Here is a 65,024-nt window from a genome sequence, read left to right as displayed (position 1 = left end):
AAAAAAAAAAGTAGTTAGATCAAGAAGTTATTGATAGGTAATACAAAACCAATAACTTTGATGCTACATTTTTAAGGAACTAACATGAGAAATTATTGTGTGGAGGCTGATTTATTTATTTATTTTTTGCATAAAAGGACATTATTCTACCCTATACACACACACATGCCCTTATACATACACATTAACTTGACGGAAGTCATAAATCATAAATGGTGGTGGAAATTTAGACTAAATGATTCTATTAGGTCTTAGTTTCTCCTTGCAAAATATTGCATTACCAAACACCCGAGTTTAGTTAGGAAGAAGATTATTGATTCGCTAGTTTGAAGTAGACTTTGTAGTATTAAAGATTAAGCTGAGAATGCATCTATTGGGGTTTAGGAAAAGGGAACATTTGATTTTGGTAAGATAGTTGGGGTTGATCCTTTCAAGTTCGTGGATATGCATAGAGTTTGTGACCTCTTCGTCAAAACCAGATCTGGCCAGCCGAACCGGCCAGTTCTATTAAAAGGAAGTCAAGACCCCAGAAGGGGGTTGGAGCCGTTCACGAACAGAACAGCATGTGGAAACAGAGACGTGCCGAACGCGTGCGGGGGAGGATTTGAAAGGTTCATTCTGGACCTGCCAGTACATATGCAAGGAATTTATAATGTGTTTCATATATTAGGTACTTCGGAAGTATCTGTCAGATGAGTCAAAGAGAATCCAGCCCAAATCAATCGACTTACAGCCTGATTTGAAATATGTTGAAGAACCTGAACGAATACTGGAATATGATGTGAAACAACTGAGAAATAGGGCAATACCTTTTGTGAAAATTTTATGGAAACATGAAACATAAAAATATGCCACTTGGGAAAAAGAACCTGAGATGAAAAGTCAATTTCCTCATCTATTCAATTAAGGTATGGTTATCTATAATTGATTTAAATTTCGAGGACGAAATTTTTTTAAGGAATGAAGATTGTGAGAACCGGATCTAGCCGGCCGAACCAGCTAGTTCCATTAATAGGAAGTCGCGACCCTATAAGGGGGTTGAAGCCGTTCGCAAACAGAACAGCAGGCGGAAATAGAGACAGGCCGAACACGTGCGGGGGAGGATTTGAAAGGTTCGTTTCACCATTTTTAACGAATGATTGCTTTTGATGATAAGATCTAACAACTCCTCTTAACTCCTTTCTCATTTTTATCGCTAAAGAAGTAAATATTAGGAAGAAGCAAGAAGAACGATCGAAGAAAAGAGGGAAGGAGGTTTGTCAACTTTTCTTTTCATTTTTTTTTATAAATTTTCTTGTTTTACTTCATCTAAAACGAGTGGTATTTGCATAAGGGAAGAATAAGAGATTGGAAGCGAGGAGAAATGAATTTGGGAGCTAAGGACTTTGGGAGTTTGACAAAGAATGGAATTAATATCCTCCGACTTTTAGTTCCCATCTCGTTAAGTCGAGCATCCGGGCCGGATCGTGACACTCTTAAAGGTTATCATTTCTTCAAAAATGATGAATAAAATATATAATTACATTTTTATGCTCTCCCACTTGAATAGGTTAATAATATCATATCTATATACTGTGGAAAAGTATTGAACAATCCCATTGCAGTAACATCTTGAATACCTTTTAGAATAAAGCCATCACTATCTACCTCTCGTGTTTCATGCGCAGAATATTTTTTGATATTATGTATAGGATTATGCAAGCAATTGGCATCCATTTAGTGTCTAAATGCTATTATTGTCAGAGCATCTAATTGATTTCTCATGCTATCCACCTTAATGAGTCTGCAAGGAAAGCATGGAGTCAATTTGCTAACTTTAACATTAGCCGAAATGATACTGATGATATATTTTCATGATACCTTAACATGGTGAACATTTTCAAGGAAAGCCTCTAGGGTTAAATTTAATATTCTTCCAATCTTATTTGTTGCTTTATTTGAAAGTCTAGAAATATAGCTAAACACAATAACATCAAAGTAAATTGGAGGTTATCACTTAATTAACTCTAAGTTGATTACTTCTAACTATTTCAAGGGAGTCAATAACTTTGCAAAACACATTTGCTTCCCCTTGGCTAATAGGAGGCGTAATGCTATAGAGGTTTCTTGGTATAATCATCTAGTGGACTACTTTAAATTCAACATTCATGATTAATCCTTTGGGTGTCAATAAATGACCCGAACCACCAACCTGATCCAAAAAATGCAGGTTCAAGTTGACCCATTAAATAAACAGCTCAACTCCAGGTCTAAAATTTTGACTCGTTTGTTAAATGGTTCACGTTTGGGTCAACCCACAAACCCAATTTTGACCTCCATTAAATAACTTTTTTTTCCTTAAATTCTTTTACCTATTAGCATAATATTCTTATTTTTTATCAATTAAACTAAACTTTATAGTTAACGAGTTCTAAAAATTTTTAAATCAAAACAAGTTATCAGGTCAAGTCGCATCATATGAGTTGCCAACGGGTCGAGTTCAGGTCTGCCATTTTGACCCATTTATAAAAAAGGTCGAGTTTGAGTTGATTGAATTCAAGTCAAGTTAATTTTGACTCAGACCCGAACTTGACCCATTAATCCATTTTAACACCACTAATTATTCCAAAGGATCAAGAAGCTGACAAAGCGCAGCTTTTGGGTCTTTATCCAGGCTTACTATATTGTATTACTTCTATTTATTTTTGAATAATATTTCTTCCACTAAAGCGTAGCTATTGAGTTTTTATCTAAGCTTAGAATTTTGTATTAGGTGGATATGAACATCATTCTTCAATATATTTCTCATAACATCACTTGCAAGTAGAATTCTTTTAGCATTAAATAAAAAAAATTTACAATTGCCAATAAAAAGCAATTTTAAACTTATGTGCATCTATAGTGAAGCTAATTAAGCTTCTATTTTTTTTGGCTAATTTAGCAATTAAATTTAAAAATAACAGTTAAAAGTTTACTTCAGGGGCAGTCCCCTGAACGCAATTTAAGTGGTATTATGCAGCCAAATAATTTAATTACCCTAACCTATAATTGATTTAGTGAACTTATTTTGTTGCTATTCTTTCTACTACTTTATGGTGCTAGGTTTCATCCTAGGGCCTAGTCAATTGTATTTGATACTGTGCGAAGCTTTCTTTGTTTGCTTATGGCTATTTCGGCTTTTCCTTGACGCCTATTAGGTGATTTTCTCCTGCCAATAGTTTTAGATGTTGGGTTTTCCGTGAAAATTGTTGGCTATTCCATATGCGTTTGCTCTGCTGATTATTCCAAACGTTGTTGTTTGTTATTTTATGGCTGTATTTTTAACTTGTTGGATCTAAATTATGCATTCCTTAATGATGTGACAACATATACTTCGTTGGGTCTTATGATTTCCTATAGGTTTGAACCAACTTTTAATATCATCTACAAGCTTCAGTTCACGATCCTGGGATTGGGCTTTTGTTATGTACGTCATAAATTGTTTTGTTGTGCAGTTGTTCTATGTTGGAGTTGGGTTTGCATTTTTTGAGAAGAATAGGCATACATTCGAACTTAAATATCAGTGTAATACGTCAGCCCATGCAAAGAATTCTGCGTCATTATATCTTGGTTATTCCTAGACAAACCAAAAGTAGATTCATCCGGGCCTTGGAACTCTCCACCGCTCATATTGTTTCTTAATTGACTCTGCACCTGTGTTCAATTTTTGGGTTTAACTAGTTATCTCAAGACCAAATGCACTGACTAGTCGTGTTCCTGGAGTTGTTAGAAACTGGGTGGTGGTTGTAATTTCTGGTGCCTTATTTACGAGAAATTATTCCGTGCGGACACCGGACGGAGAGAACCATTCGGATTTACTGCGTTTTACTGCTCTTTTGGAAAAGGGCAGTAAAAGAGCAGTAAATATTCAATTATGAATGTATTTTTACTACCCTTTTGATGTGCTTTTGCAAATACTAAGTAAAAGCACAACAAATATTCAATTATTTAGTAAATTTTAAATATTTGCTGCACTCATACTGCCCTTCTGCAAAAGCGCAGCAAAATGACAGTAAAAGCGCAGCAAATCCGGACAGCTCTCTACGTCCGGTGCCCACAGAGAATAATTAGTCCTTATTTACTGATTCGGAATTGACAAAAATCTAGTTTGATATGGTATAAGACATGCTATATCTATTATTCCCATTTGTGTGATTTTTGCAATTTCCCTCTAGTTTAAAAACAGTGCATACATCTACATCTCCGTTGCATTTGCACAGATTTGATAGGCTGTCAAGCCAATAGCTGTCTTCATTCTTGATGCTGCTGCTGGCCATTAAGTTCTTTGTTGCAGAAATTGCTGATAATGTCTAACATCAATTTTTGGTCATTGTTGCTTCCTAGGGATGTCACTTCCGCATTTTTTCATAACAATTTTCATGTTTGCTGGGGATGAAGATGGTGGGCTACGTTTTGGTTGATGTCCTTGGTTGGGCTGGGTGTATGTGGGATTTGGCCTTTAGGGTGGAAATCTTTTGTTGGCTGGTTGATGGCATATTTGTCCTCGAGCTATATATCTGCTTGACTGCTATTGTTATTTCCTTCTGGATCATTATCATAAGGTTTTCTCAGTTTCTTGAGCATTGGTCAGGATTACTCGTGTGTTTTGAGATTTCTTTTATGCTTGTGGCTGGTCCAGTATTTTGATTTCCTTTACTGTGGCTGGTAGCATGAGATATCTGTGCTGCCTTCATTGCCTCAGGATTGCTTCTTGGATCAGCTGGTTTGAGTATAAGGTTATATATTTGTCTGTCATCATATGGGGTATTCGAAATTTTTTGTTTACTCCATGTCCTGTTTTGAGTAGGATGTTACTCCTGTGGGGAGTTATTATGCAAGGTGGTTAGGTTTTGTATTCTTAAATTTATATTTTGGATGTTGTAACTCCTTATCTCTTTCATTCCCATGATTATGTTTGGTCGATTTGCGAACAACTATAGGCATCTCCTATTGTTTAAATCATTTAGAGATGATCAACCTTATTACTTTAGTACCTTGCACATTATTGATTGTAGGGGTGTTAATTTCGGGCCACGGGTCGGGTTCGGGTCGAACCCAAAATTGACCCGGCACTATTCAGGTTGGGGTCGACCCGGCCCGTTTTTGCAAACGGGTCGATTTTCCGGACCCGAACCCCACCCGCTTCGGGTTCGGGTCAACCCAAACCCAAAATTTTCGGGTCACGTTCGGGTTAGGTTTCAAGTCGAGTCCAATATTGACACCCCTAATTATTGGTTTGCAGGCCATGCATGATTTGGTCTTGGTTGATTCAATGTTGGTAGGTAGGGGTGTTAATAACTAATTCGACTTGGACCCGACCTAGAAAATTCCAGGTTTGAGTAAACCCGTTTATCATACTGGTCTGGTTTGAGTTCGAGATTCTGACCCGTTTTTAAAATCGGGTCAGCTTCGGGTTGACCTGGAAACCCGAAGGTGGCCCGAATTGACTTGGATCCTGCACTCGTGACACTCCGTAGCGGGCCACGCTCAAGACTGCGCAGGCAGCACTCGCCCTCCCACCTCCCGAGCTCGCGTATGCACCCAGACTAGCTCCCACACCGCGCTCGCGTTTATAACCTAGTCAGCGTATGTACAAGCTATGCTCACTCTCAGGCGTTTGCAAAACCAGATAACTCGGCAAGTCAGGTCCGAGTCAAAAATTCTAACCCATTTGCAAAATCGGGTCAGGTTCGGGTCAGCTAAATTAGATCCGGGTCAATTTCAGGTTCGACCCGAACCCAACCTGAATACCCATTTTGACACCCCTACTGGTAGGTGGTGCTATTATTACTTGTTTATTCTCATAGCCATCAAGTCGGGGTGGACATTCCTCCCTTATCCTATATTTTATTTTTTTGATGTGAATAAATAGATGTTTTCTTTTCTTACCCCTTTTTTTTTGCCTCTTTTTCGCGTACTAACCAATACTTTTCCATTTTCTTACATGTTTGTTGATGGGTTTGTGTGGGCTTCGAAAATTTATGCCCCATCCTTTTCGCACATCTATTTTTTTACGGGAGAGTTTTAATTAGTTTCGATTTCGGAGTAGATTTTTAGAAGGCATATTAGATTTTAGATAAGACACTACCCAGAGATTTTATCCTTATTTTGTAAGGACTTTATGATCTAAGTTCTAGTTTCCCATAGGTACAAATTCCTATGGTTAATTACCCCTCACGATAATTAGAGAGAACTTTTGATTAAGGCAAGTCATTAAATAGGTCGCAACAATTACCTAGTGTATAGTAGCAAAAATTTTAGGGTTTAAATTTGAGTTCATGATTTGAAATTCACCACCATAAACTTAAAGTGGGTGATTGAGGAATGATGAAGGGCCTGATCAAAATCCAATGGTTCCGTCATCTCGGGCTATCATGATCTTCGGTCTACTTAGTCAGAGGAGGTAGTCAACCCAACCTGGCAGAAGGAATCTTGTCGGCATACATTAGTTGCTTCGTCCAAGAATAGCTTATAGACTTGGGGTGGATGTTTGCCTAAGTGGTGAATTTAAGTCAACTTTAGCTAATAAATGGCTTTATATCTTATAGCATGCATCATATAATTCATTACTGAAGAGACTTTATGGTAATATATTGATGTCATTTTGCAGCAAAATCACCCAGTCAGAGAGCACATGTCACGTCCTTGCTGACGATGAATCAATTGAGAATGAATTACAGTAATGCATTCCACAAGAAATCTGCTCTTTGTAAGCTGAAGTTATTCTTTAATTCATCATCCTCGTCATACCGTTGCAAAGTGTGGATGGATTCTATTTTTATGTTTTTTGTGATTAGATTTTCATTTAAATATTTAGAATTTGATAAATATGAAATTCTTTCACTTTAAATCTCAAGGCATGACACTTATTCATAATGAGTTTTGATAACCTAATAAACAAGTTCGGCATGATCAACATATGCAACCCAGCTTGAGGAAAAGTGCAAAAAGAATCATATGGGGTATTCTGTTAGACTGGTCCACTGGACCGGTCCAGCCGATCCAGGCGGGACCGGTTCACGGGCGAATATCGCGAAACAGGCTATTTGTTCGCCTGGGCGGAGGCCGCGCGCACCGCGTGCCTTGCGGGAGCCGAATAGGAAGCTTTTTTGGGGAAATTAAGAGGGGAATTTGAATGTAGGGACTGTTTAGGGATTTCCTTTTGTTTTGTATGCATTAAATAGTAGATTTTCCTATGGTTTGATCATCTTGAATTTGGCTGAAATTTGATATCTCTTGGATTTAGGTTTTCTTTGGGCTCTAGCGGCGTCTAGAGATTTGGGAGAAATCGATCCTCCCTCGAATTGAGGATCAATTGTATCTTTGTTGTTTTATTCATCTACTAGTGATATACAAAAGTTTTTCTTCGTTTTTTTCTCAGAGTTCTCGTGTAAAACTCCTGTTTTTCTCTGCTTTTGGGCTGTTTCCTGCTGTGGACAGCAATAAATCTGCCGCAGTTTACTGATTTTGGCTAGGAACACTTGTGAATCCAAGTGTTTCCTATCACATTCATCCTTTCATTTACAATAATTTAACAATCCATAGACAACAACTTTCATTGACAACATTTCATTTCTGTTGTATTGTCAATCTTGGATTCCATAATAAAAGATTGATTTTCAGATTTAGTCCTTTCTTAAAAGTTATTTTCCATCTATTTGTGTACAATTCCTTATCTAGAACAAGGGATTCAAATTCAATCATGAAATCTCTCATTCTATATTTCTCTTCTCTTCTCATTTTATTTTTGCATCTAATTCTTTGCATAATTTTCAAACTCAAGGTTGTGACCTACAACATAAAAATTATTTACCAACATAACAATTTAAACTTTTATCAACTATGTGAAAGAAGATCCAACATGTAAACACCCTCCTTATTTATTTTATCCAAGTCTTTAGCCAATCAAAACTAAAATACATTCTAAATATCAACAAGACATATATGTAATTACAAGAAATTTGAAAGTTACTATATTTTGAAATTGTAATTATCTTCACATACCATCACATGGATGCACTATACTTTGAAAGTGTAATCATCTTCACATATCATCACATGAATGCATCTAACTGAAGATCTAATGATCTCAAAAAAATTTTGTACTAGATTTAATGATGTTAAAAATAGTATTTTTATGATGTAATGTCATCGAAATTAAAATTGGTGGAAGATTTTGATCCTCTTCTATGAAAGAGAAAGCTCATCTCTACAAACAGAGGAATAATGAAGCATAGTTCAATTGGTTCCATCCAAGTGATTTAAAACAGAATTTCATGATTCTGTGAAATTTACTTCAATGTGAGATAATGAAAATTCTAAACTCACCCGCCACCACGGCCAAGACGATGTCCCTGCCTGTCGAAGGCAACACCTGAAAAAGAATAATAAAAGATAATTAAAAATCTGCCAATATCAAACCAGCTTTTCATAGACAAGTCATTACCAGGTAAAAGAAAAATATCAACCGGCTCGCTTGCCAGCATAGCTGTAAAAGCAAAATCAAATATCTATGTTTAAGAATCTATCAGCTATTTGCTCCAGCCATTTATGAAAAAATTGAACTGCAAAAGAAAATTACCATCCTCACGATGATTTCCACTAGCATCTGTTGGAGATGGTTCAAATATATTCATCGAACTCACTACCAGATCTTCAGTCGTTGAGATGTGTAGCATCCTCATATTACTATTCTTGTCTTCAACTCGAGGGACATACAGCTTTTTCCTCATCTGTGTGTGATGGTCTTGACTTGAAAGTTCGATGAAAGATGTTAATTTTCCAAATTTTCCATGAAAAAAATGTTGACAAAACGCATTCGTTTGAGACGGCTTTCTTTTTGCTTCTTAAAGTAGCTTTTTAGTTCAAAAATTAAAATTTTTTAACTAGAAAAAGCTGCTTTAAAAAGCGGTAAGAAAGCCATCCCAAACCAAGCCTAAATTACTGCCAAAAATTCAAGAATTTTGTGGATGGAAAATGTCCTATACTTTGCTGCATGTTGGAGCAAAAGATGTTTTAGTTAGTAAAGTTCTAAAAACAATGATCAGCCATTTAGCAAAAGATGTTTTAGTTAGTAAAGTTCTAAAAACAATGATCAGCCATTTTCATTTTACAATAAATACAACTCATGCCACATTCATTAGTCTACCTTTCAAATTCCATCACAATATCGACCACAAACAGAGCCTCTAACATCTTCTAATGCAAGAGGATTCAATATAGAATGTGCTGAAAAGATAAAGAATGCAATCAACTTTGAAATAAATGAACATTTTGAAATCAACGTATATTTGTTTCACTACATCTAGTAGCCTTATGTTTCTTGATTTGACATAGTTGTCTACGGATTCCATCCATATACCCTTTTCTGAAGTATTGTGGTCCTTCACATCCCCACTATCGGCTTCCTTTCAAGCAACGAAACAATTTGGTATGGATTGTAGAGACCTGAACACTGGACTTTTTCTGAAGCATTGTAGTCATGTTAAGGCTTGGACAGAAATTTGGACGTACAAGCTAGGTTTAGTTCGTAAGTTCTGAATTTATAAATTTTTTAGGACAAATAATGGCATATTTTTAAGGCCTAAGCCAGCCTTGAGGAACATAAAGTCCAAAAACAATGGGCACAAAAAAAAATAATAATAGCAAAACAAACTCAAGATCACACTGTTGATTATAACCTATAACATGAAAATTATTGCAGATCGAGTTCTATCAATTTATGTAATAATTTTAACAACCCTAACACATATGAAAAATTAAAGTTCGATAAAATAACATATAGAAAGCTTTTAAAATCCTAGTTTTGGTGTTGTCGAATGGTGGTGAGACCTGCAATGCTTTATGGTGCCGAATGTTGACCATTAAAAGAGAAGCATAATAAGTCTTGCATAGATGAGGATGCTTAGGCGGATGAGTAGCTTTATCCTTAGAGATAGGATACGAAATGAACATATAAGTGAAAAGGTTGGAGTAGCTCCAGTGGAAGATAAGATCAGAGAGCGTCATCTTAGATGGTTTGGTCACATTAAACGGAGGCCTTCCGATGACCCGATTAGGAAAGTTGAGGTATTAGATTTGACTTATGTTAAGAAAGGTAGATATAGATCTAAAAATACTTGGTTAGAAAATATTATAAATGATCTTTCTTTATTAGATTTAAATGAAAATTTGACTTTTAACAGGACATAATGGAGAAAAAATATTCATGTAGCCGACCCCACGTAGTGGGACAAAGGTTTAATGCTGTTGTTGTTGTAGTGATGTCGAATGGCTAAGAATTAGGATTTCCTAATACAACTAATATGATATACAACATAATTTTATACAAAAGCAAACTAAGAATTCATGAGTCACAATATATCAATTAATCCATTAGCTCACTTTCTTTAAATAAAAACACATAATAGTAGTCATTAAGTCAATTGATAATGAAATGATATTAAATACTGAAGAATTTCAATAAAATTTTGTAAACAAATAAAATCAACAAGCAAATGAAAAATTTATAAATCCTAGCTACAACGTATCAAATTTTATCAAAATTAAGAGCACTAAACTAACTAATAATAAATTACATAAAATAAATAGACAAGTAATAAAATTTCCAACAACAACATCAAGACTTTCTCCAACTACGTCGGGTTAGCTACATTATTGACCTCTATATACGCATCAAATCCAATAGAGTGCAGCAGGGGAGGCGACTAGTGGACATGTCACTAGTAACGAGCATCGAGATGCCCCAATCGCTTTCAAAGCTACTCAAACATTGTTTGATTATAAAACGGATTGCACCGATAGAATTCAGCAAAGAAGAGTCACTTGTAAGTAACCCGATCATAAAATGATGATGATCACGATTGTTGGCGAGCAGAACGCAGCATAAAACTACCCAAATGATCTCTGATCATCAAATAGACTGCGCCGAAGCAATCAGAGCATTAAATTTATCTAAGGGGAGCCCCTTGCAAATGAATTGAGTGATGGCGGTCGAAATAAATGGTCTACGAAAGTCATGTTGCACAACGTCGCCCGAATGACATTCGTTCCCAAACGGACCTCATCGTATCGTCCTTAATGTTGAAAATACACAAAATTGTTGTAATATTGCATGGGTCCTTGCACGAGCGAAAATGCAAAATCAGCAGGAATTTTGAGGCAACGATGGCAGGCAAATTGAGATGCAAAAAATACAATAATTTGCATGAGAGTTCAATTCATTGTGGGCTCCAAAAATTTCCTCCCCGGCCTCTTTATGACCCTTTTCTTTTTCATGTTGTTCAGGAGAGTTTTAATGAGTTTAAGTTACGAGGTAAATTTTCAGAAGACATATTTGACTTTAGATAAGACAATACCTAGAGATTTCGCCCTCATTTTGAAAGGACTTTATGATCTGAGTTCTAGTTTCTTATAGGCACAAACAACTATAATTAATTACCCCTCCCGATAATGAGAGAAAACTTTCGATTAAGGCTAGTCGTTGAACAGATACATAGTATCCAACGTATAGTAGCAACAGAATTAAACATTGAAAATTGAAATCTTATCACTGTGTACATAAAGCAGGTAGTGGGGGAATGATGATGAACCCGAACAAGATCCCATGGTTCCATCTATCCCAAGTCATCATGATCCCTAGTCTACTTAGTCAGAAGAGGTAGTCGACGTAACTTGACCGAAGGATCCTTATCGGCAGCCATGGGTTGCTTCGTCCAAGGGTACCTTGTAGACTTGGGGTGAATGTTTCTCTAAGGGGACATATTTGAGTCCATCTTAACTAACAAAGGACTTTGCGCTGACAAAGTCAACCGGAAAATCCCTCAATTGTTTCCTTTGCAATATACAACCAACAACCCAACACTTCTACCTACATCCACTAAATCCACAGTAGTAGCTCTCTCCGTCTCTTCTTTCCCTCTACACGAGCCCATTTCTTCTCCTTATCTACATCCACACAACCCAACCCAACTCCATTAACTCAAACCAGCCCTCTATTTGCCCTATTTTCCCTCTAACAGATATTATTTCCCTCTCTTTACTAGTAGTATTATATTATTGTTATCAGTTAAAAAAAATAGAAAGTCAGCAAAGCAAAAAAAAAGGGAGAGAGATTAAAAAAAGAGAGATTAGTTGTGTTTCAATTTATCAACACTGTTGTTGTCGCTGCCTCTTGCTCGCAAAGGTATAAAGCTCGCTGAACTTTAAAAAACTCCTCAAATCCCATTGTCGACATTTACGATGTAATGTGCAACCCTCTGTACGTGCTTTTCGAAGCACAACAGAAGTAAGTTTGAAGGCAATGTTAGCAGCAAAGCGGGTGGGCCTTGTACGCACTTTTTGTAGCGTGACAAGGACACTCCTAAGTACTTGTGTACGTGGTTCTATCTTGTGGGAAAATTTACAAGCTTTCAAGCTGGTACTTCGAATACACATACATGCTTTTTGTAGCGTGATAGATTGAAGATATCGACAACGATGTCACCTGACACCTATCATACACATTTTTCGTACCATGGTGGGAAAGCCTAGCTCTCCAAAACTCTCCTCACGTGGGGGAGACGCTGGGAGGCAGTCAAAATTACATCTGAATAATGACTAGAATTAGAAACTTTAAAAAGTAACATACAGTTAAAAATGCAACAAAAAAGAAGATTTAAATGAACTAACAGGGAACCACACCTAAATGAACATTTAAGTTAACTTATAATTAAATAAAATTCATAAAATTAAAGGGATGAGCAAGGGACTTGCAACATCCAGTAACTTGTCTACAAGCATGAATGAAAAACTTATAATATACAGCCTATCTACAAGTAAAAATAGGAACCTTGCAATGTAATTATTTGCCTACGAGCGTTAACAAGGGCTTATAATGAATGTTATAGCTTGCCTACAACTGAAAAAATTGGGTACTTGCAGTGCGCAATAATCCACCTACGGATAATAATAGTGGACATGCAATGAGTTTGATAGTTCTCCTAGGGGCATATGTTGAGAAATTGCAATGAACACAGTAGCATGCTTATGGGCAAAGATGCGAGATTTGTAATGAATATAGCCTGCTTACAATAAAAAAACAGGAGAGTTGTAGTGAGTATAGCCTGCCTACAAGCAATATCAATCAACCTACAAGAACACATATATCGCCTACAAGCATGTATAGGGCCTTTACATTGAAAGTGACACCTTGCCTATGGGCATAAACAGGGAACTCATGGCGGACTGAACAATTCTCCTATGAGCAAGGGCAAGGAACTCAATGGTGAATGTGATAAGTTGTCTACAAGCATAGACAGATGTGTAAGGCGGACTATAACCCATCGAAGGAAACATGGGAGTGGAATGACACAACAAGTCTACAATTCACCAGTGAGTAGAAGTAGGAAATTCATAGTACTCACAATAATTAGTTTACATGTGAGATCAAGGGGTTCATATCAAACATATTAGCCTGCTTACTGGCAATATCAATCAACTTACAATGCTATAATTCACCTGTCAGCACGAGCAGGGACTTCGTAATGCACGCAAAAAGTAGCCTACAGGCCTGCCTCAATGCAATTTCAGTGAAAAATGCCTCGAGCTTTTTTTATGAGGCTTACGCCTAATCTTGGTTGAGGCGCGCCTCGCCTCGTTGGCATGAGACATACACATCGCTTTATTTATGTATGTTTTTTATTTAAAACTTAGCTAAATCCTATACAAAAGCTTTAAAAAAAATCATGCCCTCTTGCGCTCCAAAGCTGCAACAACTTCCTCTCAACTGCCTCGACCTCCAGCCTACTGCCTTCGCCATAGACACCACCATCGTAGTCATGGCCGGAGATCACTTGAAATCCGCACACCATCACCATCTCCTCTAAAAATTTAAGTATTAATCTTAATTTATATTGATGACAATCATTTATGAAAGAGAAAGATGACTGAAATAAATAAATAAGTTGAATGGGAGATATTGGGCACTATAGGATAAGTCAAGGGAGAGGCCAACTTGTTATGATTACTCAAATAAAAATCCCCTTAGCCCTATAGGATAAGTCAAGGGAGAGGCCAACTTGTTATGACTACTCAAATAAAAATCCCCTTAGTAATGATAGTACATATTATTTCTGAGTTATTGTCAATTATTTTAACTTTCTTTAGCAATTAAATGTAAATGAATAGGGAACTGAGAAAGAAGAAATTTATAGCTAAACTTTATGTTATATGATACATTTATGCAATTCATAAATTTTATGTTATTTTTCTCATGTAATATTTGGATTTTAATTCAATTTCACATAATTTATTACTTACCACTTTACATTTTGTGTAATTTTTTTGTTTCATGTGTATATAAATTTGTTATTTCATGATTCAATAGAAAGTTAATATGTTATCCTTTAACATATTACTTAAGTATTATATAAAAATTCACTTTTAACTTTTATTTTTTTACTTCACACAATTTTTAGATTTTGAGACTTACACCTTAAAACACCTTGAGGCTTACGCCTCGCCTCATGAACGGAAAAACGCCTCAATACCCAATTGCGCAATTTTAAAACTTGGTTCTGCCTATATTACTACTTTTGTTTATCATCCTATAGTGACTTTTGTTTACTTGTTTGCAGGTGTTCATGGCTAGGGGAGCCAGGAGCCAGGAGCTGGAGCTTACCATGAGTTGGGTTTAGATTTGTTAGGAATTTTTTGAGCTTTTTATGAGTTTGGTATTTTTTTTAATTTTAAGAGTTTGGACCTTAGTTGGTGTGAACATTGTTCAATTTTTTTAATGCATTTCATTAAATTTTGAATTAATTTTTATTTATTAATTCGTTTATTAATTAAATAAAACTAAAGTTTAAATTTTAATTTAAAATTAACTGCTTAGCTCATTAATTTAAATTTTAAATTTAAAATATCTTTATGTTACTTAATTTTAATTTGATTTATCATTAAAATTGTTAAATTTAGTTTTAATATTAATTAAAATTGATTAGATTTTAAATTGGTTAGTTATTTAGTTAATTATATTAATTATTAATTTGTTTAAATAAATGATGAGTTATTTAATTAGTTAATCAGTTGGTTAATTAAAATTTTTAATTGATTAATTAATGTATATTATTAATTAAAAGTTCCCTTGCTCAAATTAATTAGTTCAATTAAGTTAAAGATTTAAATTTTATTATTAAATTAACTAGTTTATTGATTAATCAATTATTTAATTTGTTAGAAATTTCATTTTTTATTGAATTAATTAATAAATCAGTTAATAATTTTTTTTTATTTTAAATAGACTAGTTAAATAGTTAATTAATTAATAAAGCTCTAAAATTTTAAGTTCTGTAGCCTCCCAAGACGATTTTGGCAGCTTTCTAACACCCACTCCCCTTGAGAGGAGGTCGGGAGGGCACTTGCCCTTTCAAACCCGCCCGTCTGGATAGAATTTGACAGTCGAGAGCTTCGAGAGAAGAATCAACCACAAATTGGTCTTTATGGCTTCTAATTTGGCGTATGTCAGGAAAATTTTAAATTTTGGCATTTTCTCGAAATTTCGGCAGCCTTTTGACACCCCCTCCCTGCAAGTGGAGGTTGGGTAGGGCACTCACCCTTTCATGTCCGATCATCATATCAAAATTGACGATTAATGACTTCGGAGAAGGGATCAACCCCAGAATTAGTCTTCAGTTCTTCAATACTCATAGTTTCTTTATTATAATATTTAGGTAATAAAAAAAATAGAAGTCTATTTTAATTACTGAACTAAAGTAGACAGGCTTGGATGAATTGATCAAACAGGATGGATGCAAAAGATTATATCAGCCTAAGGGAAGTCGGGTCGGACGAGCACGACACTGGTTCTCAATCAAGGCAATCTCTGAAGAGCTATTAGATGGGGCTGGGACAATCACGACTATTACATGCAAAAGAGGGAGAGTGGCATGTGGGATCGTAGTCGGAAGTGAGAGTCGCGTGCAATAGGTTTAGCTGGAGGGGGGCTCTTGCGGTCGGGAGATGTTGTAGACGGACGCCATAGTGGGGTTCAGTCGGAGGCCCTACTTGCGGGATTGATCGAACACGGGAGGAAGTTTGGTGGGCTTCTTTATGCTTGTGACTGAGAGAATCTGATGACTAAGAGTTCAAATGAGCGAGTGGGAGAGATTCCTACCATGTGAGGGAGTTTTGTGTCGGGAGTGTGGCAATTGCAAGATCATGCATGAGTGGGGGTAGTGGGAGCCGACTGGGTTGGTTGGTTAGAGGTCAACAATCACTAGCTACAAGTAATAAAATTGCCAAAATAGAGAAAAATCAAGCCTCACGCCACTATAAAGAGATGAATTCTACTATAATAAGATAGTTATAGTTGCATATGTATCACAACCGAAAGAATCACACATCTCATAGCAATCTCAAAATTAAAAATTTGAAGAGATTTTATTCAAGCCAAAATTATAGAAAAAAATGCCTCAAAATAATTATTTAAAGGTTCATCATCCCCTAAGCCAGTAGATATGTTCAACAAAAAAATTAGCCCAATTCAGGTTCAGTTAAACTAAAATTCAAAAATCGATTTTTCATGGATAAATGTTGCAACAGAACCCCAATTCAAACTATCCAAACCAACGACGGCATCTTAAAAATAGAAGACCACTATTTGCAATATGGAATATAGCATTCAGCAATAGAAACCCCTTGGAGGTGAACTACATGTTATAAAAATAGATCAATCAAGAAGGAAAACAAGGTGACTGATAGCAAGCTTATCCAAGGCCAACTTCTCTTGTACCACGAAAACAAAAATATGCCTCCATCCATGAAAAGAAAACCGCTAGCCAACCATATCAAATAGAAGATTTAACTGCATAATCCAAAGTAGTGAACATATTATAATACTTGAATCTGATAACAACCAAAAACTGAGCTAGCCAGAAGTCATGCCAAACTACAAAAGCTAACCTAACACCACAAAATCAAATTACTAGAGAACACATCCTCTTCTTGAAAGAAATCATCATAATCATGCTTAAAGTATCTACATTTGAAAATTATTATATAAACTAACTACCAAGCAGATGAAACTAAAATCATATTGGTTAAGTCATTTATTTGCTTGACATTTGCGCCAAGTATAAACTAGTAGATCACCATCATCTAGCCATGTATTTCACTAGTCAAAACTAACAAATATACATAAATGATACCATCAACGATCATGTACTTAATTCCAAAGCATTTGCAAGACTCTACACTTACAGATCAAAGGTCTCTTATTATGCAATGGAACCATCCACTTAGAAAATTTTGTGGAATCTAATTGATTATCAAATGAACTTAAAAATTCTTAAAATTTGTAATCTCTTGAGTGATAGAAATTTAAGAGAATACTCTTGTCGGAAGTATAGAAAGTGGTGATCAATTTATATGATTTTTATTAGAATATTTTGTTTTCTTTTAGTTTATTACGTGTAAAGCATGCCTATGATATCAGCTCCGATACAAATGGGATGTGCTCTTTAATATTTTGAAAAGTATGTAACTCTTGATTGCATGTTCTCAACTCAGGCCAGAGGGGCTAATCTGATTCCATCACTTGATAGGGAGAGGGATGTGAAGCAAAGATTCCTCAACTGCAACCACTCTCAAAAAATAAACATAGATATCCGCTAGTGATTGCAAACAGATTCAGCCCCCTTTGCAATGACGGTAATTCCAATTCAGGGCTTGTGAAAATATTTTTTAGATTTCTAATCACAATTATAAAATTGTTTTTAGCTCAACTACTAGGGGCTAGCCTTATATGCATTTTTTGCCCATTATTTCTCCAAGAATTGCCAATGCGGTGCAAAATGGATTTATAAAAATTCAAATTTAATGAACGGTAAAGAAATATCATCACCATCATTTATAAAACCATTTCGTGTTAACCTTGCGCTGTTTGTAAAGTGATAAATACCTGAGTGATCAAGCACATAAGGAGTTTTATTCTTCAGAATTTCTGACAAAATTCTTGTTGTATCAACCTCCCTCAGCGCATCACAGCTTATATAAGCACATAACCTCTTAGCAGACTTGAACCATGGAGAATTCAGTACGAAGTTCTGAATTTCCGTATCTGTGAAACATGACAAGTGCCGAAAGCTTAAGTTTTTCAAATTCCTGCATATTGCCACAAGAAAATTTTCGTATGTTCCAAGAAAGTAGTTTGAAAACAACGAGCAATCTCCAACTCAACATAGAAAAGACCTTTCTACTGAATAATTAACTGCAATTAGAATATCTTAGAAATTCATAATTGGTGGTTACTTGATGAATTTGTTAAATTAGAGCACGGAAGAGTTTAAGTGCAATAAAAATTCAGTGATGGGCCATCAAATCATTCACGTTTTTTTACTGAAGCCCATATATAACCATTGGCCAACAAGAGTATGACTATGAGGCATTGCATGGGTAAATACTGTAGCATGCGTAAATTAAGCTTATTATTTAAGAATAAGTTAACTTTGAGTTATGCAAAATTACCATAAACAATCATTCAAATTACTTGCAGATATTACAACCATTCAACCTCATAGTGGTCTCAGGACTCGAGGTATTAGACCAAGAAGCAGCACATTGGATTTAATCATGGCTAAACCCGGGCACTATAATGAGTCAGTTGATTCATACAAAACCATAAATATATTAAGATTGCATAGTTTTATTTTGAAATATATTATTATATAAATAAAATGTATCTCTTCTATTTATTTATTTATTTAAAGTTCATTATAAAATATTTTTAACGAGGATATATATATATATATATATATATATATAAAAAAAATTATGATATTTTTAAAATTGACAATTTTTGGCCCCACACTAAAGAAATCCTAGCTATGCCACTAATTGCAATCCAAGATATTCTAAGTTTGAGGACTAGCATATGCATATGTTTGTGAGATTTATTCTCTGGTACTCAATTTTCAAAAAGAGAAAAAAGTAAAAACAGAAGAAACGCTAAATGTTGCTCTCTATTTTTAAGGATATATTAATAATCCAACTAAAAGCAGCTGAGACCTCCTTAGCTTCTCTCTGGTGCTCAATTTTAAAAAAGAGAAAAAAGTAAAAACAGAAGAAACGCTAAATGATGCTCTCTATTTTTAACAAAGGATATATTAATAATCCAACTAAAAGCAGTTGAGACCAACTTAGCTTTCATAATATTTACTTTTAGTGCTAAGCCTTAAATAACAGGAATCCTGTTATAGAAGTGGAGTCAGAGCAATGAGACCATTCCAACCATGGCAAAACCACCGCTAGTGAAGCCTTCAAAACAGTTTTCACATATGACAAAAACCACCACATATCCACTATAAGCACATGATAGACTGTTACGAATCAGCCTAAACCAGCCCAGGAGGGGCCGGTTCGGACATACAGGAGGCGGACTAAGCCGCCTCCTCTTAAACCCATTGCTTAAGTGGGTGGGTCCCACCTCCTTGGGCGGCAACTAGAGAGAGAGGAGGGGGGCGATTCATGCAAGAGAGCAATTTGAAATAAAATTATATTAGGAAGCTTTTAATTATGAAGGATGTATTTAAAGAGGATGAGAGGCTAGGATTAGGGCATGCATAATTTGAGTTGTTTTTTTGGAGAGTTCCTTAGTGTCTTGAGGTCTAGATCTACAATCTAGATATTGGGAGAGACGATCCTCCTCTCGAATTGAGGATCAATTGTATCTTACTTTGAGTTTTGCTTTGCTTTATTTCCACTATCGCAATCTATCGTTTCTAGATTGATTTGTCCAAATTTCTTATTTTTTTCTCGTTGTTTGAACCAATTATTGCTAGGGCTGCTTGCGAACTCAAGTAAATCCATTAGGATTACTTGCGAACTCAAGTATTTCCTATCATAGACCTCTGTGAGGATGATCCTTGGCTAAAGATGTAAGGTTTAGATAGCCAGTGTGTGAGCGTTGAATATTAATAGCTCTAGCAATACAGAAGGTGCATGCACAACTATAATCTCCAACAAACTTTGAGGAAGGTAAACTCAGTCTAATACATGGATGATGATACGAGGGTCGACTAGCCAAGTACGAGTGACAGTCTAGAGTTCAGGTAATAGAAGACACCACATTCCAAATCGCAGAAATCGTAGAATAAGGTAAAGACACAAGTATAACTCTAATACCTTGAAACCTCACCGTTGTTCAGGCTAATGGTTCATTCAAAAGTGCCTAACAGTATGAAGTAAAAGTGGGTATGGTTGTAAACCTGCAACCACTTGATACCTTTATAATGCCAAAATATATTCCAAAAACCTTGAAATCATTCCATTGTGAATCATGCAATAGAGTTGCAAAACAAGTGCACAATCATCCCTCGAGCTCCTTTCATAAGGCTTCATCGGGACTTCATAATACCAAGCAAGAGGGCCCATGACCATATTCAAACGACCTCCACATAATCAGAGCTTGTTAGAGAAATTAATTGGTTTTTCATCTCAAGACTACATCAGTGAGATTGCTCATCCAGAGAAGGAAGGCAATGTTTAACTAGTTGGGATTCAAAACAAAACATCTAATGAAAAAATAATAGTGTAATTCAAAATAATAATATTATAGCATCTACCACTTTGGCTTCAGTTAGCTCATACTTGACACGTGCCTCTACACAATTTCGAATGGCAAACTTAACGAATTATGCAAAGACTGTGTCCAGCATTATTTCAAATACCCAAAATTTTAAAAAGATGAGATGAAAATTTCTTCTAAAAATTATACCTCAATTTTTGGATATCTAAAAAGTTATCAAAACTATTTTTATAAAATTCTAAATTTTATTTTGATTATTTTGCTATATAGAAGTATAAATATATAAATAATAATATTAGCATTTTATGATTAATTTTTTAATTTTAATAAAATTTCTTATAATATTTAATTTGACTGTTCACCTAACTAATATATTGTAGCAAATTAGCAATTAGTGACCTACAACTGCTAGTAAACTAAGGGACAGCTGTAGGGGAGAATTCGTTAGATGTAATGCTTAAACACGCATATAATTAGCTATAAGAAGCCATCCCTATTTATCTTTTCCATCCCAATTCCATAACAGCAGCTGGAGGCTTGATAATTGTGATTAGGGGGGCTCGGCACAGTAAAAAAAGATGAAAAAAAAAGTAGGAAAAAAAAGAAGGGAAGAAGGAAAGAAGAAAAGGAGGAGGAGAAGAGGAAGAAAAAGGGAAGAAGAAGAGAGGAATAAAAAGGGAAGAAGATAAGAAGAGGAAAAAGGAAGAGAAGGGGAAGAGGAGAAATCAACATTTTTAATAAGAATTATTTTTAGCATTTTCTTCTACAAATTTAGTTTAGATTCGAAGTTATAAGGTTAAAGGCTTAAATGATGAGAAATCATTTTGAGGTTAAAATATTATCTTAAGTTAATTGATTTAACTTTGATTTGATAATTGATGACTTTATCTTAACTTGAGAAATTATTATTATAAAGTTGTTTATTAAAGAATAAGATGTTGAGGCAATAAATATCAGGAAATTCATCCAAAAAAATATCCTATAATTCATGTGAGATATTCAATCTCTAATATAAAGAGCAAATTATTCTTAGGTACACTATTATTAATTTATATAATCCATTGAATAATTATGTGCATACAAGTATATATTTTTCAAATTGCGCATAGCATACCATATTAACCAGTCTACTACATTTCATTGAATCACTGATTTAAAATTTTAAATGAACCTAAAATATATTAATTAGCTCAATTCATCATATTTTTAGATAGAATATAATGTTTATTCACGCACAAAGAGATTGATTATTACATATCATGTTACCTTTGATGCATAGTAAACAGATAAGTTGATAATAGTAAACAGATCAGTTGATAATAGTAAACAGTATCAATGTTGAGAAATTTAATATCGATGATAATGATAATAATTTGAAAAATGTTCAGAAAATGTCATGTTATTTGAGATAGGTTGACAAACTATGATAACATGTATTGAGGAGAAGAGAGTATCAGAATAATTTGACCTTATTGTCTTCAAGAAATGCTGGAACATTTACAATATCAAATCATCACAATCAAAATCTAACATCAAATCACAGGATTGGACCTTTGCAAAAGTGTCAAGTATTTAAACTCTCTTCGGAAATGAATGGCTTGACATCTCATCCAGATGCTTGAAAGCTCCAATAATCAACCCAAATATCCCCTTCATTATGGCATCATCATATGGAGCATTTGGTGATGTTATTCTTGTATTTCACTAAGACAAGATGCAATAGAAACTTTCACATCCATACTGAGAGCCCAGAAGATCCTTGGCAATCAATGTCTTCATAATAGGTTGAACATCAATCAACATTGAAGTAGATGGAGGTTGTTCTATTCTTGACAATAAACTTTCAGCGTTATCAATAAGTAGCAAAAATTGTTATAAATCTAATGGAGGAGAAATGTCAGCTTATTTCTGATGTCTTTGACCCCATCCTCCAGTATTAAATCATCAAGTAACATTTGCACACCTTTTAATAGTATGGAGACTTAGTGGTTGCAAACACTTACATCGTTCAAAGCCGAGCGCAAACCTCATAATCTTGTATAATTCAATTTTGTGTATCTCGAGAAGTTCTATATGGGGATGAGAGAGGTCGCATGTACGACAATAAGGGCTGCAAGCTCTCGATCCATCGCAGGCGCACACAAGACCACTGATCCAAGCGCTCGGTTCTTCCCAGACACATGCAAAAAACTTTTGGTTGCACGCCTCTCGCATCCTATTTGGTCATAAGCACGCGGGAGGAGTTCACAAGACGTTCGTCATTCTCGATCGAACGCAGAGACTGTGGGATTCTCGCTTGACTGCTCCATATGAGACGCACGAGACATTTGTCTCTCTCAATCAAACACAATCGAATGCAGAGATCATGGGGTTCATACTCGACTCCTCCAAACCATACGCAGGAGATTATCGTCTCTCTCGATCAAATGTAAAGATCGTGGGGTTCACACTCGACTCCTCCGAACGAGACGCACGAGACATTCGTCTCTCTCGATTGAACGCAGAGACCGCGGGATGAAGCACTCTCCTCCTATGCTCCCTTTTGTTTTTGAAGGGAAGTCCGACTATGAAGGCACAGAAGTTTAAAAAAAAAAAACTCATAATTTCGGTAACGGCAATGAAGGCTATGATACCATGTTAAATTCCCTATTTATAAATCTATACAATATGTCTAAATAAAGAAACAAATAACTATAGAAGCATGCATAATTGTCTTAATAAAATCCTTCCTAATCAACCACCCAAATATAAAAGGAGATTAGCGTGATACAGATAAGCCTCCCACGAATCCCCAAGCTGGTCATGAAATCAAGGGCTAAGGGACAGTTGAGATTTAACATATATAAACATGCCAAAAGTCTATAATGCATTAGAAGAAATTTTTAAAAAATAATGAGTAATAATGAACATGAAAATAAAAATTTTGTAAGTAATTGATAAGTAAAGTGCATTTGACAATTTAAAACTTAACAGATGCATTTTATGTTCTTATAAATACTCAAGATCGTTGCTCAAAAATCAATCTTTTATATATTTAAATATCAAAGAACGCTTTCTTTAAAGTTTATTATTACACTTAATTAGCTTTATCTATAAAAAAAATGCACATAATAGTTCAAAAGGACAACATGCATATTATTATTTCTCTCTCGTATGTTTGAACCTTATATTAAAATTATTTATTATGCTTAGCGTTTAGCTCATCAAATATTATGATAACAATTTTTTTTTTTAAAAAGGAAAGGAACATGTGAGACTATAAGTAAGTGACTCAACTTATCATGTATCCTAATATTATGGATGGATATACAATTTTAAGAAGTAAAATAGAAAAAAAGGTACATAATGCAACTTAAAGATTTCTAGTATGATAAATTTTTTATAAAAGTATAAGAAGATCTGTAATATATTTTGGTGATTTAAATTACACATGCTTCTATATGAATGAGTATGATAAATCTATTAAAGAATGAGATATATTTTATAATGATCCAGTCAGATAATTTTTTTACTAGATCCTGAGTTAAAAGGACAAGTCATGAGATATGTGAGTGGGAAATGTGTTTGCCTAGATTCTTCGCCTTTGCTATGCCTTATAGTTGAGTGGAGAGAGATCAAAATAGGATGTGACATTATTTGTTTAAGAACATCTCAAGACCCATCACTTTTGATGGAATCTTCTACCTTAACAAAGTTCACAATAACTAATTCAAGTCTCCTTCAGCACTTGCATAATTGAGAAAATAAATAAATATTATAATATAAAACAAAATAACAATGAAGTTAACTAAGCACTCACAAACTACAAGAAACCTACAATACCAGCTTAATAGCCTCGATACTATATCAAAATTGTTGCAACCCCTATGTACCTTTGGCTCACTCTTTCAGCTAAGGTTTGAAATTGTGTAATCAAGTATAGAGGGTTTCTTTTTGTGAGGTGAGTTGTAAGCCTCATAATTAAACTATTAAACTAATAAAAAATATGAAAGTAATAAGAAACATATCAATATCTAATTGAGATCATAAAAAGCCAAACTAAGATCATAAAAAATCATATAATGCTACAAGAACTAAATAGCAAGTCTCTTTCAACCTCAATTCATTATAAATAAAGAGTCTAAGATCATAATTTATGAATTCAAAAGATGCACTTACTCTCATTACTTTGAGAGTTTTCATTAGAATCGTCATTATAGTTAATTACTTTCTCTCCTCTATCATTCGCAATTGTGTCAAAATCCTCCCAATCTTCCTCATCATCTCCAGTCTCAACCATCTCCTTGTTCTTCCTTAATTGATAAAAACTAATAAGAACATAAATTAAATTTTAAAATAATGAATACATTAATTATTCTAATTTCTATTACACGAAGGTTTATACTAATATTCTAATTTCTATTACACGAAGGTTTATACTAATATTTTTGTTACTTTCTTATTGATTTAAATTTGTTATTATTTCTTCTTCAAAGAAGTCAACATTGATATCTTCCTCTCATAATTGTGAGAGTAATTTCATTTTCGCCCTCCATAAATCATTCATCATTTGATTGCAAGTCATTGCTAACAAACATTTTGTCATCATCCTCCAAAACTTCTTCAAACATCTATCTTGTAATTTGTTGTTGTATATAATATAAACTAATAGTGCATCCTTAAAGTTGTCAAGTGATTTCTTCTCTTAATATGAACTTGGCTTATAAATTAGTTTTATATTTTAGATTTATAACTTAATTTTTTCTAAAGAACCTAGCATATAAAAGAGAGGCTTATGGCTCTTCTAAATAGTATTGAGGTGAGGCTCGAAGTGCAATTAACTCCCATTGAAGCTTATGCTATAGCTAGTGCATGTGAGGCATACATTTCATTACATTTCTTCTGGACCTTGGGCTAAGGCGTGTTTCTAATTGTGTAATTCTAAACCATACCGCCAGCATGCTATGTTCATCATCAAAAGTATCTCAAATGCAAGGACATACCATAAGCACCATTATTATCTCTATGCATGCAGGACTAATTTGAAGACCTTCTGCTATATAATTGTTCTCTAATGTACTTTTTTGCTTCACTGTCACGCTCAAGCCATTGTATGGTGATTTGCACTAGCTGGATACCACTATGGGCTCCGTCCCAATTGACCAAGGGAATGGTAGTGGGTCATCATGCCATAGGCCTTCAAAACCTATTCATAAACCCAATCGAGGTTAAGGGAGAAAGAGTCTTGTACCTGCAGAGAGATTAGTAAGAAGGCAGAAATACAAGAGCAAAAACCAGAGCGCCTTCCATTACTGTAAAACCTCTCATATGTCAAATTACAGAAGGAGTATATATAACTCCAAGCACATATGAAATAATGACACGTGGCCAGTTGGTTATACGTAGCTTTAAACAAGTGGAGCAGTCGTGTATGGAGCAGAGAATATGCATAACATTTCATGTGCTCTGATAGTCCCCCTCAAATTGTGCATTTGTTGAGCAAATGCCCAATTTGTTTCGCAACTCTATGAAGCGAGAAGGTTGGAGAGGTTTAGTAAGTGTATTGGCTGGTTGATCAAGAGAATTGATGTGAAAAATCGACACTGCTTTAGTGTCAATGTGATGATGAATAAAGTAAAAATCGATCTCAATATGCTTGGTCCTGGCATGGAAGACAAGATTATGAGCCAAAGTCATGGCAGAAGTGTTGTCACAATAGATACTAGTTGGACCATGTTGAGGAACCTGAAGATCAGAGAGAAGTCGGCGAAGCCAAATGACATCCGTCGTGGCAGAACATAGCGCACGATATTCGGCTTCCGTGGAGGATTTAGCTACAGTAAGTTGTTTCTTTACACACCAAGAAACAGGTGTTTACCCAGAAAAGTGCAGAAACCAGTAATAGATTTCCTATCGGAAGAATCTCTTGCCCAATCGGCATCATAGTAGGTAGTAAGCTGTAGCGAACCTGGCAGCAGAGGAAGTCCAAAATTGATCGTGCCTTGAACATAACGCAGCAGCCGCTTGAGAGCTAGATAGTCTGCCATGGTAGGATTATGCATATTTTGGCAGATTTGATTGGTAGCGTAGGCAATATCTGGTCGTGTAATGGTAAGATAATTGAGAGAACCCGCTAGGCGCCTGAAGTGATGCGGATCAGAATAAGGCGCATAAGCATTTGAACAACTGGACGGTTTTAAAGTCATAGGAGTAGGAACGGATTTGCTATGCTGAAAACCGGCTGCCTGTATTAAATCTGTCATATATTTCGTTTGATGTAAGAAGGATCCTTCACAGGTCTTGGTGACTTGCAGGCCGAGAAAATTGGAAAAATGTCTCCCAATTGTTTTAGTGAAAACTGCTGTTGGAGCTGGTGAAGGAGGCGGTCAATAACGACAAATTTGTTGCCCGTAATAAGTAAATCATCTACATATATAAGTAGAAAGATTTGTATCTCATCTTTGAGATAAATAAGTAAGGAAGGATCTGCCATGCTGAAATGAAAACCAAATGCAATGAGAAATGCAGTCAGTTTGTTGTACCATTCTCTTGGAGCTTGTTTGAGGCCATAGATTGCCTTGTGTAACTTGCATACATAATGAGGAAGTTGATTATCGGCAAAACCGGAAGGTTGTTGCATATAAATTTCATCATGAAGATCACCGTGCAAGAAGGCATTCGAGATATCAAATTGTAAAGTTGACCAGCCACTGTGGAGAGCAACAAGAAGAAGAATTCGAATGGTAGGAATCTTAACCACCGGACTAAAGGTCTCATTGTAGTTTATGCCAAACTCTTGAGTGAAACCTTGAGCAACCAATCTTGCTTTGTATCTCTCAATTTTTCCATCAGGTGACTGTTTAATCTTATAAATCTAGCGGCAGCCAAGGACATTAGCATGAGATGGCTGTGGAACAAGTGACCAAGTACCCAGTTTTTGCAAGGCAAGAAACTCTTCTGACATAGCATCACGCCAATGTTTATGTTTAATGGCTTGATGTAGGTGTTGGGAAGCATAGAAGACGTGGATTGAGTAAACAAGTCAAAGATCGGTTTTGGACGATGTATACCCATTTTGAGTCTAGTTTGCATAGGGTGTAGAGAGATAGGATTCTGAGGTGGAGGTTGAATATGATCTGAGGAAATTTGGATGGGTGAAGTGTGAGATGGTGAAGCCGGAGTAGATTGAGAAGTAGCAGATTGAGATATAGAATGTTCAGGTGGAATATGGGACATGAATCTGTTTGGAGAACTTGGAGCAATAGTTGAAACTGGTAGGAGAAGATATGGATTTGATGAGGAAATGGAGGAATGTGGAGAAGGTGAAGGAGGGACTGAGTTGAATGGAAAGGTTTGTTTATGAAAAATAACATGACGGGAAATATGAATTTTATTTGTAGTAAGATTTAGGCAACGATAACCTTTATGAGAGGAGGAATATCCTAGAAAAATGCATTCTTGAGAGCGAGAAGAGAGTTTATTCGAAGCAAGAGGTTGTAACCATGGAAAGCATAGACAACTGAAAGTTTTTAAATGTGAATAATTTGGAGGTGTTTTGTACAGAAGTTGAAAGGGTATGCTGAGATTGGCGGCTTTGGTGGGTAACCGATTAATAAGATAGGTAGCGGTGAGAAGGGCTTCAACCCAGAAATGATGTGGGAGAGAGGCTTCAAGTAGAAGAGCTCTAATCGTGTCTAGGAGATGGCGATGTTTTCTTTCGGCGATGCCATTTTGTTCAGGAGTGTAGGGACAACTTAATTGGTGTGTAATGCCGTTAGAGAGGAGAAATTGTCGAAATGCATGACAGATGAATTCACCACCACCATCAGAGCGAAGTGTTTTAATTTTTTAGTCAAATTTAGTTGAGACAAGATTGTAGAATTGTTTAAATTTTGATAAAGTTTCAGATTTGTGTTGCATTAAGAAGAGCCAAGTGTAGTGAGTATAGTCATCTATAAAAAGTACATAGTAACGAAAACCATTAATAGACGATATAGGAGCTGGACCCCAAACATCGGAATGTATTAACATAAAAGGTTTAGATACATTAGAGCTAGAAGAAGAAAAGGATAGTTTATAGCTCTTGGCCATATTACATGATTTGCAAACAAAATGAGAATTGGGAGTACATATAGAAGTAACTAATTTAGCTAAGTGTTGATGAGTTCTGATATTTGGATGTCCAAGCCTAGCATGCCAAATAGTTGAATTGAAGGAGGGCGAATGAAGAGCTTTTTGATTGTTGACAAATGGAATGTTGATGGAGTAGATGCCATCACGGCTGTGTCCACGGATGAGGATATGATTGTCCTGTAAGTCCTTAATAAGAAAGCCATTTGCATTAAAAGAAATAGAACAGTTATTATCTTTTGTTAGTTTGTGAATGGACAAGAGATTATGTGAAAGTAGGGGAACATAAAGTAGATTTCTTAGTTTGAGCTTACGGGTTGATTCGGGAAGAGGAAGGATTCCCTGACCCGAATGTTGTATAGGCAGTGAGTTACCATTAGCCGTCGAAATGGTGTCGGTTCCGGTGTAAGGCATGGGAAAGTGAAGATTGGAGGCATCTGGTGTAAGGTGAGATGAAGCACCAGAATCAAGAATCCATCCGTTGCTTGTATTGGGTAAATTACTAGTCAGAAGAGCCTTTGATGCAGAAGCTGAAGAATAGGCGTAATACTCAGCGTTAAAGCGATGCCAGCAGTTTATTGCAACATGTCCAGATTTTCCACAAATTTGACAGGTCGGACGTGTTTGATTAGTCACAGACGAACGATTGTTCGAATTTGGCCTGAAGGGAGCTCCACATCCTCTGCTTCCTCTGTAATTTGACCGTCCGCAGGATGTAGATGAAGAGCGACTGGAATACAGTAAAAAACGCCTTTGCGCAATTCCAGTAAAAAATGCCTCGATGCTTACGCCTCAAGTTTTTTTTATGAGGCTTGTGCCTCAACTTGGTTGAGGCCCGCCTCGACTCACTGGCATAAGGCTTACGCCTCACGCTATATATATTAAAACTTACATAAATCTTGAAGTAAATGCCCGACATTGGACTCTATAGGAGAGGAGGAAGGGTAGAGAGCAGTTCATCATAATGATGATTCAAATGAAGAACCCCTTAGTGATGACAAAGCTGATGACTTATGAGTTCTTATGTGATATGTCATTGATATTTATTTTTGAAATTTGAATTATATGTTAATGAAAAGAATACTGAGATTTGGGAAAGATAGAATTTTGAGTTAAACTATATTTCATGTTGTCTTATTATTGGGATATTTTGATTTCACTTAATATCTTATGCTTTTTTATATTTTATATTATTCACTCATTAGTATATAAAAAATTTATCATTTTATGTTTACGCAATATTTTGATTTTGAGGCTTACGCCTCAAAACCCCTTGAGGCTTATGCCTCGCCTCACGAATGAAAAACGCCTCAATACCCGAATACGCAATTTTAAACATTGGGTAAAACGGCTGGAGAAATCGTAGAGAGAAGAGCTGAAACCAGATTTTGCTCTATTAGATTCCACATCTTGTATTCGGCAGGGTTGGTTTCAGCAACAGATGCATCCGGCTTGGCAGTGAGTCCGGTGAGGTAGCCATCAAAGCCATTAGCTGAAAATAGTAGAAAAATCTGCAATCTCCATATAGGATAGTTGTCACTGGTTAACTGATTTGGATCAATCAGTTTGAAGTTTGTCATAAGAAATTTAAGAGGAGAAGGAACAGTAAAATCTGCCATGACTACATACACCGAAGACAGCTGTTGTGCAGCTGCGGTCTGAGAAGATGATGAAGAAGCAGAGCCTTGTTCTGCCATGAGAGATGCGAATACTCAGCTTCTCGAGAGAGGCTCTGATATCATGAAAGAGTCTTGTACCTACAGAGAGATTAGTAAGAAGGCAGAAATACAAGAGCAAAAACCAGAGCGCCTTTCATTACTATAAAACCTCTCATATGTCAAATTACAAAAGGAGTATATATAACTCCAAGCACATATGAAATAATGACACGTGGCCAGTTGGTTAGACGTAGCTTTATGCAAGTGGAGCAGTCGTGTATGGAGCAGAAAATATGCATAATATTTCATGTGCTCTGACAAAGGGGCGGTCCATGGTGGTAAGGTCCCACCCAAAAATCTAATGGCTAAGTGATACCATCAATTGAGCATTAATTTTGCCAATGGATAGATAAATAGAAAGCTTATTTAATTAATACAAATCAATTAACTAATGAGAACTCCACAGATTCTCTAATAATTAAGCTTAAAATACCCTGTCAGTTGGGGCTTATCTCTAATAGTCCAATCATAAACTCACAACTCAAAATTTTGGAGCCTCGCTTCTTTGACATCCAATCAAGTGCTAAGCCACCGTTTACTCAAAAATAACAGAGAACAAAAAAGATAAAAAATTAAACATCTAATACTCAAGTAATACAAGACATTAACATATCCATCCGATGATTAAATTTTGGTCATACTCAAAACTTTGAAATTCACAATTAAAACCTTGAACTTAGTAATTAAATAAGTGATTGTTTAGGTTTTGAATCTCTTGGTATGGCAAGAAATCGACCATCCTAGCTAACTATAACTAAGAGGGGTCCCGGTTCAACATCGAACAACTAAGGCTCATTCATATGGGCTATGTCGTTTAAGGTCAGTTTGCCCAAATAGGAAATTTTGTAGGATTTCATTCATTTAAAGAGAGACTTGGGTGGCTATGGTGCTACTTGTGATCTTAGTTGGCCCATCAAATCCATGAATCTAAGTGGATTTTGGGCATGATAGCTGCAAGCCATAGGTAACTAGCTACAATACCAAAAATATAACAATAGAAAGTCACATATAATAATAAACATGTAAACTAAGCCTAACAAAGCAACAAGTCATGTGATGATAGAAAGGCCTTTTTTTCCGTACAACGCCATGACGCTATGTACCCGAGCGGCCAGGCACTGTATAATTTGGTGAAAAAACACAAAAAGTGGAGCGCTGCGATGCTCCAAAGCTTAGTGCGGCGATGCTGCTAGTGGGTGCTATTGCGCTCCAGACCCTGGCGTTGCGGCGTTGTCATACAGATATGAGACAGAGAATTGAGCATCACAGCATTGCTAGGCGAACATAACAATTTTTTTTCTCGTATTTCATTAAGGATTGCATCCCTTGGTTGTTGTTGTGAATCTCTTGATTTGTTCATGTGAAAGAACAATGCTAGAGAAGAGAGACAAGGAGAGAGTGAGAGAGATGAGAGATCTATATTATTTCTCCCAATTTTCATAGTGTATTTTTTGGTGTGATGTGGCTCCATGCTTTTTTCCAGTTTCAGGTTTTTCCAAGTTAAATCCTAATGTTTTTTTGCTTTTTGCTGTAGTTTTCTATTTATTGCTTGTTTCGTTGCTTGGTTTACTTCTACCCAACAATTATTTTGCCTCAATAAGAAAGGATTGCATATTTGAAATCATTCCAATTTAGAAGGATATTGTGTAAACAAAATGCAAGCAGTTTTATGGATTCAATACTAAGGTCCCTTTCTTCAATCACTTGGCTCCATGTACCATCGGTCCATCAACAATAAGAGAGGTAAAAAACTAAGAAACATAAGAACCAAAATAAATGATTAAAAAGAAGACCTTCTTTGCTTCGCTGGTCGGCGGGAAGCGACCGGAGTTCTTTCTTGATTCTGGATCGAAGAGCATGCTTCTGCTCGGCGACAGACGGGTGGACGACGGCACCAGAGGTGGACATGGCGGCGCTAGGATTGAGGGCGCCGGAGAGTATGCAAGAGGAAGAAAAGATCCGCACGTGGGAAGCCAGAAGGACTTGGTGGTTGATCATTGCCAATCTCGCCTTTTGTAGGAGGCGGAGGAAGAAAAGATCCTGCTTTTTAGTTGCTTCTTAAAACAACTTTCTATTACAAAATTTAAAAAAAAAAATTTATTAAAAAGTTGCTTTTAAAAGCAACTAGAAAGCCATCCGAAACGAAGCCTTAGTCTTTGGTAGTTGACTTCCATGGCTAGCTTACTTCTGGACTTCATGTTGTAAAACTTTTGACCTTGAACAGATCTAAGTAAGGGTGTCAAAATCAAGGTTGTGAAAATCAGACCAGACAACGAATTGGAAGGAGGGGTTCATGATTTAATGGTTCAACCGGAGTCGAATTAAGGTTGAAGTAGATGACGTAATAAATATATATCAAAAAATAATTACTAGGCATATAATCATTTAAACTTAATTATTGATCATGTAATTTTTTATTTTTTATTTTAGTTCTTTAGTTGAAATAGATAGCTACCTTCATTGCAAAACAAAAATAATTATCGGAGTTTGAACTTTAAGATCAATCAAAACCTGCATTAATCAAACATTCAAAGGTGCAGGGCATTGTTCTTCACCTCTGATATCCTTTATTTAAATCCACATTTATTTTTTTACCAACTATTTTTCATCTCACAAAAGATCGTAAAAGCCGTTCAAAAAATATCTTATATTTCATTTTTTAGTTAAAAAATAAATAAATAATCAATAAATAAATAAAAGGAGCTCAAAATAGTCCATGACTATACATATATAGCTACTTTAATCTTAGAGTGTCATATTTCTCCAATTTAATTTCTTGACTATAAAATTTAATCTCAAATGATCCCTAATAACTAATTGGGACCAATTTTGTATCCCAATTTTCATCAATTTATTTTCGATGGATCATTTGATATCAATTTTGTATAGTCGAATAACTAAGTTGGAATAATATGATACTCTTTGACTAAATTGATCATATTCAAATAATTGAAAAATCAATTGAAGTTTCTTGTCTTTATAAGAGGTTAAAAAAATGATCAGTTTTATGACGGGTTCGCTTGGAACGGCTTTTTTATTTCTTATTAAAGTAACTTTTTAGTTCAAAATTTTTTTATTTTTTTAACTAAAAAACTACTTTAAGAAGCAGTAAAAAGACTGTCCCAAACGAATCCTAAGTTTACACCAAATTAAATAGATAGATCTCATTGGTTTCTAAGAAAATAAATTCACTCCACCTGATCTGAAACAACCATTTGATGGCACAACTTTCAGCAGTACCAAAGAGATTGCTCCTTCTCTAAGAGAGATGAAACCGGCTTCCAACATATAGCTTGAAGCCGGTGTCATCTCTCCTAGAAAAGGATATGCAACTCTCTCCTTCTTCTCTATTTTACTTCTCTATAGCCTTTGTCACTTCTACTTGTGAATGATGGAGGAAAATGAGCAATCTCACAGCTCTATATATATGTTTTTCTTTTTGCCTGCTTATAGTCTCTTCATTCATATTCTGAATGAACAATTCAGCATCTCATGATTTTGAATTGTTCTTCCTTTTGCTTTCACACTGACTGAGATCTACGAAGAAATTGAATATTATTCAGGTTTTGAAACTGTTCCTAAAGACTTGAAATTGAATATTATTCGTGTGTGAATGTTGACCGGGAAAGAAAATCTGTGGTTTTCCTTTTAGGTTGACTGATGTCATTCCTTTTAGGTTGACTGATGTCATTCTTTCATTCTTTGCTTTCTTCCCATTGGGCTAAAGCTTCAAGGCTTTTTCAAAATGAGAGAAGATTGTGTGAAAGCAGGATATTCTAACTTGGGCTTTTTTTTTTTTTTTTTTTTGGAAAATTAAGGGCTTAGCACAAATTCTATTAAGTAAAGAAACTAGTTACATGTGTAAGAGGATCAAGTAAAAACCAAAATTTGAGGAGGAACCTCAACATAAAATAAAAGTGATCACCAACAAGGTGCAAAAATTACACATGTCAAAAAGCTCAAAAAAATAAAGGGAACCCCTCACAAAAAGACTAAGGGGGGCCTTAGAAAATTGAGGTTGTGTTAAAGAACTGTCCCGCAACAGCCCCCGGTTGCGGAGATGCCTTCCTGAATAAGTTGCAAAATAACCACCATCCAATAAGAATGAAGAAAGCAACCTCATCATCATTGCCCAGCAGTCGAAAACATAACCAGCCAGCACATTCCTAAGAGCCAGAAAAATCGGAAAACATGCAACAGTCTGGATGCAAAACCTTGCCCAGCAATTAAGAACATACACAGCTAGCACAGTCCGAAGGGCCAGAAAAATCGAAAAACAGCCAAACGACAGGAAGAAAAGGCTTCAAGAGTTACAGTAAGTGCAGAAATTCATCACCATTTTTCCACTTAGCAATTTTGAGTCTAATGGCATTTTCAATTATCAACTGAATAGTAGAATAGCTCTTAAAATTGTTAGAAAATTTCCTATCATTCTACTCCTCCAAATGAAATAAATTGCAGCCCAAAGAACAATCAAATTAAAGTATTTCTTGCTTCCTAGAATAGTTATAATTTTCTATAGTTTCCACCACTTGGCTGAGATTAGGCCTCATAAGAAACTTTCTTAAAACTGGTAAGAGATCCCATAAGATAGCATGAGAGTAATCACAATCAAAGAAAAGATGAGACGTACTTTTAGATTTTTTGTTGTAGAGAGAGCATATGGGATTAACCTCAATGTTTCTTCGGAGTAGAGAGTCAGTAGTTTTAAGACCTCCCGTAAAACATAATTAGCCAAAAATAGAAAAACGTAAAGCCCGATATTTATGCAACACCGATTTATGCCAGACCACTTCATTTTCTAGTTTATAAAAATCTTGTAAAAAAGATTTAAATTTAGACTTATCACCATTAAGCCAGCTTAAGCAATTAGCATTACCCTCATTAAAAATTTGAATGCGATTAATAGTAGACAACATATCCGAATGACAGCCCAAGGGGAGCTTCCAGCCAGAGGTGTCATAAAGCATAGAGAGTTGGGCGTGATCAGAGAAGCAAGAAGTGAGAGATTGGTGATATTGCAAATCTAGTTATCAGTTCCCATTACACCAATGATCCCATTTAAGGCTCATAGGACAATCACTAGTGACTTTAAAGCTAAAATTGTTTTTGGTAAAATTGGTTGTACATCTCACAGATACTTCTCCACATCACAGAAGATGACTGAGGGGGGTTTTTCTAGTGAGAAAAATAGTTGGCGAAGATCCAAGAAGATAAAGGCGATGGGTTATTGTTGTAAATCCTCAAAATAAGAAAGCAGTTGAAGCAATATCTAAGGGCTTGGAAAGAGAGGAGACCCAAACCTCCCATATCTTTAGGTTTGCAAGTGTTAGCCCAAAAAACTAAGTGAAGTTTCTTTGCTTGAAGATCTCCAAAAAATAGAAACTTAGCAGCAATTTTTTTGATTTGTTTACAACAAGTTTTGGGTATAATTGCTCCACGGATCCAATAAGCAATGATGTTCCATATAGTGAATCAGAGAAATTGAAGCCTACATGCAAAAGAAAGAGTTTTTGCTTTCCAACCGTAAAATTGTTAGTAATAATATCAATGAGGTGATAGAAGTCAGATAAAATGGTTATCTTGATGCAAATAGGGATTCCCAAATAGGTGAGTTTAGAGCAAGAGGTGGGAATGTGAAAAGAAGCACAGATATCCACAGTATAGGGGTTGGAGTGGCGAAGAATGATAACACTTTTATCTGGGTTAATATTTAACCCTGTGGAGCTAGCAAAAACATGAAGAATGTGATTTAAGGAGTTGCAATTCTCTATTGGTTTTCCCAAAAACGAGTAAATCATCTGCATATAGTAGGTGTGATATGTGGAAACCATTAATGTCCACGGCCTGAACGTTTGTGATAACTTTTTTACTACTTTCTAAGTCAGCTTTCTATTAATTTTTTTTTTAAAGTACTAAAAAACCATTTTATAAAGTAATAATACGAAAGTTGTCCCAAACGGGACCTTAGGCTTGGTTTGGAACGGTGTTTTTTTTTTTGTTGCTTCTTAAGGCAAATTTTTAGTAAAAAATAATAATAAAAAATTTATTGAAAAATTATTTTAAGAAGCAGTAAGAAAGTCATTTAAGACAACTTTCTTATTGATTTTTTAAGTAACTTTTTTAGTTAAAATTTTCTAGTTAATGAATTTTTATCCTAAAAAGTTTAATGAAAAAGCTGTCTCAAACAAAGCCTTAATTTTCATAAGTAATTAAGATCTTATAAAATGTTATTCATGTCATTTTTTTATGACATTTGTTGTATTGATTACATAAAAATATTTTAACATTTTACTATTTTGTTATACATTCTATTGCAAACATCTCCTTTGTTTTTGAATTTATCTACAAATCATAATTACATAATTTTATGTGAGTTAGATATAATAGAGATATAATGTGTAAAATTATTTAGATTTATAGTTAATAAAAATGGGTTAGAATATCCTAACTTTTGTTTTTTATTCAAAACAAAGATGATTTAATAATTTTCCATCTGTTATTGTCTCAACATTTAATGTTGAGGTTACTTATGAAAAAATGCACACATTCGTCTGAACTTAGGAAGAATTATGTTCTAAAATCATAGAAAAAATTATTATTCATAACTTTATATTATTGCTGCTCTATAATTGTTTTAGTGTTATAAAATTCAAAGTTGTAGAGAGAGAATTTTTTGTCTTAATATTATGTAAAGAACTCGCATACAAAGAGATAAAATAAGTCAAGAGCTACTAAAAAAAGACACAATATTTATTTATATAAAAATTCAGAAAAAGGAAAATCATAAAATAGGACCTAGTCGAAATAATTTAATTGAATTATATTATTCATTACAAATGATGATGCCCATCCTTATAATTGAAAAATGTGTTGATAATACATAATAGACATAAATTGTGGGGGATGACTTCCATAGAGGAAGTTTGAGAAGCTAAGGTGTTGGAGTTATTTTCAATTCATAGTTGATAGAACATTGGTTCATTAGTTCATTCTTCTTCCAAGAGGGGAATCTAGAGACCAAAAAGTTCAGATAAGCCTTGATTTCATTATTTAATTTCTGTTTTAGTGGTGATTACATGTGAGAAATTGATTGGAGAGGAAGGGCGATGAAGTTGCAAGCGTCGGCGTTAGTTTCAACGACATCCATTGGCATTAGTGTTGATAACATATATCAACATTTGTTGGCAGTGGCATGCGTCATCGTTGGTATTAATGAAGCTTATTGACATTAGTATTGTTGATGATATGCATTTGTCTTATTGTTGATGGCATGCATCAGCATTAGTGTCGACAACATGCTTCAATATTATTGGCGATGACATATACATCAATATTGATGTTGATAGATTACATTAGCCTTATCGAAGATAACGATCAAGAGATAGTAGTTGTGACTACCAAAAACTTGATATTTTCGTAGTGATTATATATAACAACAGTTTACAAACTATCGCTATAGATTGATATAGGCAGCGATGTTAACCGTGCTAAAATTACTACAATTTTTCACAACATTCATTTTAAAAATTGCTAAAAAAGTATTTTTAAATTTTCAAATTTTATATCGCCATTAGGCAGTGTTTGATGCACAATGATAGTTGGTGGAAGTGGTTGGATGATAGTAGCCGGATAATAGTAGCTACATAACCATAGTCAGGTGATGATAGTCACGTATAGTTAAATGATGATAATCCCAATGATTGTGGTTGGGTGGCGATAGTTGGGTGACAATATCAAGTAATTATATTCACACAATGCATGGTGGTGATTACTAGCATTGATTTTTGAATAATGCTCTCTCCAACACCAAGTTCAGGTCCAAATCTAAGCTCCACTTCAAGCTCCCTCCCATTTCGAGTCCCATGCATGCAAAGAACGGGGTTATTTAAAATGTTTTAGAGTGGCTTTCTTGAGAATTTTAGCAAAAATCTCTAAACACTCAATATAATTTGATTGTTAATGTTGATTATCTTGATCATGGAATGCTCCTCACGCATTAAGCATTTAAATCATATTAAAATTGAGAAACATTGGGGCTCATAGGATTTCTCTTATTATAATCCCACAAAATTTGGAGATCATTTGATCCATCAAATATTATCAAAAAGTTTCTAATTATGCTTCAAGTATTTGATTTAGGCTCATTTTTACTTGGATCAAAATATTTTTTGTGGTATGAGGATCTTCTAGTCAAAATATTTATTTCAATCATAAGTTTGTCGAAATTAGAATTTAAATGATTATCATGAATTTAATTCGGAAAGTTTTCAATTCAAGTAGTACTACGTGATTTGTGTTTCGTTAGATGAGTTTTCACTGATATATCATTTGCTCTCTATTTTTTTATTGACAGAATATGTGGTCCTAAAATAAGTGGAGTACTAAATTTTGTTGTGCAAAATTATAATTTAAAAAAGATTTATAAGGCACGACCACTCCTATACACACATGGATCTCTGCTTGGAGTAGTTAATTAGATAGTCTCCCTTAATCATAATTACACCCTTATTTAAACCGCACATCAGTTGGAGAAAAAATAAAAAAAAAAATTTACTACACAAAAAATTGCTAAAATTTGATAGCGTAGTTTCAATTGGACCAAAAAAACTGTCAAAATTGAGTTTAAAATGATAAAAATAATCTTTGGAACACAAAAAAAATCAACGATGTCCTATATGGGCTTGGAAATAGAGTGATTATTCTGTACGGTATCCGAATGTTTTTGGAAGTCAATTTGGAAGCATCACGTCATCCAATGCACTGTACATTGGATGATGGGGTGCGCCCAATTTAGCCTCCAAACACATCCGGATACCGCACGTAATAATTTTTCTTAGAAATAGTATTTAACGCACAAAGGCAACTACTAACAGGCTTGTAGGCTGAGCAATACTAGCCAATAAGGTGTTAGCAACATCACTAGTAGGTGGTGACATGTGTTGTATAGCACCTGCACTTATACGCTAAGAGGTGTTTGTTGTTTTTATTCTTTTAAAGAAATATTACACTTCATTAAAATCATCTCTTTTTGGAGCAATTATTATATTCGGTGTCCGAATGCGTTCAGAGACCAATAATCATGCGCCACGTCAACTAAAACTCGGTATTGCTCGGTATACATTCGGATCATTCGGTTTTTGACCGGATGTAATAATTTCTCCTCTTTTTGAATGTTTTCCTGGCTAGTTTTTAGTCTGTTGTGAGATGAGAAGAGTCATGGGTCGCATATTATCAAAATTTATTTTATGAGATGCCACATCGTATTGTTACCTCGAATCAGAATTTTGCACATTACATCGCATTCGTTGTCACATATAATTACACATGCATACTGCTCCAATGGTTAATTACATCTTGGAGAATACCTAATAGCACTATCGATTAACGAAATATTACTTGTGTTCTAAAAATCTTTAAATAAGATCCATCAATGAGTAATCTTGTCATCTCAATAGAGGAAACCTTACGGAGTTGAGGGAGAATCACCGTATTCTTATGGGCGATCACATTTCAACGAATGAAGACCAATAAAATGACACCAAAGCGATATATCAAAAAATGAATGGGGGAACATTCTATATGCACCAAAAATGATGCTAACAAACTTTTCTATTTCTTATAATAACTTGTTAAAAATATATTTATACATTAATAACCAAAAGAATGATTAAAATTTTATTAAAAAGTTAAAATTTAAAAAATAAAGAAAAATTAATAACTTTTCTTTTATTTTTCACCTATAAATAATTTTTATAGGAGGGGAAAAAACTCATGCAAAGAGTTAAAATCCATCACTATTGGAAACACGCGATTACCGTTGGACTTTCCGGTGAAATTTTTTGCGTCGGTAAATACGGCGTTTGTACCGGCGCATAATGCGAAGGAATAATAACGGCGTTTTTTCCGCCGCATCATGCGACGGAAAATTTGCGACGTCCAATGCGCCGGTCGTAGCATCGGAATATAACAGCATTTCATTCTTACAGGCGGATTTTTGCGGCGGAATATGTCCGGCGTATTTACCGGCGAAATATGTCCGATGACATGTACCGGAAAAGGCCGACGGCAAATGCGCCGGAAGCTAGTCGTAGCTTTAGTTACGGCGCACCTTACGACGTCTTCTTCGCCGGCGTTTTCCTACGCAACAATAGCGCTGGAAACAAGCCGTAGCTTTAGTTACGGCGAACCTACAGCATTTTATCGGCCAGTATTTTCCGTCGGATATGTACGTTGTAAAATTCCGGCATATATATCGCCGGAATAATCGGTTAGGAAACGACGTTTTGGCTAACATATTTTGCGCCGGTAATGCGTCGGAGAGTGCGCCGGAAAGGTTTCTGACGTCTTATAAACGTCGGAAGACATTTTCCGACGCGCACCAAACCGGCGTACCAAAATCCGACGGAAATGCGCCGAAAACCAAGGCCTTCTGTCGGATTTTACGTGTTACCGGCAGATATGATTCGCCGGTAATACCGTGTTTTTCTGTAGTGCATATGGAAAAGCTCCACCTTTTTTTAGGAGGTTAACCATCTTCATTTCCATGCATTGAATTCAAGGTATCCAAAATTCTTAAACCCTATGATGGATTCTCGATTTTCTTCTGAAAGATGGTTATATATCATCATTTAGAGTCTTAGACTAATGGAATTTGGGATAAGAGTATTTATTTACCTTATTTTAAGACTCTAATTTTGTACTCTGAAGCTGTCATTTGTCCTCAACATCACATCCTTAACGTGGAGATGTAATAACATCAAAGAGAGGATGTAATTTTGCACACTGAAGTAGTCATACTCATACATCTTCAATATCACCTTAATGCGGAGATACAAAAATAATACAAAGAGGCCTCCCCTTCACCCAAGCTCCCGAACCAACACAACAATTCATATTGTACATTGATCATTTAATTTGTGATCCATTTTTATATTTATTTGTGCATTTTTCTCAACATTTTAGTTTTTTTGTGCAAAATAATCATGCGTAAGTTTATGTATCTTCTAAAGATTTTTGTCATAAAATTCTATTATTTTGATTTTTTGAAGAATTCTTATTTTTAATATATTGACATTGTAATTATAATATTTTGAATGTGGTGAAACTCTAAGTTCAATCCAGTTGTCAAAAATCCTATTATTATTATTATTTTTAATATCTATTAATTTTGAATGTCAAAACACTATCACTTGGTAGGATAAAAAAAGAAAAAATAGCAATATCACTAATTAAATCTAACATTTTGCATCATGTGTAAGTTTATGTATCTCCTAAAGATATTTGTCATAAAATTCTATTATTTTCATTTTGGGAAGAATTCTTATTTTTAATACATTGACATTGTAATTATAATATTTTGAATGTGGTGAAACTCTAAGTTCAATCCAGTTGTCAAAAATCCTATTATTATTATTATTTTTAATATCTATTAATTTTGAATGTCAAAACACTATCACTTGGTAGGATAAAAAAAGAAAAAATAGCAATATCACTAATTAAATCTAACATTTTGCTAATTGCACCCTTCAAAATTTCTTGCAACTTATATACAAGGTATAATTAGTTAAAATTGTGTAGATGATATCCTTAATATTTAGTTCCTATACATTTTTTTTGAATAACTATTCATCAGTAATTATTATGTAGATTATATTGATCAGTTCGTTAAAAAAATATATGAATAAGTTTGAGTTTCTTAGTTTTTTTCTCGTCAATGGAAAGTACACTTCATGAAATGTGACTTCTTAAGATCATTCATGTTTTTTTTTAAACATTATTTAACTTATAATTTTTCAAAATTTTGGCAAAGAATAATGCCAAAATTTTCCAACCTCCTTATGAAGCACTTATATAGAAAAAAATCGAAATCCATCCTTATAGATGATAATGATCTAAAAACGTTACATGAAGGGAAAGGAGCTAATGATATGTTGTTTGCCACCATTAATGATGCTTTGATGGTTTTTAAAAGAAAAAAAAAATAGAATTTCATGTCATTTCCTAGAAGAAATGAACGAGCATATTCTTTGCCCCAAACCTCAGAATTGATCATGATCTTTATAACATGCTAAGTTATCATGTCTTGTGTTTGCACAATTATGATAATCATTGTATAATTAATAATCTTCTTCATAGAGTGTGGAGCAATGCTAAACCTAGATATTTATCTTGGATATGCAAATTCACATGCAATACATAAGGTTAGATTTCTTGAAGGAGAAAATGGTTGATTTTTAGACAAGAGATCTAGCAAATAAATAGTTTACAAAAATATTTGTTAAAAGTGAATAAAACTTTCATAACAAATAGGATAGATTGATTAAATTTCATATTCTATTTCACATTGGAGATCAGAAAATGTTGAAGATTATTAATATTTTCAGCATTATAATTCTTCAAGATAAATTACATTTTATTAATAGGCACATGAATAAAGATAGTTTATTCAATGTTGATCTTTTCGTTCATCCAAGAAGGTCTTATGATCTCATGTTGAAGAAATTTAATAAAAATCATGAGGTGATCGCCTATGCTCTGAAGATTTCTTATATTCATGAAAAACTTTAGAGTACTTGAAACAGAGAAGAAAGCTTTTGAAGTTTATTTGGTGTAAATCTTTTTGAGCCATCATATATATTTTATTAGACTGTAGTGTTATTTTATGAAGTTAACCTACGATAAAAAAAGTCAAATCAAATTAAACTTTGCTGAAAAGGTTGAATTGAATCCCCATAGTATATATAAAACACACTTCTTGGATAATTGTGAGAGTTTGTATGTTTATAGGCCTTTATTGTCTTTTTGACATTATGACTTTGCTTAGGAAATAGAAGTTCATTAGGTGATTATATATATGATTCAAAATTTACTAGAGTTTTTTTTTTTTTGAGATTCATCATAAAAATAATTGCAAGTAGGCATGGGCAGATCCCCCATGTGCTTAGGGTGGGCAAATGCCACCCTAAAAAAATATTAAATATTTAGAGGGGATATTTTAGAATATTTTGAGTATTTTAGCTCCCGTAAAATTTTTTTTGCTCTAATTTTATCAATCCTAAACATCTTTGTCAATTTCCCAAAAAATTTAATTTTATCAATCCTAAACATCTTTGGGAGGAAATAGTACTGAAGATTGCGGTCTAACCAAGATAGGCCATGCTGCTCAACCACACACCAAACCACCACTTCCCAGATCACACCCCTCTACCGTTCCAATGCCGACCTCCTCAGCCCCTCTCTTCCTCTCGCCGGTGACCCTAATCCACTCCTTCTCAATCCCTTAATGCCACTGCCACCTCCTCTACGGCCACACCAATGGCTTCTTTCCTCCCGTCCTCCCCCTTCATCCTCGTTCCCCTCCCCCGCTTTCTTTCTACTTCCCCTCACAAATCCCTCAACACTCTACTTCTCCCTCCTCCCCGCTCTAACCTCGTAGACTCCGCCCCCTCAGCCCCTCCTCTCTCCGTTGGCGTCCGCGAGCAGTTCTATCAAGTGCTCGAAGTCTTGCCTGACGGCGCTGCCTCCCCAAAATCCGTCAGCCGCCGGCAGCTCCTGAAATCCAGCGGCCTCCGCCTCCGCGACCTACGCAGCGTGGATCCCTCCCTCTTTCTCATCAACTCTTCCCCTTCTCTACTTGTCCGCGACCACGCCCTTCTCCTCAATTTCGGCTCCCTCCGTGCCATCGCCATGCCCGATCGCGTCTTCCTATTTGACCATCACCGCCGCGGCGCCTCTGCCTTCCTCCGCTTCCTACTCCCTCGCCTCTCCGGCGCCGCCATGCCCTTCGAGGTCGAGGTCATCGAGGCCGCCCTGATCTCCCGGATCCAGCGTCTCGAGCAGTGCCTCCTGGCCGTGGAGCCTCGCGTAGCCGAGCTGCTTGACCTATTGCCCAACCGACTCACTGCTGACGTCCTCGAGGAGCTCCGACTCAGCAAGCAGACCCTTGTCGAGCTCGGATCCCGCGCCGGCGCGCTGAAGCAGATGCTGCTCGATCTGCTCGAGGATCCGCAGGAGATCCGCCGCATCTGCCTAATGGGAAGGACCGGATGCGTGCTACGCAGAGGGGAGGAGGGCAGGATCGAGTGCGAGGCAGCGGTAGAGAGGCAGGTGGCCGAGGAGGAGGAGGAGGAGATCGAGATGCTGCTTGAGAACTATCTGCAGCGATGTGAGTCCTGTCACGGGCAGGCTGAGCGGTTACTGGATTCCGCAAGGGAGATGGAGGATTCGATTGCAGTTAATTTGAGCTCGAGGAGGTTAGAGGTGAGCAGGGTGGAGCTGTTGCTCCAGGTGGGGACTTTCTGCGTTGCCGTCGGTGCGCTTGTGGCGGGTATTTTTGGGATGAATTTGAAATCGTACTTGGAGGAGCATGTCTTTGCCTTTTGGCTGACGACGGCCGGGATTTTGGTCGGCGCCGCTGCTGCCTTCTTTATCATGTATTACTATTTGAGGGCGAGGAAGATATTATAGCCATGATTGGAAAGAAGCGAGCTGGAGTTGAATGTTTTCCTTTCTTGGTATGCTATCCCTTTTTTAATCTTGGTATGCTATCTTACTTTACCTTGTTGTAGATAAGGCATGAATGGGCGAAATGTGCTTTGCTGGATGTCTGCGAGTATTTAAGTCAGGGTGCAAATTCTCTATACTTACCATAATAAATTAATAATTATAGATGTGTAATTCATCATTCAAGCTGCAAATTCACTTTTAATGCATGTTTTTAACTTCATTAACATTAGAACGGTTTTGAAGAAGTAAAATGGATTCAATCCCAACCGTTCAACTAAGATTAGTGAATTGCCTCTCTATATTTGTAGAGGATCCAAACCCCTAGATTGGATAGTAACCGATAAATTCTAAGTTTAAACATATGATACTATTGTGTTTGGCCTTATATTGAATAGTTGAAAAGTATTTTGGTTCTGAAATAACAAATGGTTAGCTCTGATCTATAGGTTGAAGTTTTAGGTTGACAAAGAGTTTGACATCAGTAGAGGCAAACTTTGATTCCCCTTTAACTCACTCCCTAACCTCTTAGAAATTTGGATTATTAAATTTTATGAGGGTTTAGATCCTAAATTTTTTTTGGGTATGATATTAGCTAATTCTTTCTGAATCTTGATTAACTATTTTGTTTAGGGTTTCAAGATTTAGAATTTAAATATAAAATATGATTATCAACATGTGCTATCAAGCCTTAAACTGATATTGGCTTCTCGGACAAGTGACAATTACACCAAATATAAAGCTTCATCACCCACTTATTAGCCAAACTTTGTTGCCTGCACCTTTTCTTTGGCTTCATTTTCTGCTCCTTAGCTTACTTTACGGGTAAGACTTCAATTCCCACTCCTTAGTTGTTTGTGTCGTATGCACCTTTCTATGACTGTATTGGCTGCTCTTTGAGCATGGGTTTACGCCTTGCATGTCATCATTATGCATTTCTTTGGCAACATCTTTACAAATTTGTGATTTAGTAAAGCACAACCTTCTAGATATCTTTCACTTAAAACTTTGATGGCAAAGCTTGATATATTTCTGCAATTCCCATAATGATTTAGTTCATAGCCTCAAGTGAGTATCTATGTTGATATTCATGGAGTGATCATGTTTTGAAAATTTTCTTATATTATAATTTTGTAGAGCAAGTGTACTAGTTATTAGGGATATTTTTGGGCTTGCAAGTTTAGGTGTCCAAAAATAGGATTGTGATTCCCCTTCTATTGCAAATTTTAATGAGGCACTAGTTTAGATCGACTCTAAGGAACTAATTTGATACGAAGTTTTACTTCGACATGTTTAAAAAAGCTCAAAATAATACAAAAATTATCATATAAGGCATTACACATAACATTGAGTATTTATATCGCTGAATTGTGGTTTAAAGGCCCCTAAACTATTGAATGGGCTCAAAGTAGCTTGTTTTGAGATGAATTGGATTGATTGAATTAGCCATGCTTCCCTTTCCATTCTGTAAGATACACTGTCATATGAGGGCAATAGCCTTCTTGCTGCCATTGTCACTATAGATGTTAAGGGGTTGTCGAATTCTACATTTCCCTGTTAGATTCGACATGGCTTGGATGCCAAAAACCTATTATTGCCTATGCATGATCTTTCCCCTATGCAACTCATTATGAGAGATATGGGATATTGTTTTTTGTCTAGTGCAACTTTCGATGGGATATTTTTAGTAGAATTTAAGTTGGATGGTTGAAGTGTAGGAATGCATCAGGCTTGTTGTGTGATAGGAAGGTCCCCCTCAAATTTAAGGAAAAATTCTATAAGATGGTGAGACTTACAATGCTTTATGGTGCAAAATGTTATCCATTAAAAGTGAAGCATAATATTAAGTTATGTGTTGCAAAGATGAGGATACTTAGGTGGATGAGTGGTTTTACTCTTAAAGACAGGATACAAAATGAGCAATATATGTGAAAATGTTGAAGTAGCTCCAGTGGAAGATAAGATTAGAGAGAATCTTCTTTAGATGGTTTGGTCACATAAAACGGCGGCCTTCTAATGACCCGGTTTGGAAAGTAGATGTATTAGATTTGACTTATGTTAAGAAAAGGTAGAAGTAGACCTAAAAAAACTTGGTTAGAAAATATAGAAATGACCTTTCTTTATTAGATTTAAATGAGAATTTGACTCTTAATTTGACACAATGAAAAAAAAGATTCATGTAGTCGATCCCACATAGTAGAATAAAGACTTGTTGTTATTGTTTTAGACCCATCTCCCAACCCTCCTCAAGATGTTACCATAGTTTTCTAACAACTTCAATTAACAAGTGACAACCCTTCTTGAAATTACTCATGTTAATCCAACCATTAAAATATCCATTGGTTTCAATTGATGCATTTGCAGAATCAAGATTTGTGATTTCATATATTCGTACTATCGATCAAAGACATTGTTGTAGCAGTTGCCACTTGATCTCTATTGACTAAACATTGTCAGACTACCCAAGTCACTGATTTGTATGAGACGGTTTGGTCAGCTTAGGTGCGACATCGCTTGATCTCGACTTGATCATGAGAGGATGTGATCTCCACCATTCTTTGTTAGTAATCATGATGAATATTCTAAATGAAGATCATAATGTCGTTTGTGAAAATTAAATAACTCCATATTCATTTTGGGAGATTTTTCTAGGTCTTAAGATAACAGAAATTCTTTTGCACACTTCATTATGTTAGATTTATGTCGTATCCCTCACCCGTAAGACTTGTATTACAGCCCTTGACCGTAATGCCTATGCTGTAGCCTTCTCTTGTAAGATTTTTATAGGTTTAAAGATTACGACAAGCAACACAATCTATGCTGATGCTACCTTGGTATACTGTTATTTACATTATCCGTGGATTTTGTCGGCCATGGCTTCACATGCTTATAATGCACTTACAACCCAAGCATGGGAGGATTAATCTTGGTGCTCTCGAGAGTCCTTTTTCTTACTGCTCAAGAGGTATGTTATATCAATGTCCCTTATACTGTCCTCCGGTGGATTGTAATTTTCTGAGAAATAGTAGATCTTTGTAATTAGGCTTTGTCCTCTTATTTCTCTCCCTCTTGTGGTGTTCCATATATAAAATCTCATCTCCTCTGCCTAACTTATTTTGTGCACTAGATAGGACAAGCTTAGGTGATCGAGATCAATCCTTGTTTTCCTTGTTTGATTTCCTACATGCAAAAATTATATTTCTTGTTATTTATCCTTTTAACCATCTTTATACTCTCATTTTCCCCTCAAAAATCCCTTGGCCACCGCGCAAGAAAGTAAGTCTTATGTGTAACAAATGGCAGCTTTCTTTAGTCAACACTTATAAGGGTTAGTCCTTTAAAATCCAAACTTCAATAAACAGAATTTCACAATCTAGATCCTTAAAATCTTGATTTAGTGTGAAAGCGCAATCAAAGACATGAGATGGCTGACCTGATCAGTCAGAATGCACATCAAATGAGATTGTACATTTTCCTTATTTATGAGTAGAAGTGACAAGGAAAAACAGCGTAAACCATACAAAAGAGCAAAATAAGGAGAGGCAGGGGAGATTAAACCGGCTTCATGCTTTCTCTTATAAAATAAAATCTTGGTCATCTTACATAGAAATATAGACTGCTACACAAGTCAGTTCATATGCTTATGAAGTCATAAAGAATGCATTTGGAAATTGATGATTTTCTAATTATAATTTACATATTAATAAAAATTAGTTTTAGGTAAGTTAAACACATGAAAAAAAAGTGGACAAACCAAAAAACCCAAAATATTTTCTCGGTTATTCATATTGGTCAATTAGGCTTCATTTGGGACGGTTTTCTTAATCCTTTCTAAAATCGCTTTTTAGTTAAAAAGTTTTTTTAATTAAAATTTTTTATGCTAGAAAGTTGTTTTAGAAAACAATAAGAAAGCCGTCCCAAACGAAGCCTTAGTCTAAAAGCATTATATTTCTTCAATGTGATCTATTAACTATACATAATTGATCTCAAATAGACCCTCATACACTAAATTGAGATCACTTTTATGTTCTAATTTTCATCCATTTTTATTTGAGAGATCATTATCATTTGAGATAATTTTTTATATATTTGAGAGACTAAATTAAATAAATATGACATTCTATATTAAATTGGTCACAACCACATAGTCTGGAAATTATTTTGGACTTTTTCTCATAAAAATAGAACAATTCTCATGCACTTAACGTTATTTAAAGAACTTGCTGTATCTGTGATAACTCTCATACACTTACAATTGGTTGCAGTGAAGCCAAAGAACGGGCAATCTTTCCTGCTCCAAAAGAAAGGAAAGGCCTAAACAACTTACATGGAAATTGTCCAATTGAAGGGGAGGTGGAGTGGCTCCTACAAAATGGATAAAATAAGGCCTACCCCTTATATGAAAATGTAGAGAATAGCAAGCTTGGACTGAGTGAAAGAAGCTCCAAAGACAATATCAAATTATCTACACGGTATGCTTCAAGGAATTGCTTATCTGCAAGTGCTGCTATGCTTGCAGATGTTGATTCTTTCAATTTTTCTGTTGATGTTTGAAAGATTTATGCAGACAAGTGCATACCTATATGGCTTGTGACATTTAACTGTAACTTATTCTAGACGCGGATTTGAGGAAGCCATTTTCATTTCAATATGTTGCTTGACATTATGTGGTATAAACTGCACTTTTAGCAATGTTTGTCATTTAGAGCCTATGAAATACTAATTGCAAAGGCTTGTTGAGGGGGCTAATAATCCTTACCCTTTTTACAAAAGAGAGATTTGATTGAGATATTGTAGTCATTTGGACATCTTCCTACCAAGAAGAATATAGGTTTACTCCCCCATGTTCACCGGCGGATTCAACATTAATTTTCAAGGGGGACAAATTTATCAGCAAAAGTGTAGAGTTTTTTTTTTTTCATAGATATCCCTACAACCAAAATGTGTTCCGAGGGCGTTGCCTCTTGACCCATATTTGTTCATTATTGTATACTTTACATATATGTCGGGGGTCCAAGGGGGCAGCACCTCCTAGCGGGGGATTCCAGTGGCAGCGCCCCCATAATAAATTTTGATTGTAAGGATATTTTTAGATTCTCTTTACTACTTTTTATTGTATTTGGTTTATCGTTCTCTAATAATAACATCTCTACACAATATGTTTAATAATGTTGGGGCAATTGCCTAAATACCATAATATTTTAAAACTTTTAGGGGGCAATTACCTAAAAACTTTTGTAATAAAGATTAAAAAATACATTGAGGACAAATTACTTAAAGAATCATATAATAAAATTCCTCCATGCTTAAGGTGGATTCGCCCATGCCCATGTTTAGGGGTGTCAATATTTGACACGACACGAAAACCTGACCCGAACCCGACCCGAAAAATCAAGGTTGGACCTGACCCGATTTCAAAACGGGTTGAGTTTGGGTTCCCATATTCGACTCGTTTGAAAAAACGGGTTGTGTTCTGGTTGACCCGGCGGGTTGCAGGGTCAAACCGAAAACCCGTTTAATTTAAAAATCTTGGATTCTCGCTTGCTGCACCACGCTGCTGCCCCCGCCCGCTCAAGCCCTCGCGTGTCGCGTCCGCCCCCTTGCCCGCCGTCTGCCCGCCGCCTTTCCGACCTTCCGGCACCGGCAGAACCCAAAACCGGATTGGGTCGGGTCAACCCGGCAACCCGCCAGGTCGGGTCTGGGTTCGGATTTCCGACCCGTTTGTCTACCCGGGTCAGGTTAGGGTCGACACGTTTGAACTCGGGTCAGTTCCGGGTTCGACCTGAACCCGACCCGTGACCCGAAATTGACACCCCTACCCATGTTGATATTCTTGATCTTCTTTTCTATCAATGCTTCCATCGGCAAAATGCCGATGCCATTGACAAACTTATGTGAATCCAATCAAACCCTAATGTATATAGCCCCCCATCTTATTGTGAATGCCATCTTTACAACCAATAACATCTTGGGTGGGTTAGTCAAATCGTATCGATATTATGAATTGGATTCACTCCTGTTACAGTTCATTTGAGTCAACTCAGTAAAGAAGCTTTAAGTCATCCAGAGAGCTATTCAATTAAAATTGCCTAAGATCTGGTCCTTCATTTGAAGCTCATCAAAAGCTAAGCATTAGATAACTGTTAAGTCAGCTAAATCTATTCATTTTACAACAATCATTTAGCTATATATTTTTTGCATCTTTTTCTGTCTCTTTAATTTTATTCGTACTTATTCGTCAAATTTTGATGTAACATGTAAGCATATTTAAACCCTAAATCATCAGAATGAATCTTGAATTTTGTTTTAGGAGTTTTTATTTTCTTATTTTTTTAAATCTTCTTGATTTGTTTTTGAGTGAAAATTTTTATTTTAAAAGCTTCACATTTTCTTAAGAATATTGAGGGAGCTAGATTTTTTTTTAATAGTAGAAAAAAATGGATTATTTTAAACGTAGAATTAATATTTTTTTAATTGTTGTAAAAACTTTAATTTTTTAATGAGCTCGTAAATTAATTATTTCAATTTTTTTTTAATTATCTAATTGGGGGTTTGGGGGGGGGGGTTAATGCCTCTATTAAATCTGCCTTAAGCGAGCATATGATGATAGTAATAGTTTTGAAGGAAATTGTTCATTTATGCAAAAAGAAAATTAGAGAGATTTATATACACATCACTCTATATTATTCTATTTACATATTTAACACTTAAAACTTTAATATTACATACATACTATTCATAGTTCATTTTTATATAAAATATGAGTGGTAGAAATGAAATATGAGTAACATATTTGATATTAAAATATATATGTAATATTAAAATTTTAAATGTTAGATATATAAATAGGATGTTATGGAGCGATATATGTAAATTTCCCAAAAAATTATCAACATGCAACATCATCGAATTGCTTGAAGTTGAACCCATACGAATCCGACCGTTTAGAAATTCAAATGCAACGGTCCAACCAAATAATATTTTGTCAGCAACCTAACCTTACGAGCTGTTTGAGTACATAGATTCGAATTCCATAGGAAAATAGCCATTTCTTCTTCAAGTCAATACCAACGCAAGAGCTCCCGGGTTCCGGCGGGCGCCGTGGTTTCTCGATGATTTCATACAACCATACTGCTCTCTTCGTCTTTCACCTCCTTTTATTCTCTGGAAGCCTCTTCCAGCAGGCTCTCAACTCCGAACATGGCTTCTCTCTATCTACGCATCGATTTTCTTTCGCTCCTCTTTTTCCTCTTCTTCATGTGTTCGCACTCCCTCCGCTTCGGAGTCTCTCGAAGAAAGGCGGAGGATAATCATTTCATCTACGATCCCTCTCGTGTTACCCAACTCTCTTGGAGTCCAAGGCACGAAAACCCTAATCATTTTTTTTTTCTTATTTTTTTTAGCAAAATGAATGGCTTCTTCTTTTCTCGTATCTTTAATTACTCGCTAATATGACTTTTGATAGCAGGGCGTTTCTTTACAAGGGATTTCTCTCGGAAAAGGAATGCGGCCATCTGATTTCTCTGGTAAGATCTAATAGTTGAATTTCTTCTGAATGATGGAGAGAGGGGAAAATAAGCGTTTTTTACTTTGATCCGAACGCTGTGTTTGGTGTAGGCAAAGGGTAAGCTGGAGAGGTCCATGGTAGCCGATAGACAGTCTGGATTCTGGAAATGCTATATTGAATGATGCCCGAACAAGCTCAGGGTATTTCTTCCGTAAGCGTCAGGTAAAGTTCCTTTCCTATGCCTAAGAACTGTGGTAACTCTTTATAAAAGTTTGTAATTTTTTTTAAAAGATTTGCTCATTTTATGAACAAATAAAAATAATTTTTAAATTTTGTAACCTGGGATAATAATTTATCATATTTTGTAACCAAGAACAATTAGCATTGGCATTCGTGTATGGGTTTCTTGAAATCCTCTTAAATCAAAAGTCTGGTATTCCAACTAGAGTATGTTATAAGTGATAGGTGTAAGTGAGCCGACTCGACTTGTTTATGAGCTTGAGACCCGAGCTTATGGAGCTCACGAGAGCTCGAGCTCAAACTCGAGCTCGTGTAGTATGCGAGCTCGAGTTCGAGCTTGAGTCGGCTTGGCTCGTGAGCTTGTGGGTCGGCTACTAAATGAGCTCGAGTTCGAGCTTGAGTCGGCTCGGTTCGTGAGCTTGTGAGCCGGCTCGAATAATAAAAAAATAATTTTATTTTATTTATTAAATTTAAATATTTTTAAAAATAAATAGTTTTTATTTAAATGTTAAACATTACTTATTTTTTTTCTAAATCTCACCTAAGTTTTAAAAATCCGGCTTAAGTTTTAAGAATCCGACCTAAGTTTTAAAAATTCAGCTTAAATTTTAAAAATCCCGCCCATGGCTCTTGAGCATGCTCGAGCTCGTTTACAGTTGGACGAGCTCGAGCTCGATATGGCCTAAACTCGACTTGACTTGACTCGTTTACACCCCTACGTGGAGTATAGTCGGCCTAAAATGAGCTCAATAAACTAGTAGATTAACACCCATCAATCTAAAAATTTATGTTAATGAGTAAGAGTGTTTTCTTATTTTCACTTGTGTATTTCAATGTAGTAATCTCCAATTTGTATATCACGGTTTCATTACAAATTCAAATAATTTAAGAACAAATTCTACCAGTATTAAATGGTTTCAAGAAGCATAAGCATGCATGTCAAGTTTTTTATGGTTCCAAGATATCTTGGCATGTATGCCAGAATTAAATTATCGCTGCTAGCAAAATAAGTTAAGTTGTTGTCCTTATTTACAAAATTTTTAATTATTGCACTTCTTAAAAAAACAACTAAAAAGAGATTTATTAAAGTTTCTCATAAAAGTTTGATTTATAATGCTTTCATTTCTTGAAAGTAGAAAGCATGGGTTGCTTCTGTTAAAAGTCAAGTTTATGAAGTGATGGCTTTCTTTTAATTACTTCATTTGTTACGTTTAATCATGATTTTTACATTTTAAAGTGTTTTGGCCATCAAATATTGGCTCACCACAGGACTTCAAGTAGCATTTTATAATGAGAGAAAAAAAGAATGATATGGGCTTCTATCCTTGTAAGGTTTTGCTAATATTGACAGTATATTGGTTGTATTTGACAGAAGTAATTCCACTGGGACTTCCTAAATGTTTTTTAATTGGAGATAATGTGTTGGGAGAACATATTTTTTTATTATTTGATTTTGAACTTCCAATCAAAAGGTTATCTATTCACTTGATTTAATATAAGTGGTGATGGATGTTGCAACTTTGAAGATAAGATGGTGGAAAATAGAATTAGGTGGTTTGCGCATGTCCAATGAAGGGAAGACCATGTATCAATAAGAATGGTAGATAAAAGTACTACCAAAGGGGTTAGAAGAAATGAAAAACCAATGATAGCATGAATAGAAGTTGTGAAAATAAAATTATAAAAGTCTTAACTACTCAATACTCATGTAATGTTAACCAAGAACCTGTGATGCACAGACGTGGATACGGCGACATGGATATGACATGACACGGACACAAGATATGCCAATTATTGAAAATATATGACACGGATGGTTGGACACTGTATTATAATTTTTATATTTTAATGTGGGCTCCGAAAATTTGTCCCCGGCCTCTGCTCGCTCTTTTCTTTCGGCGAGGGAGTTTGAATAAGTTCCGAGGTAAATTTTGGAAGGCAGATGGGTTTGTAGATAAGACACTACCCAGAGATTTCGTCCTCATTTTGTGAGGACTTTATGATATGAGTTCTGGTTTCCTATAGGCGCAAGCCCCTATAGTTAATTATCCCTCCCGATCATGAAAGAGAACTTTCGATTAAGGCTAGTCGTCAATCAGATACGTATAAAGGATACGTTTTATCTGACATATAGTAACATCATAGATTGGATTTGGAAATTGGATTTGGATTTGGATATTTGGAAATGTTTGAAAAGTTTGATATTTAAAATAGGAAATTTCACCACTAGCATTTAAAGTGGATGGTGGGAGAATGGATGATAGACCCGATCAAGATCCCATGGTTCCGTCATCCCGGGCCATCGTAGTCCTTGGTCTACTTAGTCAGAGGAGGTAGTCGACCCAACCTGACAGAAGGATCCTTGTCGGCAGCCATGGGTTGCTTCGTCCAAGGAAACCTTGTAGACCGGGGGTGAATGTTTGTCTAAGGGGACAAATTTGAATCCACCTTAGCTTACAGAGGGCTTTGTGCCCTATCGATCATATCCTATTGATTCATTTCTCAAAGATTTGATGCCAATAAGGAGCGTATTGGCGCTGACCATAACCGGTATTTCGTGGTGTCATTTAGCGGCAAAATCACTCGGTTCAGAGGGCCCCGGGTCATAACCGTTTATCCTGCGGTGCCATTTGGCGGCAAAACCGCCGGTTAGAGGACACGTACCACGTCCTTACTAGCAAAAGGCTTTTTGAGAATGGATCATAGTAATATTTTCGACTAGGCATTTGACTCTTTGTGAGCTGAAGTAGTTTTAAATTTGTCCACCTCGGCAAACTGTTGCGGAGGGTGGATGGATTTAGCTTTAAGTGGGTGGATGGATTTATTTCAATTTTAAATATTTTTTTATTTTGGGTTTTTTTTTTTGGTTTTTTTATGTTAGGAATGGACATTTGGGAGGCATTTGAAAATATTTGTGAACCCCTTTGGTTGAGATAAACATTCAACACGGCCATCATCAGTGTGTTAGGGGTTATTTCCATTTAAAGCTTGAACCTTGTCGACTCTGTCTGGCTGTCAACAGAGGATTGGGTTTCGTAGGCTTTATGGCTTTGAGAGTGAATTCTTTTAATTTTAGGCTTTGAAGGCCTAATATGAATGTATTAAAACAAATATTCTGGTCGCCACAGCCATATATTTGCTTAATGGTTCGAACCCTGTCGACTCCTATTGATCCGTATAGAAGGATCGGGTTCGAATTTGAATTCACTTGTTGACCCGCGCAACATCCCTAGACGTCACGTGTATACCAATAACACACTCGTTGGGGTCCATGCGGGTATTTGATTACATTTACCCCTTTTAGTGTGCCTATGTGTATACAAACTATTGTGCACGTGCGGGGATATTTTGAAAGTGCTTGTAGACGCCTTCTGTCTGCTTGTACGGAGGTTGCAGATCTGGTGGCGTGGCGTAGCAGCTTCTGAATAGAGTTATTCACTGCTTCGTACAGGTAGACTATTGTGCACTATTTGTTGGTTATAGTGCACTAACTAATCTCCTACCTTAGTTGTAGATGCTTACATTTGTTGAATTCCTTTTAGCACTTTTGCTTGTGAATGTTGTAATGGGCACACAGTGGGTCTTCTACTGTAGCTTATAGAAGCTTGAATTTGTCGTAGTACTTCAGTACTTGTATGTAGAAGATATGTTGGATGCGCGACCATTGTTCATCAAGAGGCTTGCAAGCCTCAATAATCTTGTCCAGGTTAAAGTTAAAACATTTGGTTGAATTGAAATTCACTCATTCTATAATGATTTGATTTGGTTCTCTTTCTAGAACTCGTATAGGAATTAGCGGGGGATTCCTTCATCAGACTCTGTTGTGGGAAAAGCTGGTGTATTCATTTTCAATCAAATAGTATTGATTGTATAGAGCCAATATTTGCTTGTAGATGGCATAAGCATTATTACATCTCTTTATATTCACCAAACTTGCGATTCTATTGTTTGAGTCACATTAGCATTACAAATCTTTTAACCCCCTTAGGAGTAGATCACAGCTTGCATGCTAACTTGCACTGACCATGGAAGGGCCACTATATTACAGGTTCCTTGATTTATACTTGTAGGTGAATCACATCTGTTGGATATTCCTTCCAAATGTGTAGATGACACGCATATGTTTCATAGGATGGCTGGCATTAATAGTATGATTGTTGTCCCTTCCATGAACCTCTTTGATCATTTATAGATATGATACATTTCTTCATTCAATCTCTAGCATTTATATTGATATGATGGAGTATTTGCTAAGTTAAAGCCCTCATTCCATAATTGAGCTCAAATTCTCTTGCATTAAGCTTCATGTGGTGCCCAAGTTTTGGCTCATGCTCCTTGATTATAATTAATTAATAATTAATTATAATTAATAATTATAACTAATTAATAATAAATTATAATTAATAATTGATTAATAATAATTAATTAGTCATAATTAGTAATTAATTATAAACATAAGAAAAAAAATTAATTATAATTAATAATACTTAATTAAAATTAATCATTAAGTATAATAAATAATAATAAATATAATATAAATCCCTCTCATCCTCCCTCTCTGGATCGGCTGAAGAAGCGCGCGAATGGGAGATGTTACCTTCACGGCCAGCGAGCTCCAGCCGTGCTTCTTCCGATCAAAATGTTGTAACCTCCGATTTAAACAGGAAGGAGCGACGTCGGAAGGAGGCAGTGGAGCTGAAGGATGCGGCTAGGGCTTGAGGAGTTCGGGTTTTAACGGAGGGAGGAAGAGGTTCGGTCGGAGCTATAGGCGTGGGAGTCTTCGGCTAGGTATGTCTTTCTTCCTCTCACTCTCTCTTTACCTCTCTCTCTCTCTCTCTCTCTCTCTCTCTCTCTCTCTCTCTCTCTCTACCGACGGGAGGTCGGCACAGGCAGATGGAGGAGTTCGGCGGGATGAGGTAGATCGGGAAGCTGGAGTCGAGAGCAGAGGGGTTCGGTCGTTGAGAGTGGAATTCGCAAGCAGAGAAGCAGAGCCTTCGGCTCCTATTTAACGACGCAAAATGAGTACTCTTCGACGGAATCCCTGCAGGAATCGCGGAGACAGACGTGAACGATGCCGCATCTACAGTATTTTAGCGAGATTTGAGCAGGATTTCGAGATTTCAGTCGGGATTTCAGGCAGATATCGTGGATCCCATGGATTACAGCCGGCATGCATTCGTTTCATTCAATTTTGGATATTATATGGAGGTTAACATTTAAAAATAGTGTATAAAATTTGAATGAGTATACTATTAAAAATAATTTAGAAATAATAAATCATTTAATTAGAATTTGTGCTTAAAATGATTAATATTAGGATGTCAAGAGTCGGAATTCAATGTCATGTAAGAAGCATCAAAAGAGGAGACGACAATTTTGTCGAGAGTCTGGCATCGATGTTATGTAGTAAGTATCGGACGTCGATGTCAAGAGGGCGTCTGTCGTCAATGTTGAGAGTGCATTGATCGTCAACGTTAAGACTATGTAGGACAAAGATGAGCTGTTAAGTTGTGGGTGTAGAAATTGCTGGAGTCAAGCATTAATGTTAAGACAATGTTAGACTTTGATCTTGAGATAATTTTGAAATGTCGATGTTGTAATGACGTCAGACGTTAATGTTGAGATGTCATCGAACATTATTCTGAAACCAAAGTCATGATCCGCCAAAGAGAAATGATAATGAGAATATTCGATGAATGAGTTATTGAATGCGGGCGATTGATTTGGTGTTCTGGATAGGAAATAAGAAATTTAGTTTTTATATTTTAAATAAATAATATTTAAATGCAATAAATTATATTTTAAAAAAATTCATAAAATATTTAAGACACGCATGTTGGACACATGTGCTCAATTTGTATTTAATATTTTTCTAACAGGGCACATTTTCGGTTTTGCGACACGTGTTGGAGGCATGTCGGACGAGTATCGTGTCGGATACAAGTCGGACACTGCATGCCTTTTTGAGGAGAAGTGTCGGTGTATCATAGCCAAGAACAAATGGAGAATAAAATTCATGAAATCAACCCCAAATAAGTGGGATAAGACTAATAGGCTAATGCTATTTACTCGGTTTAATTAATTTAGTATTTTTTTTCTTTTTTCTTTGCAGTAGAGATCTTGATGATTGACAAACGCGTTGATCGTGATGAACTATAATAACATCTTTGGTTCTGTTGCATGTTTTGAAGTTTTTCGACATATGCTTATTAAGTAGTGTTCATATGCTATGTAAATTGTCTAATGCGTTCAATATTTAATCTTTATTTGATGAGAAGGCTAAAAATCCTCAACATAAAATTAAACCAAAGTCTTAAATTCATAAGTTTATTTATGAAGATAGTTATGCATAACTACTGGATCCTTGAGTGCTACTATTTCTTGCTTGAAGGCTATTCTATTCCTCAAGTTCTTCACCCAATCAATTCCACAGATGATACTAATGCATCATAGAAATTATGATTCTTAAGTTTAACATCGATTTTCTTTCCCTAAAGGATGCCGTCATTAGGAGAATCGAACTTAAGATTTCAACATGGACCTTTCTTCCTGAAGGTAACTCTGCAGCTTATGGAAGATATTTTTCTCTACATGTTTTTAAGAGTAGCTTTTCGTTAGCAGAAAATGGTGAGGGCATTCATGTTCTTCATTATGAGCGTGGACAGAAATATGAAACACATCCTGATTACTTCGTGGACAAATTCAATCAAGAAAATGGTGGAAATAGAATGGCCACAGTGCTGATGTATCTGTCAAATGTTAGGAAAGGAGGGGAGACAGTTTTCCCATATGCTGAGGTAAATAATCTGAAGTTGTACTCCTTGACTTGTGGTCTTTGACTCTGAAATATTTATCGAAGCTATTCTTAACATTTTCTGAAATATTTATTTGAGCTGTTCTCAACATTTTCAGGCAGCAAATACTCAACCAAAGGATGAAACCTACTCTGAGTGTGCAAGAAATGGTTTTGCAGGTAGCATGCAATGTAGTAACATGTTAAACATCAATGATTGGGCTTGATTAATTTGCAGATTCAAGGACTTGATAAATCTGAAGATATTATATAACCTTTTTTTGTTTCTAAGAGTCTAAGTGAATCTTTCTATGATATCAGCAAATTAAATTCTTGCTATTTAATGTGTTTTATTATCAGTGAATAGCCCCTTCCAAGTGTCTACACCATTAGGATTGCATGCATTGCCCTAAAGTATTATGTAAGTTAGCCTTGTAACTTTCTAAAATTATGGATCAATCCCTGGATTGAAAAAATGCTCAAGTTCTTGAGTTGATAAAGATTTAACCGTTAGTTTTTTAGTCTAAGCTTCGATCCCCTTTTTTTATATTCTCTCTGTTAAGTGGTATGAGAACTAATTTTGCCTAGGGTCAAGTATTTCATGCTTTTTGTGCTTCCTACGGTCTTCAATATTTTTTTTATCATGGTTGAGAAAGGGCATATGACCACATAGTAGAGTGGGCTTTTGATACTTGATTCTCGATAACATTGAAAGGCTTTTCTTTTGGTGGTGATGACAATATAAAGAGCTCTAATATTAGAGGTATATTAATTAAGACACATGAGAGCATTAGTTATGGTCTCACATTAGATAATTGGAAAGTATGTTGTAGAAAAAAATAAGTGATTACTCATAGCTTAAGCTTTTGTGTTGAGAATAATTTGACTGCTAGTATATCAGGCCTAACTCTCCTCCTTTAGCAACGCTCCCTAATATCATCCAAGGAAGAATAATAACCACCACTCTCCTTTTCCCTTTTTGTCCAAGTTTACTAAGTACCCGTTATCTTATGATGTCTTTAAAGAGAGAGAGAGAAAGAGAAAAGTGTAGTAAGAAGGGTTCATAGGGAGATCTATGAAGCCTTTATGCAATGGAAGCAAATCTCCTTGAAACATTTTAATTAGATGTATCTTTTTCAATTTGATGTAATGGCCCAATAAAAGATGTGAATATTTTGAATGTTCATTTTCAAAACCTTGTATTGATACAGTGGATGTTTGAAAATAAAGAAATCACTTCCTTAGCAAGCCCAAAGTTGATGGAGGAAGGTTAATACACCCTTGTTTTATTGTTATTGATCTCACTCTTCACTTTCTCTTTCTTGTGTTTACAGTGAAACCTAAAAAGGGTGATGCTTTGCTGTTCTTCAGCTACCACATCAATGCTACAGTAAATCCAAGAAGCGTGCATAGAAGCTGCCCTGTCATAGAAGGTGAGAAGTGGGCCGCGACAAGATGGATTCGTCTAAGATCCTTAGAAAATTCAAGGAGTAATATAATTCAGCAGTGACTGAGTGCTAAAATTTTTGCTGGCCCTTAATAGAGATGGAACAGGTATTATTTGAATCAAATTCTTTTGGAATGGTTTGAAAACAGATTTTGTTCAGTCCTCAATGCATATTTTGATGTTTTTTTATAACATGAGATTTAACATTTCGTTGATACTTATCTATGTGGTAATAAGAAGGAATAAAGTAAGATTGCCATCCTTGGAAAAAAAAAACTGGAGCAACAGGAGGAATAAAGAGAACTTTTTTTTAAAATGTTTTTTCCCACTTTTCTTCCTTTGTGTTATATTCCTGTTATTATTTAAAGGAAAAATGCCACCTTATGACAAGAAATATCTCAATCGCACGTCTTCTTTCTCCTCTTAGAATCCAAAGTACTCTCAAAGTGAGAAAGAAGTTGAAAGAGAAGGCAAGCAAGATATATTAAAGATGAACAAAAAGGTAAAGTGTGGGTTGATTAAAACACATTTAAAGGCTCTTTAATTTGTGGGAGTGTTTGCTTTTACTTTGAAGGAGATGCGCACCAAGTACCGAAGAAGACATAACAAGACAGACAAGTATTAAACTGACAGCACTATGGTTACTTATCTCGATTTTCTCTTAGAGTTCTTCTTCAGTCTCCAGTTATTACAAGGCTAAATCAACAACTAAAGTTTCATTTCTCTCTCTTTCTCTCTCTGTGCTTTATTTCTTTCAAGCTCAAACTGAAAGTAGATACTCTACTAAAGTGACTGTAAAAGCTCAATCCATCTTTGTCAAGAATCTTCAATGTGTTTTTGTGTGAAAGAAGCTTAAGTTAACCATCTGTTAGAGTGTATAAAGACTTCCCAATTGGCAATTCATGCTTCCAAATCCAAGATAATTTGGCAACCATGAGGGCCAATGTCCTTCATCATCATCATTACTGTTGCCGCTGCTGCCATTATGCCTGTCCAGGCAACCTCCCTGACTTTCCAGCTCTCCTGTCAACATTCGACAATCATACTATATCAGGAATCACCAGAGTTAGTAGTCGGCAAAGTAAAAAAATAATAGAAAATTCAGGTTAGCCTTACTAAGCATCAGTACAAGGTGTATGATTAATCTCTCTCTCTCTCTCTCTCTCTTTCTCTCTCTCTCTCTCTATATATATATATATAAAATTGGGTCCCACATAATCTCATCTAATTAGCATTTTACATTGTTGCTTCTTTGATTTTAAGAAATCTCTATGGTTTCTCATGGTCTTGGAATATGTAAATGGTGACTAAAGTGAGAAGACCATCTCTCCTCCTCTTTATTTTTGAACCATAAAGCTAACAGGGCAAGCCCCAGGAATCTCCTTGGTGATAGAGCTCTTTTCTTACCATACATCTTCATGAAATATAAATATACTAGAAAATCAAAAGCTTTCCTACAAAACAAATATGCAAACTGAACAATTCTTGAATAGTCTTGCTACTCTATTTGAATTCAAACTGTTTGGAATATAACACACAGGAAAAAATATAGTAATATACACATGGCTATGTAGCAAATATAAAAATTTAGGTGTTAAATATATATATTTTTAATAGTTTTAGGTGTTATGTATGTAAAAATTCCAATAATAATAGTATAGTTGCATGAACCACTAGGAAGTGATGATCAAAATGAATATCAATCAGTACCTGTTATGAATGGGATCAGGACCTTTCGGCACTTTCCTCTTGCTGGCATAGATAAGGTCCATGGCGAGGCGAGCATTGTGCTGTCCACTACTCGACTCCACCGGAGGACTTTCAAGTCTCACCGGAGAACTCCGTGGTGGCGGGACCACCATCAAGCTGCCACCGTCGGCAGAGAAGGAAAGGAGGAGCCCAATGCAAAGTAGGAATACCATAGCTTGAAGCAGAAGCATTAGGTGATTAACATAACCAAGCTTTTCATCTCTCATCTCCATATTACTCTCGGTAACTGTTTTTATCTCTTCTGCAAATATTGAACTTCTTCCTTCTCTGTCTTTTCTTTCTCTGCTTCTCTCCCCCCTTAAAGCAGAAGATAAAGGAATGTGGAGTAGGAGGAGGGGGGCATTAGTGTTGCTTATATTTATATAGAGATATATATTTATAAACATGTATGAAGATATAAAGTGTATGATCAGGTACTGTAAGAGGATATAAAATTGGATTAGCGAGCTGGTTACTTTGTTCTCTTCCTTTGTATGTTCTGTTGCTTATTTTTTTTTCCTTTCTTTGAAGTGTTGGAAACCATTTTGTTGGGCTTTAGTAGGACCCTGGTGAGAAGGTGAACAAGGAAAGGAGGCTTCGAACACGATATATCATTTGTAAATCCCCTGCTTTTTGAAACCGGTTGGACCCACCCGATCAGACCTACGATTTTTATTTTATTTTATTTTTTGTTAGGTATTTTCATGCAATTCTCAGTTAGCAATTAGCCTATAATGTTAGGAGATGATTTTTTATTATTTTTTAAAGCAGTTTTTTTATATAAAAATTAAAATTTTTATACAAAAAAATTGATTTAAGAAACAGTAAAAAAATAATATCAAACGAAGCCTTAGTCATATAGAGAGTGCCGAAGCAAAAGCAGAAAAAAGAAAAAAAAAATCAGAGGTCTTATGAAATAGTTTAGTTGTTTTATATTTCCTTTGATATGTATTTGTTTTATATTTTTCATACATATTTATATGAGAAATTTGTTTGAGATAGATTTTTTATTACTTTTCAAAGTAATTTTTTTAGTAAATCATTACTTTAGCGTCCCAAATAAAGCCTAAGAGAATCACCAAAATTGGTTGCCCTGACTCCGACACCAATGTAGAGCGTTCACGTTTGGTACGGAGTCCGCAATGGACTTTGAAGCTTCCTTCATAACTGGCTTTAAAGTGGTCAAGTCATGAGATTTTTTTTTTTTTTTTTTTTTTTTTTAATAAACCAAAACCTTCATTAATCAAAATAATACCGTTACACCAGCGGAAAAAGAAATAAGCTAAAAAAAATAAAAAACAAAGATTTACAGGCACAAGAAGGACTCAGTTAACGGCCGAGGCTTTCAGCGACCCTAAAGCCTAGCACGGACCGTCCAATAAGAGGTTGCCACCAGCAAAACGACAGGGCCGCGAGCACCGACCACATCATTGCCCATTTCCAATTGAAACAACGATTCCGTCATCCAGTAAAGCATAAAAATCCAGATGAAAGAAAAAGGAGAAAAAGCCAACAAAACATGAAAAATCAACGTCTACGACGGCCTCTCCCCCAAAATTTCCCCCTATTTGGAACATTGATAAACGGTTTTACACAAATCACCGAGAAATCATTGCCAGGGTCCGAGTCCCCACATCTATCCAGAGAATCCATTCCATCTTCAGAAGATCCGAATCTGAATCACCCTCTGCTTCACCATTTAACCAATTAAGTTGATCCCTAACCTCCACAGCTGAACAATCACCCAAACAGATATCCATAGCTTGTGAATTGACCAACTTCACAGGAACCTCAACTAGCCTGTTAACAATCGGACAAACCTCCTCCTCTCTGACATCCAATGAAGGAGGCTCCGTCCCAGCTTTAATCGGGCCCAAACCAACAGACAAATTAGCAGCAGTACCACCCGCAGAATCAATAAGATTCTCAGTAGAGATAGGCGCCAATAAAACATTGCTGACACGATTTAAAGCAATAGGAAGAAAAGGTGTAGCATTAGGAGATAAAACACCCGAAACAGCCTCAGAATTGATTCCTCTAACACCTATCTCCCCAATCTCAACCATAGAAGAGTCGGGTTCATCTAAAACACCCTGCACTAAAGTAATTGGACCCGATTCAACAAAAGTAGTGGGCTTTTCTAAAGTTATAGGAACAACAGAATGTTTCAAATCAGAATTAATAGTAAGGCAATCAACCACAACAACCTCACCAAGCACAACCCCATCATTCTCCAACGGCAAAGAAGAAACAGAATGAATAGTTTCTAGAACACCCCCCGTTTCAGCATTAACTAAAATTAAATTGTCAACACCAGACGACACCAAATTGACATCCCGAGCAGCAGAAGCAATACCCCCCCCCCCCCCCCCCCC

The 65,024-nt window shown here is 35.7% G+C and overlaps 3 protein-coding genes and 1 pseudogene across 4 annotated transcripts; 2 read left to right on the top strand and 2 right to left on the bottom strand.

Moving 5' to 3' along the window:
• Window positions 1–8,346: 8,346 nt before the first annotated feature.
• Window positions 8,347–32,439, bottom strand: LOC110109527 (5-formyltetrahydrofolate cyclo-ligase, mitochondrial; the record flags this gene model as incomplete). Its single annotated transcript, XM_028701062.1, is given in 6 exon segments — window positions 8,347–8,392; window positions 8,465–8,506; window positions 8,600–8,769; window positions 13,747–13,879; window positions 17,957–18,115; window positions 32,202–32,439. Coding segments are annotated over 6 exon segments (755 nt in total), but the record flags the coding sequence as incomplete, so codon positions are not given.
• Window positions 32,440–43,516: 11,077 nt separating this feature from the next.
• LOC110109524 (magnesium transporter MRS2-11, chloroplastic) lies at window positions 43,517–49,630 on the top strand. 2 transcript variants are annotated; one of them, XR_002304583.2, is made up of 3 exons: window positions 43,517–44,924; window positions 47,824–47,878; window positions 49,179–49,630. XR_002304583.2 is itself a non-coding variant. In XM_020840623.2 (2 exons), the coding sequence occupies exon 1, from the start codon at window positions 43,726–43,728 to the stop codon at window positions 44,875–44,877; it is 1,152 nt and encodes a 383-aa protein (XP_020696282.1). In that variant the 5' UTR covers window positions 43,519–43,725; the 3' UTR covers window positions 44,878–44,924; window positions 49,179–49,630. The 2 variants fall into 2 exon arrangements, 1 of the variants encoding a protein (XP_020696282.1); XM_020840623.2 differs by lacking the exon at window positions 47,824–47,878 and having other exon boundaries at window positions 43,519–44,924.
• LOC110109526 lies at window positions 47,825–61,206 on the top strand (annotated as a pseudogene).
• Window positions 61,207–61,519: 313 nt separating this feature from the next.
• On the bottom strand, window positions 61,520–63,079 carry LOC110109525. Its single transcript, XM_020840624.2, has 2 exons — window positions 62,611–63,079; window positions 61,520–61,923 (listed from the first exon to the last, which is right to left on the bottom strand). Exons 1-2 carry the CDS (start codon window positions 63,054–63,056, stop codon window positions 61,884–61,886), a joined length of 486 nt encoding a protein of 161 aa, XP_020696283.1. The 5' UTR covers window positions 63,057–63,079; the 3' UTR covers window positions 61,520–61,883.
• Window positions 63,080–65,024: the final 1,945 nt, after the last annotated feature.

This window comes from Dendrobium catenatum, unplaced genomic scaffold (assembly GCF_001605985.2).
Source record: "Dendrobium catenatum unplaced genomic scaffold, ASM160598v2 fragScaff_scaffold_1636, whole genome shotgun sequence".
Taxonomy (NCBI): Eukaryota; Viridiplantae; Streptophyta; class Magnoliopsida; order Asparagales; family Orchidaceae; genus Dendrobium; species Dendrobium catenatum.
Note: the sequence above shows the minus strand (reverse complement) of the source record. Positions and strands in the feature narration are given on the sequence as shown.

Coding starts and splice junctions, on each gene's coding strand:
- LOC110109524 (XM_020840623.2), top strand. CDS start 43,726: ATGGCTTCTTTCCTCCCGTCCTCCCCCTTCATCCTCGTTCCCCTCCCC.
- LOC110109525 (XM_020840624.2), bottom strand. CDS start 63,056: ATGTTTATAAATATATATCTCTATATAAATATAAGCAACACTAATGCC. Junction 61,924..62,610: donor CCTGATCCCATTCATAACAG/GTACTGATTGAT, acceptor GAATGTTGACAG/GAGAGCTGGAAAGTCAGGGA.